Below are 72,089 nucleotides of genomic sequence, written 5' to 3'. Positions count from 1 at the left end.
TGTTCTTATTCCGGTTATTAGCCTAGATTTACTATATTATGCGCACAGCAAACAAGTATAGACTGGGTCGCCTAAATTGGAACAAAACATTTCATGTTTGTTTGTTTGAAAATGGTTTGATGGTGCTACATACAAATAGGCTAAGACATGAATTTTGCCATCCTCAAGTGGGCCTTAGAAAATATGGTTTTGCCACTTCCCAGTGGGCTTAAAACTCGCATTTAATGCATTGTTCCAATTCAAATAACCCAACCTCCACCCACAGGCATTCAGGCAGTTATATCACATAAGCAGCTAGCCTCATGGTAATTATGCTATCATGGCAACATTCACACACATGTGGCATGTTAAAGCATAAAAAGCTTACCTAGTACTCAAAGTCAAAATAGAAACTAGTTAGTAATCATATGCATGATCCTAGTTCATGTTAAAAATGGCTAATGCAACACATGCAAAGATGCAATCTAGACAGGCTCGACTATTCTAAACATGGCATATGAAATGCAACAGATAACATGTATTCAATTTGGGATTGAAATACAATGCAGTTAGCATGATGCGCCGAGTCCGGTGCATGCAAGACAAACGTATGAATGCACGCATGCATAGCATAAGGTATGCTAATTTAAATATGCCTTAATACTAACCATTGAAAACAGGTAAATAAAAGGAAAGAAAGACGCGGGGTTGGAAGACATACACACACTCACGCACACTTATTACACAATTGCCTTCGCTCGAAGGGTCCGAATAAATATTACACAACCAAATGAATACTACTAAATTAATTATTACAGAACTTCTAATTAATTAACAAATGAAATGCAAAAGAAAGGTGGCCGCAGCCCTGTCTCGGGATGCGTGAATGATGCATGATCGATCCGCCTTGCCCGGAAACCCGTACCATGCCACTGTTGCCTTTGTTCACACTGCCTCACCCCTCTGAAAATTATGAAAGTCTCCAGAACTGCTTTGGGCTTCCTTTTGAGTGCTGTGGAGTGCCACCTGCCAGAGCAAAAGGCCATCGGCCATGGAAATAAGGTTATCGGCCAAAGATGGTGTCATCGGCTGGGCACTGATGGCCGGTCGGCACTAAAGATGGCCGGCCGGCCATTGCTTCCTGTAGAATCCTGCAATTGATAGCAGCAGAGGGCAAGCAGTGTATGGCATGGAATTTTCAAGCAAATGTGCGCATGGCCACTCTCCCTATCATGCTAAGGACTCAAGGGAGTGCGGCACTTGGTACTCGGGCCACCAGTCACACATTTCGATGCATGATGGCCAAAGGTACCAAGTTTGCAACTTAATGTAAATGCATGCAACAAACAAATGAATGCTAACACCCTATCATGTTGAGATCAAGGGCATCGGCGACTGAGGATTGAGACGTGTTTCGTCACTCTAAGTACGAACACTCCTCAATTCTCATGCTTGGTTTGACACCCCAAACCAAGCAAAATGTAATGCAAATATGCAATGTACCTCACATATACAACATGGGTCAAATATGCAACACGAAGCTAAGGAAGCAAGGCATGCCAAATGCAATGCAAACTAAACATGCCAATGTGTAATGTACTAAAGCATGTAACATGCAATGTAGTAAACATGGACAAATATGCAATGAGACTAGCATGTGGCAACACATGATGAGCCAAATATGCAACAAACATATGACAAACATGTAATGGTGGACTTAAACCATGAAGGACAGACCTCAGCCTTGCCATAAATAGTGGCCAAAAGTGCCAAAAATGGTGGACAAGTGCTCATGCAAACATGCACACCAATGAGCCAAAAACCCAAGCATGGAAGACTACTCTTAAGAACACTCAAAGGTGGTAAGCATGGACATTAAACACTCATGTTAACTTCTAAAAAAGAAACATGTGAATGATGATGCCAAATCATGCTAGGGAATAGATGCAAAATGAAAGGCATTCAAGGCCACAAATGAGAGCATTACTCAACACCTACTCCAAGCAAGCATGGTATGAGCTATACAACCAAAAACAGAGTTTTAATGCACCAAAATAAGTCCCAAAACCCCCTGATATGGCAGCTAAGAGACACAAAACAAGAGGCATGCACAAAAGGCCATACATGGAGCATAGGATCATGTCTCTCCAAAGCATTGAAAGGATAACAAAATGCAAACATGCAAGCATAAAAAGTGGACTGAAATGACGTAATAAGTGATTCCAAATCACTAAAATAGCTAAGATAGTGCATGCTAATGACTCACACACCCGATGCCAACATGCTAGAATGCAAAGGAGTTATACAAAGCATGAAATGCATGACCAAATCAACACCCAACAGACCTCAAGAATGGCAAAATATGACTAAAAGCTTCACAAAGTTAGGCGAAAATGTGCAAGCATGATGGTCTAATGGCAAGATGCATTTTTAGGCAAAATGAGGGAATACAAAGCAAGTGTATTAAGCATGAGAGGGGCCATTAATCCGACCAAAAACAAAGGCATATTATGACCTAATGACACCCAAAAACCTCTGAAATGGGGTCAAAAACACCGAAGCACATATGCTATCCTTATGAGTCAAAAACATGGACAAATGGGACACAAAGGGGAGAGAGGTGTCCCTCCCCTATGCAAGACTTCAAACCCCCTTCTTCAATTTCAGTGGTGAGAAGGCCAATACACCAAAGTAACCAAGGCTTAACAATGGAGGCACAAAAAAGGCCAAACAAGGCCTTAGAGGGGGAGGTCGACCCCCAACACCAAAACAACCTTAATGAAGTATCTTAAGAATGCAAATACAAGACTTTTTTTAGTTATACACAAAGTCTAAATCAGTAAGAAAGATAGGTTAAAGACTAGTGCAAGATTGGGGAATCTAAAGCAAAAGTACTACCCTTGAAGAACACCTCAAGAACAACAAGCTCAGGCCCCTTCTTCTGACCAAAACCACCCCAAAACCTTAAGAACAAACTGTCAAAGCCTCCAAAGTCGAAGTATGGTGTAATAATAGGTGACTTAGAGCAAAACCAAGGTCAAAACACACTTTTGGGGCCTCTAACACACACAAAAGGGGAGAAAGAGGAAGATGTAGAGAGAGAAGGCGATATATATCAGAATATATATGTAAGCTCTGGTTTTTTGCTGAACCTCTACAAAGGAGAGGGGAGGTCTCCTTATATAGACAATGGAAAAGGCTAAGCTTCCAAGGGTAGCCAACAAAGGGGTCAAGGCTTCCTAAAGAAGCCAAGGCAAAGGGGCCAAGGCTTCCTTGGGAAGATGGGACAGGTGTCCAAGCTTCTTGAGGAAGCTAAGACAAAGGTCCAAGCATCCTCAAGAAGCTAGACCAAAAAGGTGCAAAAGGGGCAAAACAGCCACACTCGTGCATGGGGAGAAGGGTCCGTGCATTCCAGCCGGCACAACTGGCTTACACCATGCCTAAAAAAGGTAAAAATGCGGCACCGGCCAGAAAAGGAGGCCATCGGCCAAACAGATGGTCGGCCGACCACACTAAGTGCCGACTGGCCAATGGTATATTTCACCAATGGCCGGTTGCCTCAAAACACAACCAGTGGCCTCAAACCATGGCTGGTGGGTATCAGGGGTAGCTATCAAGCTACTCTCTACCCTTAAGTGCAAAAACAAACAAGTCCTTGGTGTAAAACCAAGCACAGAACAAGCAAGTCGAGAGATCCGGAGGCAAGGCGCGTAGCCAAGACCTCCGAGAACTCAAAACAAACACGAACATGGATGATCACCGAGTGTTCAAGCGGTGACGTCCAAGGCTTGAGGACGGTCAAAAATGGGGTGTCTACAGTTGCCATATTTGAAATAGGAAGCCCAACAATATAAGCTTCTATATATAGGGCTTTATGTTCTTATATGGGGGGAGGCTACAAACTTATGGTTTATGCCGGAGTTCCTCTGTTACATTTTTCACCATGTAAGCTGACTGTTTGTTTTTTTTAACCCATCGTGGAAAACTTAGATTTGTGTCAATAAGTTTAAAAGATGCAAGAAGGCATATTATTTGACAACATTGTGAATGATTGATATCTAAATATATGTCTCTCACATCGTTCAAGAATAGACTGAACTCAAACCATGACATTTAACAAAATTTTGTTCAACAACGTTTACAGCATGCATGTTCAGCTTTCTATAATTTCTTGATAATGTCTAATAATGTTTTTATTATATCCAAACAACTTGTCCAATTCTCATAGGTATCTTATTTTGTTTTAAGTGCAAGCATTTGGAGTACCACCTTAGCAGCCATGGCAGAAAGTGAAATAATATCATATAGTGTGTCATGATCTACTCATGTTTGTAAATATTTATAATTTTTTGTTATGTCATAAATTTCCGTTGGTCAATTTTGTATTTTTCTAAAAATATTTATGTCTTAATTGGTTCCAATTTATTTCGAATGTTAAAAATGATCAAATGTTTGAGTTATTGTGAATTGTGTAATTTGAATTTTGCTTTTGTTGGTTTTTTTTTTTAGGAAGCAATTCATATTTTGATTAGATTTTGTTATTTTATTGTAAATTTATTTGAAAAAAATTCTAACTAGGTTTAGATATTTTTTGTTTTGAAAAAAAAAAACTTTTAACAGTGTTTAATAAAAGGCAGTGGCTTTGGTCCAGTTCAAGATCGGACTGGACCGTGCTGTTGGGCCCGTGGGGGCCTACCACGGGTCCCGTTTTGATAATCTGAACCGTTCAATGTGTAGAACTCGTCGAGTACTATACGCCTGTAAAAAATCACGTTGATCGGATATCGGTAGCTATGTGAACAAAATAGTTTTTTATCAACGGTTAATTGTTTCACCGTCTATTTTTTTAATACAAAACTGATTTGATCACATAGCTATTGATATCCGATCAACGTGATTTTTTACAAGCATGTAGTACTCGACGAGTTTTATACATTGAAACGGTTCGGATTATCAAAACGGGCCCAAAAAATGGGCCGCATAGGCCGAACTGGGCGGGTCCAATCTTGATCTCAACTTGAGACAAGCTGGACCCTTAATAAAAATGCCACTATAAGTTAGTATGATGTCATTTGTGGGTTGGGGCAACTTCTGTGTTGGTGTTTAAAAAAACGGCGCAAAAGAACTTGTACGGTGTTTATAAAACGTCGCAAAGCTATAGCGACGGTCACATCCTCGACATAATTTTAAAAAGCTAGTAGATGTTTTGCCGATGTTTTTGATAGCTTTAGCGACGTTTTTGAAATGCCGGTAAAAACTAATTTTCCTGCAGTGTGTGCTCGTGTATCATATGTTAAAATTCAGTGATTCTTTGTGTAATGTGTGTGTAATTATGTATAAATAAATTAAACAATAAGTAAATAATTTAGAAAATAGTTATGAAAATTAAATTATGAATTTAATGGTTACAGTGCTTTAAAATTATAGAACTTTAAGTCGAGATTTGTGTTAAATACAATCTCCTTAAAGTAGATTTCTCCCTCACTCCGATGGTTCGAGTTTTACTGGCATCTACTTCCCAGAATGCAACGGCTATCTTTAATTTGCAACACTACAAATCTAAGTCTGGCGAACCAAATCAATATTGTAACTCTGTCTTTCTCACAGACTCTTCCTAATTCTAACTTGCAGAATACATGCAGAATGAAGGAGGGCGAAAACACGAATAGAAAGAAACAAAAATGAAAGGAAACGAATGTGAAATGAATCCAAGATCGAATGAATCAAAGATTTGAGGAAATGAGAAAGGCTATTTATAGAAGTATTCGTGGTCATGCAAGAGGATCATGACTCTTGGATCATATCATTTCATATGAAAATACACCATGAAGGGTTGCACTTTTTCATTTGAATGGAGAAGGGTCATAACTCTTGGGTCATATCCTTTTATATGAAAAAGACACCATTGAGTCACACCCTTTTATATAAAAAGTTACATCATTTCATATAAATGAAATCAATTCTCATTCCTCGTGGGAGAGTATCTTGAAGCTCAGACTGAGTCAAGTGAAAGATCCGCTGTAGCTATTATGTCAGAGCGTCTCTGATGACGATTTTCGATAACCACTCTGGTAACCAAAACACCCAAAACACGACTAAATCTTCTGAGGAAGAGGATCATCTAGTGCACAGTACCAAGAAAATCAAGAGCTCCAACTCCTCTGAGCACACCGATTTAGAAAATGAGGTTGAAATGGCACATGCAATCAGTGAAGGCAATTGCCCCCAAAATCTTCCACTGCAAGAGCCCATACCCACGAAATCCTTCAAAGAAGCATTGACTACAAACACAACCAGGGATTATATGTTTGATAACAGAGTAGATTTACTCTCCTCTGATGAGGAAGATGAAGACCATGAGGGAACCACATCGACTAACAATTTCATCTCTGATCACATGGGCCTTCCTCAGGTATCCCTCCCCCAAAAGCTCCTCCAAAAGATCAGGAAGCCATGGGAAAGTGTTCTGATCATTAGACTTTTGGGGAAAAGCATTGGCTATACCATGCTTTGCACGAGAGTCAAGAACATCTGGGCTCTTCAAGGTGAGTTCCAAGCCATTGACCTGGGGTGTAACTTCTTTTTATTTAAATTTTCCCTGCAAGAAGACTATACTAAGGTTTACACAGGAGGCCCCTGGGTGGTAATGGATCATTACCTCACTGTTAGGCGATGGGAGCCCAATTTTAAACCCTCGGAACCTGTTGAAACCACAACCGCAATTTAGGTTCGATTTCCAGAGCTTTCGATAGAGTATTATCAAGATAAGGTTCTATACGCAATAGCCAACACCATTTACCCCTAAAAATTGACTGGACAACTGCTATGGCTACAAAAGGAAAGTTTGCCAGAGTCTGTATCGAGATGGACCTCACGAAGCCCTTGACACCCAAGTTCATCTTAGCGGGTAAACACTACAACATTAAGTATGAATCACTCATAATTTCTGTTTCCTGTGTGGGCGTATTGATCATAGTAAAGAAGCTTGCAGATTCAAAGTACCCAATATTCAACCGGAGTTAGAAAAACTAGCTGTTTCCGGTGATACCTCATCCTCTGCAAATCCTAACGGCTATCAGCAACCCATGGAAACCTCAAACACAGAATTTGGGCCCTGGATGCTTGTAACCAAGAGAGGACGCAGACCAATCCAGACCTGGAAGAACCAAGATTCAACTGGCCCAATCACCAAGCCCAACAAATTTAAATATCTTGAGGAGGACAAGGAAGGCCCAGGGGAGCCTTCTAGAGGAAGGAAAACTTACAGAGCAGGTATTGAAAAGGCCCAAAATACGCATCCTCAACAATTAGGCCCTAGCCTTCCCAAAGACTACAAAGGTAAAGGTAAGAATGACCAATCCCAGTCTAAGGCTCAAAGTCAGTATCGACCAGATCAACCTCAGTCAATAGGCCAATCACCTAGTACTAGCTCAGGAAATCCTGTTCAAGAATCTTATACAGATATCTCAGATATGGAACAGGGAAGGGTAGATGTACCCACACAAGAAATGAAGCATCAGCATGCAGAACCTGAAAAGAGCTCTGCCTTGGAAACTAACAACCAGCTGGAAGACCTAACTATGGTTGAAGCTACTCTACCTCATGCCCAGATTAGTTTAACCAATATAGATACACCCCCGTCAATCATAGAACATCTGGTTAAAGAGAGAGAACCGCCGGACCCAGGTGACCTGGAAAATGGAGGAAATGCCGAACACAAAGGGACAAAAGTTAGAAGTGGAGAAACATGTGAAGCAACACAACTCAGTGAGCCTGTTGTTAGATCCAAAGAAAGAAGCCATTCACCTAATCGCCTTCATATGGTGGATAGAGCAGGTACGTATGAGAATCGAACCAAGCTGGGAGGACAACACTGCCCACCCATTCCACTCGATCCAAATGGCCTCCCTCAGATCAGTGGAGGACGACCATCGGCGAATCCATAGTATAATTATGGATCTGGCAACCAGTGACCCTCCAATTTTTCCTTCTATGGATTTACTCCGACTTCTATTTTGGAATTACCGCGGTGCCGGCAATAACACCTTCAAGCGGAATCTAGTGGAGATTATCAAGGCTCATAAACCTGAGATCATGGTCCTTATGGAGACTAAAGTAGCCTTTAGTAAATTGGCCAACTTCTTTAATAGGCTTGGGTTCACTGCCTCAACTATTATCGATCATGTGGGAAGAGTGGGAGGCATATGGATAATTTGGGATACTACCCAGGTTAATGTGTGAACCTCTACTGTTAGTCCACAAGTGATCCATGCCACAATGCATAAAGAGGATTATGAAGAGTGGGTATTGGCCGCTGTTTACGCTAGCCCCAATCCCACTTTACGTGACCAACTGTGGCATAATTTGGAGGATGTGGCCAACAATTTGGACAGACCTTGGCTTGTTGCCGGAGACTTCAATGATTATGCCAACCAGAGTGAACGCAGAAGCTTCTCACCCAATCAGAACTCTGGAAGGACTCAGAAATTCCTTGACTAAATTAACAACTGTAAGCTCATAGATCTCGGTAGCTCTGGCCCCCGTATGACCTGGACTAACAACCGTCAAGGAACGGCTAATACCATGGAAAGACTTGATAGAGCTCTGTGTAATGAGGAATGGCGAACTATGTTTCCTGAAGCCTCTGTTTGTGTTCTCCCTAGAACGTATTCTGATCATTCTCCTCTTGTGGTCTATACCCAAGGTATGCACTCCTTAAACCCTTTCAATAGACCTTTTAGATTTGAGGCGGCCTGGATGTCGCATCCTGGCCTTAATGCTGTTATTCAAACTTCTTGGGTGAATATGCACCATAACCTCTTGGATGCAACTGCTGACTTCACCCATAGAGTTACTGACTGGAATAAAAATGTCTTTGGGAATATCTTTAAAAGAAAAATGAGACTTTGTGCTCGTTTAGGGGGTATCTAAAAAACTCTTGCTGAGGAAGTTTCCCATAATCTTCAAATCCTTGAAAAAGCCCTCGTCAAGGAGTATAATGAGACTCTGCTTCATGAAGAAATGCTTTGGTTTCAAAAATCACGGTCTAAATATATTACCCTTGGTGACAAAAACACCAAATATTTCCATATCTCCACCTTAACCAAGAGAAGGAAACTCAAAATTAATGCCCTCAAGAATGATGATAATAACTGGATTACGGATACGGCTGAGGTCAAAAACATCATCCTCCAGTATTTCCAAAATCTCTTTCGTAAAGAAGATGATGTCTGTTTAGACCATTAGAATAATGTTACTTTAGTTAAGTTTACTAAAGAAGATAATGATACTCTTCTGAAGCCTATCACCAATTTTGATATCCATCATGCTGTCAAGAGTATTGGGGCCTACAAAGCCCCAGGAAAAGATGGCATGCAAGCAATCTTCTATCAAAGATATTGGCCCATTGTGGGCCAGTCAGTGTGTCACTTTGTTACACAGAGTTTCCTCAACAAAGCTGTGCCTGCTGAGATCAATGAGACCCTCATTGTTCTCATTCCCAAGATTGATAATCCTGAAAACATAAAGCAATTTAGACCTATCAGCCTCTACAATGTTACATATAAAATCATTTCCAAATTAATTGTGGCTAGAATTCGCCCTTTTCTTGACAACTTGATTAGCCCCAATCAATGCAGTTTCATATCGGGGCGTAATACCACCGATAATATCATTATAACCCAGGAAATCCTCCATACTTTAAGGCATAAAAAAAGGAAGAGTAGAGGGATGATCTTCAAAATAGACCTTGAAAAAGCGTATGACAGACTCTCCTGGAACTTTATTAAGGATACCCTCCTTGAATTGAACCTGAATGAGGGATGGATTGACCTTATCATGAGTTGTGTCACCAATAACAAATTCAATATTCTTTGGAATGGTGACGTGCTTGATAGTGTTAAAAATAAGAGAGGTCTCCGTCAATGCAATCCTCTCTCCCCTAACCTATTTGTTCTTTGCATGGAGAGATTTTCCAACATAATAAATTCCAAGGTTGGCAGCAATACCTGGAAAGGTATTAAAGCTGCTCGCACTAGCCCGCCCATCTCTCATCTTTTCTTTGCGGACGACCTTATTCTTTTTGCCAAAGCTGATAGACAAAATTGTACCACCATTATGGATACTTTAACTGAGTTTTGTGCTATATCTGGCCAAAAAGTTAACTACAACAAATCCAAACTCTTCGTGTCCCCCAATGTGTCTCACAACAAGGCCTTATCCCTTAGCTATCTGAGTGGCATTCCCCTTACTCAAGACCTTGGTAAATACTTGGGCTCCCCTATGATTCATGGTAGAGTCAACAAACATTTGTTTCGGGATATCATGGAAAAGCTTAAGAACAAACTTTCAGGTTAAAAGGCCAGAAACCTCTCCCTTGCTGGTAGGTTTACCCTCATCCAATCAGTGACCTCTGCGATCCCTAACTATAATATGCAAACCATGGAACTACCTCGAAGTATGTGTGATGACATTGATAGACTTAATCGAAACTTTCTCTTGGGTGAAACGGATAGTAATAGAAGAGTGCATCTTGTTAATTGGGACAAGGTTTGCAGAAGTAAAGCTAAATGTGGCCTAGGCCTTCGTAAGGCTAGAGATAATAACACTGCCCTCTTGTCCAAACTTGGTTGGAAGCTACTAAGTGATAAAAACAAACTTTGGTGTAAAGTTCTTCATTCTAAATATCTTAACAAAAACACCTTGTGTCAGTCCCCCCCCCCTCCAAAACCAACTCTTCTCATATCTGGAGAAGCATTCATAGGAACAAAGACATTATGAGGAGAGGAGTCAAATGGAATGTGGAGGATGGGAATAACATCTCCTTTTGGAATGATTAGTGGTGTGGCTCACAACCTCTAACTGAAACACACAATCCCCAACAGGTTAATGAGCATCTGAAGGTTAGTACTGTGCTCACTGATGATGGCAACTGGGATGAGAAAGCTCTTCAAAATCTTGTTAGCCCTCAATCTCTACAGGACATTCTTAAAATCCATAGACCCCATTTTGTCACTTTTACAGATACCCCTTTCTGGATTGGCTCACCATGTGGTAATTTCACTACTGTCTCAGCATACAGCCTCATTGCTAATCATGAGCCAGCTGGTGATGATTGGAAATGGATTTGGAAACTTAAGGTGCCCCAGAAACTGAAAAGCTTCCTTTGGCTTCTTCTGCATGGGAGATTACTCACTAATCAACTTCGTCTTGTGAGGAATATGGCCACTAATGATCTATGCCCTCGATGTGGGTCAGTTAGTAAGGACATGCCCCACCTTACCAGAAATTGCATTTTCTCCAAGAACTATTGGACTGAAATCAGAGATCCTCCCTGGTGGAGGGCTGGTTGTGATCAACCTTTCAATGAATGGGTCATTTCTAACTTGAAAGATAAAAATTTATTTTTTGAAACTAAATGGCAGATTGTTTTTATTTCTACCATCTGGCAGATTTGGAAAGATAGAAACAAATTGGTTTTTGATAAACAACATAACCCCATTCAATCTAGTCTCAAGAACATATGGAACTATGCTCATGAGATTGCAGAGGCTTTCCAATCTGCCCTCCATCCAAATCCTCTCAATCCTAAACTAATTTGTTGGCTTCATCCACCTACAGGTAAGTTAAAGCTGAATGTTGATGGCTGCTCAAAAAGGGATCCAGGTCAAGCTGGTTATGGAGGCTTACTAAGAGATGAAACAGGTCTTTGGGTCGGGGGCTTCTATGGAAAACTCGGTCATTGCTCATGTCTTGAAGCTGAGTTGTGGGCCATTTATAGGGGTCTCACCATCATTTTCCAAAAAAACACACATGAAGTGGAGATTGAAACAGATTCTGCATTAGCACTATCTCAAATCCAAGATGGTCCTTGCAGCAACTCTCCCTACAGAGCTCTTATTGAGGATGCCAAATTTCTGCTAAAAAGATGCCACTGTTCTCTAAAGCACGCTTTGAGAGAGGGCAACAAATGTGCTGATCAACTGGCTCAGATTGGTGTTGCTCAAGATGAACATGTTGTTCTGTTGGAAGATCCCCCAAATGTATTGCAGACATACTTGGCACTGTTGAGCTGAAGGATTAGCCCTGTTGCTGTTTTGTTATTTTGCTACTATGTTATCTCTGTAGTGTACTGCTAAACTTCCGCTGCTATGTTTTTCCATTGAATCAAAAAAAAAAAAAAGAAATCAATTCTCATTCACTCTTAAAATTTTGGGTAAATTTCAAATACTCTCCCTGAGATTTGCTTAAAGTACAGATTACCTCTTATGGTTTGGAAAATTACAAATACCTTATTGTTAGTATTTTTTTATTTGACAGAATTAACTAAAAAAATGAAATTCATAATTACTCTCTTATACAATAATAAAATTACCTAAATTATTAACTGAAACATATTTATAACATCATTAAAAACTAATAATTGACTTAGCCTTCGTTTGGCAAGTTGGGTTAGGGGTTTTTTTTGCTGTTTTAGCCACAAAAGACAAAATAGGCTATTTTAGTCACAAAAAACAAAACATCACATTCAACCCATAATCATTACACTCTTCTCTCACAAAAAAAGTCAAAAAAATCAAAAAGTTAAAAAACCCTTCCCAAACCAAATTTTTTAGCCCAGGTTAAAATAGCCAAAAAAACCAAAAAACTAAAAAGCCAACCCACTTCTCAAACCAACCCTTAATGATTTATTAATAAAAAGGACAACTTGTTATGAAATTATAAACCTCAAGGGGTGTAATGTAATTTTCAAAACTATAAGAAACGATTCGTATTTTAATCAAAACTTAAGAGATATATTTATAATTTACTCTAAAATTTTCCAACATCATCGTGATCCCTTGGTTCTCAATTTTGCCCTTGGTGGCTAAGATTGCAAGCTTCCTCAATCTAGTTGTCCATTCACTTAGATGGTTAGCTTTAATGACCCTAGTATGGTCGACAATTCTGATTAAGCAATCCTTACCGAGTAGTACTACTGAATCTCAATAAACCCCATTTGTGATTACAAATACCTTAAATGACCAACCTTTATTGGCATCGAAAAGATAGATTGCTACGCAATACTGTGAAACCAAACATCATTTAGACTTCTGATTGGCAAGCAAAGTATCCAACATGAATAAAGGGCTTGTAATTTTCTATTAAATCTCTTGACTTTTTTTGTACTCAATTGATGAATGACGCTAGACGGGTAATCTATCTTTGTTTAATGTATTGTTGAACATATTTTTATTTATGATGATTATATCTTACAAAACTAAAAACAAACATAAAAAGCGTAATATTTTATCCTGAAACTCAATTTTGGGATGGAACTAAAGAAATCTAAAAGTTACTTGAAATCATAGAAGTTAACAACTTTTACACCAAATATATATATATATATATATTCCCTCAATTTGAACCTTAGCAATCTCACAGTATTTGAAACCCAATTCTATGTTTTGAGAAACGGCGCCCAAGCTAAAAATTTAAATTTGAATTTTCTTTGTTAGTAGTTCAAGCGTCAAAACACTTTGTCTATAAAGACAAATTAGTGTAAAAAGACCAAACTAGCCAGGTATATATATATATATATATAGGTTATACGGTCATTACCAAACCCCAGGTATATATAAATTTGAATAGATAGTAAATGAAAAGTCAAACTGATAAGAAAAGTCAAGGGTAAAATTGAAAATAAAATATTCTACAGGATTTCTCACAAAACTATTTCACAAAGTATGAACCTCTCATCAACAAAAAAATATCCCTTGGATCTAATACCTATATTCTCCTTAAATTGGATTTATCACTAATTAACCCTTTGAGAAATTGTATAATTTTCAAGAATAATGTTTGAGGGCCCGAAATTAGTGGCCCGAATGTGGCTCAAAACCCAAAACGACGTCGTTTTGGGTTTTGATTTTTTTTTTTTCCTTCCTCTTCTTTCTTTTCTTCTTCTTCTTCTTCTTCGTTTTGAACCTGAGAAGCAGAGGTGAGAGAGAGAAACAGAGGGGAGAGGTGGGAGCTCGTCGTCGGTCGTCGGCCAATCGTCGCAGCTCGTCGGTCGTCGGCCGATCGTCGCCTCTGCTTCCGCCCGCCTCCGCCTCTGCCTTTGCCTCTGCCTCTGCCTCTGCCTCTGCCTCCGCCTCCGCCCGCCTCCACCTCCGCCTCCGCCTCCAGCTCTATTTTTAGGGCCCCCTCCAGTTCTGCTCCTCCTTCTCTTCTTCCTCATTCTCTTCTTCTTCTTCTTCTTCTTCTTCTTCTTCTTCCTTCTCAAATTCGAGCTAAATTTGGCTCGAAACCCTTTCGGGCTCTGTAGCAGAGCTGAATTTTCAATCCAAAAATGGGGAAAATAATCTACACAATTGGGAATATTCATCTAGACAACTGAAAATTAAAATAAGACTAAACTTTTTGTCAATATGGTTTTTTTTTCTTTCAATTTTGGTAAACTAAAAAATCTTTGAGTTTTTTTTCAAATTTCAAAACTTTTTTAAATATATTTTTTGAATTTTGTGGTATTTAAAGTGGACTATTCACATATTTTAGTCAACTTTTTTTTTAGATGCATCTAAAATATTCGTGAAAAAATCTAAAACAAAATATTAATAAATAAATAAATAATAATAAAATATATTGAGTTTTTATATTTTTCGTGTGAATATTTTAAAATTTTATTCACAAATATTTTATTTTTTATGTTTATCCATGTTAAGTGAATTTAAAAAGTAAAAAAAAAAATTAATTTAATTAAAATATTTAAAATATTCACTAAAGACACAAAAATATGAAAAACAAAATTCAAAAATTTTATTTAAAAAAGTTTTGAAATTTGTTCTCTATAATACATTAGATTGTATTTGGTTCATAAATTTGAAAAAAAATTTAAAAAAAAAAATAAAAAAAGATGTGTAAAAAATATATAAAAATATAATTATATTTCATTCACATATTATCTATTTTTTTATTTTTTTTATCTAAATTTCTTTCTGAACGAAATGCATTCCCAAGGCGATCCCGATAAATAGGTAGGCGTAATGTTAAGCGAGAAGCCCATACAGATCCTCTACGAGGGCACAGCCCAGGCCCAGACTCAGGCCCAGGCCTATAAATTTCCTTCAAAACCCTAGCTCTCTCACCCAAACCTGGCGGCAACTCCGCTATAAATTTCCTTGAAACCCTTCTCTCTCTCTCTCTCTACAATTTTCGTTATCTGTCCGTCTGTCTTTCTTCCTCCTCCTCAGTATCAATGGAGTTTTGGGGTAAGTTTTCGATCACTATCACCATCTCTACATAGGTTTTTCACTTTCAGTCGATTGTTCGCCTAATATACGTTACTATTTGTTTCTCTAGACATACTTGTAATGTAAGTACATGTGTGTGTGTGTGTGTGTTTGTAGAGTATTTATTGCTTGTGTTGTTTTAATGCTTTGTTTGTTTGCTGGGAAAATCTATGTTCTTTTTTTACTTTCAAACATCAATTCGGAAAGTTTTGCTTTATTTGCACTTTTACTCTCTATGTATCGCTCTTAATTCCCGCTTTAAGTGGTGAATAATATTGATTCTATATATTTGTAATGCATTTGTTGTTATCTTTTTAGCCAACCAGACAATTGAATGAACGTTTTGATGGAATCAACGTTTCATTTCAACATCATTTCAGTGATTCAAAACGTTTATATTGTATAAACTATTCATTGGCGTAAGCTACATTTGTTTGTTTGAGTGTGGAGTTGTTAATAAACATGCCCTGCTTTGATATGATACTGTTCATTCATCTGTCTTGGTAGGTAATACTAGACTTATTGATATCCTACCTGCATATTAAGTTTCCTTTTTTTTTCTTCTGAATATTTCAAATGTTATTTGACTATTGTCTTGTTTGTTTTGCACATTGTCATTTGGGTCTTTTCGCTAATAATCATGTAATCAGTGAAGTGCATTTTTTTTTTTACAATAAGCATTGTCAGCCATTATTGTTTATGTCATTTTGCCAATTGTGCACTTGCTGTCAATTTAATGGGTTTTGTTGTATATTATGCATTTTTTTTAATTACAGTGCATTTAGTTTTTAATTTTGCTTTATACATTAGTTTTGAGTATAATTTCTGCATGCTTCTTCCAGGTGTTGAAGTAAAAGCTGGGCAGCCTCTTAAGGTCAATCCTGAAGTAGGCAGCGTCATACACATTTCCCAGGTTATAATCAATGCATCTACTATCGTTGAAATTGATTAACTTTCTTCCATTTTATTTTGTTCTATAAATTTATAGGATCAATAAAATGTCTACCATTTTTATTTTTGTCTATTTATTTTTGGTTTGAGAAATGTTGGGATGTTGCTATTTTTTCAGGCAGCACTGGGTGAGGGAAAGAAGGGAAAAGGAAATGACATTGTCCCTCTTTGGGTGAATATTAATGGCAAGAAATTAGTTCTAGGATCACTTTCTGCAGAGAAGTTCCCTCAAGTTTCATTTGATTTGGTGTTTGAGAAAGAATTTGAGCTGTCACATGACTGGAAAGATGGGAGCGTCTACTTTTGTGGATATTCGGCAGATAATCAGTTTGAATATCCTTTATGTTTCTTCCTAGTTTCCTGTGCTGTTGATTTCTCTTTTGCTGTTATCAATGTCTTTATATCAATCTTTAGTGAGATATGCCGGCCTGAGCTTCAAGATGAGTCTTAATTTGAATTTGTGATTTGTTTTCTTTAGAGTCTCACACATTACTGTACACTTTCATGTTGGTCCTTGAATTTGAAGTATGAAGTGTCCTAGGGCTTTGCTTGCTGCATTAACGATATACTGGAAATTCGTTTTACAAACCAATTCATGTTAAACTTCTTGTCTTCCCTTTCCATTATTTTCCACTGGCTTGCAAGTTAAATTTAAACTGCAAATGTTTGCTTTTCCATCTGGCTGTTCCTTGTTTTATCATTAATATGTAGTGTGTAAATCTTATTGATAGATTGTGTTATTTCAATATTTGATTCTTTGTTTTTGAGTTTTTGTTCTGATTTTGACCTGGAGGAGATTGAAAACTGTTTAGATTTCAATTTTATATTTTGTTTCCTTGACGGTTGTTTTTTCTCTTCACCGAAGATGTAGAAGACGAGTTTGGTGAGTCTTAATACATGTTGCTTAGATGATGGTCCTGCTTAAGTGTTGTTCTTTTAGTATACTGGTTCTTACTAATTTTTATTTTTATTTTTCCAGATGAGGATGATTCTTCTGAGGATGAAGATATACGCCGACTCATCACAGAGAATGGTACAATTTGTTTCATTAGTTGGTTTGCTAGTTATTAAAATCGTCAGATTCTAAACCATTCTTTTCCCTCGTGAAAATGGAAATTGTCAGGGAAAGATGAATCTAAAGGTGAGGAAGCAAAGCCTGCTGCAAGTAAGGGTAAAGCTGCCAAGCTGCCAAAGGTGACTGTTGTGGAGCCAAAAAAAGATGATGACAGTGATGAAGATGATGATACAGATGACGATGGTGAAGATGTTGACAAGGTGACTCATAATCGTACTGTGATATTCATACAACCTGCATAAATTAAACAACGAATTGTTTTTCTAGATTGCAAATTAAATTGCTTTTTTATGATTTATCCCTTCCTTTTTCTAAAATAGCATATATCAAATATCAGTTGCTGCATTTTCTGAGCAAATGGTGTATTGTCAGATAACCTTTTAGCAGTAGCAATATGTATGAAGATGTCTTTCTTATCTTTGTGTTTTGATGGGACACGTAATGGTTTTCTAATTCCTTGAAAATTTTGTTAATCAAATGGAAGTTGATTGAATGCAACTATGAGTGAAAGTCTTCAGATAAACAATTGGATGAATAGAAAGCAATGGAGTGAATTCGGGTGAGTGCTATTAATGATATGGGAAGCCAATATCCCAAGGAAATCTTTTGTTTTTGGAGAAACATTTTTTGGGAGATCTTTTCTTTCAACATTTATACTGCAATTTTGTTATGCCATTTGATTTTCTTCAGTAAGTCTTGTTTTTATGATCTCCCTTTCATTATTGGCTTCTTGTGGCTATATTGCATGGATATGTTTTTTTATTTTGCATGGTTGATTGTTGCTTAGGTCATGATGGATGCTTCAGATGATAGTGACTCGGAGGACGAAGATGATACTGATGAAGAAGATGATGAGGAGGAAGAAGATGAGGAGACGCCTAAGAAAGTAATGACATTGGAAAAATGTGAGAGTTTGGTGATCCAATACTGCTGTTATTTTTATTAACCTACTTTTGCCTTTGTCTTGTTTTATTTTGAAGGCTGAACTCAGCAAGAAGAAGAGACCCACTGAATCTGTGAGTAAAACACCTGTGCCTGCTAAAAAGGCAAAATTAGATACACCTCAGAAGACAGGTAATCTGTTTTATCTTTTTACCTGCTTGAATTAGATTTTACTTGGAATGGTTTTACATATGATGTACAATATCCCTGTATGCTGTGTCCTGGTTTTTAATTAATATACACCATCTGTATGGTTAAATTAAGTAGGTTTATTGAATTTCCTTATTCCATGTATTGTGATATTGTTTTGGACTACTCATTCTGTTTCTTTAGCTGACAATATTCACTACCCAAGCTGAATGAACGACTTATTCTTGCTGTTTCACAGTTTGAACAATTTAGTTGAACCATAGATTTGCTTTTAAAAATATTTAAAATAAAGAGAAGAATCCTATTTTTTATGGTGCACTGTTGGCACAGACTGTCTGGTGAAAATGCCAAAGCTAATATGTATAAATTCTGTGAGTAGAAATTGAACTGAACATTCCAAGTGCATCCAGCATATGGGACTTGGTTAACAAATACAGGTGATTACTACTTTAACCTAGAGTTAAATTTCTGTCAAAACTCAACTAAATAATTTTTTTGATGAGTGAAAAACTATTATACTCCTGGAGAATTTTTAGCTACATGATTGGTTTTGAGCACCACGTGTACGTACACAATGTCACATGCTCTAGGACTATTAAATTATTATGATGAATTAGCTCATATCATTTTTTATGTATGCACATGTACATCCTGAAGAGAGACATTCATGATCTCCACTGCTTCCCGACTCAAAGACATTTAGCATGTTATCATTTTTCTAGTGTTGATGCTAAGACAGTAGTTTTTATTTTTGTGCAGATGGGAAAAAGGGTGGTGGTCATACAGCAACTCCCCACCCTGCAAAGCAGGCCGGCAAAACTCCTAATACTAGCGAGAAGTCGAAGGAGAAGACTCCGAAGTCTGATAGCAAAGTTTCTTGCAAATCTTGCAGCAAGTCCGTCTCTTTCTCTTCTTTGTTGTTATTTTGAATTCTAGAGACTGACAGTGTCATTTTTTTTGAAGGACATTCAATTCGGAAACTGGGCTTGATTCTCATACAAAGGCCAAGCATGGTGGCAAATAGACGTTGAATCCAACACTCTGCTGAAGTGTTATTTTTGCTTTCTGGAGATGAATTGGAAGTTTGGAAGCGCTTTGTTTTAATGTTTTGGTAGGTTTTTTCTGCACAGGATATGAGATGAAATGAAAGACTCGTGTCAGCATTGTCTCTTATGATATCAGTGAACCCTGTAATACCCCCCCCCCCCCCCCCCCCCTCTCCTATATTATCCAAGTTTTGGTAGTTTTGAAAGTTTTATAAAATTTTGTGATGGATTAGCTTCGTGTTATCTATTTATGAGTCAATACTCGAGTAATATTTTCCAAGTTCTTTGAAAGTTATATAAAATTTTGTAATGGATTAGCTTTCAGTTATCTATTTATGAATCAATCAATGTTTTAACTAATTACTGGGGTTTTGTTTAAGTTCTTGTCTGTTTTGGTTTCTATCTGGATTTTTATTTTGAAAGGTTATATATTTAGCATAATGTTTATTTGCTAATTGCTTTTCTTAGATCTTGTTTTAGTGGGAATTTCTTGCTCCCAGTGTTGTTTGAAGATTGGAGGTTTAAGTGAATCATTTACAGCCTTAAGACACCAGTTGTGTGAAAACTTTCTGCATCCCAAATTAATATATGTATTGATAGCTGATAAGCTCCAAAATTTCAATCCATGTACATATGCTTTGGCATTGGTTGGATTGAAAACAACGCCAGTCTACTCACAAAACTGCAGATTTACAGCAACATCAACCGTATCCACCGTGAACATACCGGGCATTTAAACACGAGACCGATGTACGGGATACTTTAAAACACTTAAAAAGGAAGACTTTGTTCAAGTGAAAAAAAAACAAACCAAAACTTTACTTTTTAGAATGAAAAAAACATTATTTTAGTAATTTTTTGACTTTTTACGAAAAAATGTACAAAAAAGTAGAGAGGTGATGTGACTAGTTTTAATTGACTTTTTGACTAAAACAGTCAGTTCCCAAACGAGGCCTTAAAGCACTTGGTGATCAATGCAGAGGATACTTTAAAACACATAAAAGGCCAGCTAAATCATAATGCAAACAAGATACAAGCAATTGAGACTAATCCTATAAGGTAATAGGTTATGAGTCTTATCATAGTAAGAAAAAACTCATACCAAAAAAGGATTCGCAGAACAAAAGACATTAAAGAAAAAGGACCAAAGAAAACCTTTGAAGCTTCAAACACATCTTCCATGTATCTAATTCATAGCCACCGTGCATCTTATCAACCAAACCAAACAGATAAAAGAAGGAAACCAATAATAATTTCTAAAAAAAGTTACGTGTAAGAAGTTACCAAACAACAAACATCCAAAGTGAAAAACTTTGAAGCTTTAAACAAACATCTTCCATGTATCTAATTCATAGCCACTGTACGTCTTATCAACCAAACCAAACGGATAAAAGAAGAAAACCAATAATAACTTCTAAAAAAAGTTATATTTAAGAAGTTACCGAACAACAAACATTAATTACAAACATCCAAAGTGGCTTATAATATCATCCTCGATACTGCAATAAGCTAAATTGTCCAACAAAAGAAACACACTAAACCCCCCATTCCTGCCTGCATTAAACTACAATTCAAATAAAAAATTATAACATTGCGGGCCATACTTTACTAACTCAGTGGGAGTCTTTCACAATCCTTTCAAATGTGATCTGCAAAACCCAGTTAAATCCAATCCTCTGTCACAGCATGAAACCTGTAAAAAATTTCATCAGTAAAAAATAAGCCCTCGGTCCATAAGAAGCAGGGATACCCGAACCTGCAAAACTTGTAATACACGTAAGATCATAACTTGTTAACGTCAAAAGAGGAAGTTGACAGAAGACAAAACCCGTTACGAAACCACAAGAAAAATTGCATGTTAACTAGCCTGGAAAGTGCTGTGGTCAGAGAGTGCCTGACTGCAAACAAATACCAACACACATGCAATAAAAGCAAAGAATAGGAATGCATCTAAATACCAAACCCACGCAATTATTGATTTTACAGAGCATCACTTGTAGTAAGACATTTTGAAACCCATGTAACTTAAAGAATGTATAGTATCAAAGTAGAATTTCTTCAAGTTATTTGTCCTACAATTCTAATCTATCCAATTTGGACAGGGGAAACTGAAAGGAACGCCAGGCAACAAGAATTTTCAATTGGTGGATAACATAGTAAGTTTACAAGTCAAGCAGATTCCATTTCAAAAGATATGAACTAGACCCATTTCTCTCTCACACACACCCAACCTTTAACACGTCAGGAATTGGCCATTCCTTGATGGAGACCAGAAAGTCATTGTAAATATGTTTGGTGACTTACAACTATACAGGACTGCTGCTTCAACTCCCTTCTGTTATTAAAACAAGACATAAAATAGTAGAAGCTCGCTGCTACTTATAAGTTCAGAGGGACAACACAGACATGATACTATGTGGAATGAAAACAGTATCACAATCAATACAAAAACATCAAAAGACTACACCTCATACCACATTTCAATCATTCACAAAAATCTCCATCAGAAATAAGAATATAAGGAAATAGCATGAAATTAAAATGAAACTCAGAAATTTTTAAAGGAAACTCTTCAGAAAGATTGAGACATTTCTAAAACCTCTAACACAACATGAAGAAAATTCTCAGAAACTCTTGAAAAATTTAGGTTGCGTTTGGTTGTGTTTTGTAAATGTGATTTGAGAGTATGAGTTGTATTTTGAGTTTGTGTGTTGTAGAATTATGATTTGAGTGTAGAGAATTTGTTTGGTAAAGAGTTTTGAAAATAGTTTTGGAAAAGAGGTTTGATTTGAGTGGGGAATTGTTGATGTGATATTTGATATGTGATACAAAAATTTACAACTCATAACTAAACATACAACTCAAAATTATTTTAAAGCACATTAAAAATTAAAAAAATTTCAGAAAATATTTTTCCCAATTATATAAATCAATTGCAAAAAAAAAAAAAAAATCTGTACAACAGAGGACATCCGGGTGGATGTCCCCAAGGACGTCCGGGTGGTAGTCCCTAGGGACGACCGGGCGGTCTTCCCCTGGCCAAAAAAAATACAAGAAACGCGCAGAATGGACAGAGCTTTCGGCAGAATTTTGGAAAATTAATTCCAGAACTCTTACCAAACATGGAGCTGAAACTAGCATTTAGAATCACATTTCAAAAGCACAACCAAACACAGTTAGTGTAAACTCACCAGAAACTCTTGAAAAATTCTTATTTCCAATCATAATATATAATTGTTTTAATAATTTTCTACAAATCTAAGATTCAAACACAGCCTCAAAAGGATATTTTAACAAATTGAAACAGAATAGACAGCTTAATTACAAAACAATTAACAGATATAAAACAGCCAGTAAGTGTTTATTGGAAATGGGAGGGGGGGAAGACTCTTTCAAAACAAAGATTTTCAAAACAAAGAAATTTGAAAAGTTGATGGCCAGCAGTGATGATGAGAAACATTGGAAAAAGCAAGAGATCAGATGAATGTAGAAGGGAAAAATCAAGCACCATGCATGCAAGGCACACAAATCAAGCACATCAAAAGCAATTACGAAACCAATAAAAAAAATTGGGGAAAAATTATCCAATCATAGAACAGTGAACCTGCACATCACCTGCACAGTGGAAAATGGTGTAAGCTACTTTGTTGGATGTGTGGGTCTTTTTTTAAATGGAACTCTTTATTAAAAGAGCAACCCAAAACATCAAAATTATAAGAAAACAAGAATACATACCAGAAAATATTTAATTGGATCAATATCCATATCCTTGCTGCTGCTGGTTTCCATAGTACTGATCTTCATTGCTTTTGTTGTTATTGTTGGAACCATAAATATTATCCTTATTAGCTTTTTCTGACTGTTCCTTTTCCCTGTTCCACTGCTCGATTTTGGCACGTCTCTCCTCACTTCCTTCTCTTACTGGACTCTGGTTCCTTCTTCCCCCTGGGCTCCTGCTTCGTCCTCTTCTGTGGCCAGGGCTTGTAGTCCTGTTCCTCTTGCTACGACTCTCATGGTAGTAATCCTCGTCATCATACCTTCTACTGTGCCCACGACCTCCATGAGGGCGCTCATCATAGCTGCGATGCCTATAAGGACTTCGACTTCTGCTCCGACTGCGGCTATGCCTTGAGCGATACCTCCCAAACAATTGGCGTCTCAACTCTCTATCGTTCATAACAGTAAGATGAATCGTTTTAGAAACAAAATCAGGCTCTGCTCAACTGTAATACCTTGAAAAATATAGATGAGACAAAAATAAACACATCAAGGATGCTTACCTGCCAATCCTTTTCAGATGCATAAAGTTGCAATACCCACCACGATTGCAGGCATTCTCCTCATACTGCCTACATGTGGCTTCACGAAAATCAGTCACTGGCGAGAAGTCAACAATGATAGGTCGACCTGGTAATACATATACATAACAATATAAATATGTAGTAATAAAAAAAAAAAAACAATTCCATGGGAACTAAATACGGGAAGAAAAAAAAAGCAACGCACAAAACCAACGAAAGTGAAGAAATGAAATTGGAGAATAATTAACCAGCATAAAATCTTCCAGTCAGATTCCTTAGAGCATTTGCAGCATGTTCTTCCTCTCTAAACTGAACGTAAACATTACCCACCTGGAAATACGTCATGGGAGGATGCTTACATATCAGATCAAACAATAAGTGGCGTAAGGGAAATAAAAAAAAAAAAACTAGGTACATCAAGATTCACATATACTTACCATGTGGTCAGCCAGGTTGTCACATATGTTCAGGCTCTCAATCTCTCCATACTTGCTCAGCTCCTCAAACAGATCTTCATAAAAATCCTACATTTTCACACAACAAGTTGTATTGAGAAAAAAAATTATGGATTGCACAACTTGACTTAAGGCTAGTCCACACAAGAACTCAGATAACCATCTGACCAAGTTAAACAACATAAACATGTGATATCTCAGCTCAGTATAAAAATATATACAATGAGAGATAAACCCCAATAGAATCAATCAATAATGTCACAAAAGTTCAAATTGCACTATTTATATTTGCCTGGATCACATTACCAATAATAGTTGCATAATATCTTCTCATACAAAGAGACACCATAAACGATAGAGTACAATGAGGTTTTAGCAATGCAGATTTGAAGGTTTAAAGTTATGATGCAATCAAGCATTTCTTTCAATAAGAAGCCAAACAAATGAACTTCTATCTATATTATTATACAAATGCAACCCCACAATTTGGTGTGACTAAATAGCTGAGGTTGTGTAATGCTTTTTCTTTGCCAAAATTGTCACATAAAAATCATTATTTTACAATCAAATGACTCTTATCTCCTATAAGAATAATTATGGAAACCAGCATTCTCTCAACCTGTTAACTTTTTTTGCGACTTTGCTCTCTCTCTCTCTCTCTCTCTCTCTCTCTCTCTCACTCTGTGTGCGCGCGCACAGCGGACGTAGTCTCTACTCTTCCCAATCCTTTGTCTTCCTTTCAATCTTTCTTACAGAGAAAAAAAGAAGAGAAGCACTCATAGGCAAAAATGTGTGAGATTTTAATGATTGTACAACATGACCTGTATTTTATGTCTCTGTTGTTACTTAGGTTTTGATGAAAGAATCTTAGCAGATAAAATATTATTGTACTTGTATAGAGAAATGTGTGCTCTCTCTAAAACCCGTTTGCGTTTTTATGGTTGCTAATGCATGTGCCAAAATCACTTCACAGCTTCACCTTTAGAGCTGTTTAAAAAAAAAGGCTTTACCTTTACAGGTATACAAATATGTTCTTTTGTTTTTTCCTCTTTAGTTTTGAATTTTTCATTCTTTTCATAACTATTGCCACACTCAATTACGGAAGAAAGCCATATATAGCTCTATTCTCCCTTAGTCTGGCTGACAAAAATTGAAATAAGCAAAAATTTCCATAAATTTAAAATTTTGGTTTCTATTTTACCATAAAATATGTTCCAAAGCGACCTATGTCGGAGAGATTCATTATCATCACAAAAAAAAAAAAAAAAAATCAAAACAAAACAACAGAACAACCAATCCATCCAAACCCTTAAAACCCCCAAATTAATCCGCTCTAAGCCCCAAGTAAAATCAGAACATATGAGAAACAATATCAAAGCACAAATAGCCAGAGCAGAACGTCTCTTTTCTATCTATCCGCGTAAGAACATATGCAAACCCTAACAGATCTACAACCATAACAACTATAAGAAGAAAAAAAAATCACAGATCACAGAACAACCAATTCACAAAATCAAATACCTCAAAGTGTTCCTGCATTTTGCGGGGATCGATGGGGTGGCCCTGAGCGTCAACACCGGGAGTGATCATGTCGGGACGCTGGTACATATTGGAGAGCAAGAGGGTAGGGCTAATGGAGGGCTTGGTGTGAAGCCTAGAGCACCGATCACCATGCCTGCAAGCTCCAATCTTGAAGTAGAAGGGGCAATTCACCCTATCCTTCTCCGTTCCGAAGATCGAAGCCAAGTGTTCCGCCATTTTCACAACCCTTCTCTCTCTCTCTCTCTCTCTCTCTCTGTGTAGAACAGAATAGAATAGAAGAAATCTTTTGCCTCTCTCTCTCTCTCTCTCTCTGTAGGGTTTTGTTTGGAGGGTGAGATAGCGCGTGAGATGGAAAGGACGGCATACATAGAGCGGGTGAGGAAGAGAAGATCGACGGTGGGGAGTGAATGGAGTGGTATGTCGATCCAACGGTTGGTAGATAATTAAAATTCTATAGATATATAATAATTGCGAAACAGAATACCAAACAGGTGGTTTGCCCGAGAGGTTAAGGGGGAAGACTTAAGATCTTCTGCACATAAGTGCGCGTGGGTTCGAACCCCACAGCCACCAATTACAAAATTTAACTTTTATATTTTTAGTATAAAAACAATAATGTGTAAAGGCTATTGTTAAAAAAAAGTAGAAAAATGTTTTCGACCCCCTCTGAGCTCGGTAGGTACGTGATCGGTCACGTGATATAGGGGCTGCGCACCTCCTCTTTCAAAATTCAAAATGGAAAATACGATGACAACTCCCAACTCCGACGGCCGACTTCCTCAGCTCCTCCTTTTCACTCCAACGCCTGACTCTCGATTCTCTCTCTCTCTTTCCATCTCATTAGACGAACAACTTCTTCCCTTCATGCCGATGACAGGTCCCCCTGACGCCCTACTCTGTCCTCCCGAGTCCCGACTCCCTTTACTTAACTGATTAGTGCATAGCCATAGGAAAATTAAAAACTAATTAGATTGATTAGTGCATATTCACTAAACTTATACATAACTGATTAGCGCATATTCACTAAACTTATTGTCAACTTGAATGTAGAATAATTATGAGACTAAACATGGAATTGAGTATGAAAATTGAGCATGGCCTTTTGACATTAGAAGATTGAAAAAGTGGTGAATGTCCCTCTTAAATGCAGTCTTTATTCACTATACATCATGAGTTGAAATTATCTTTATTCACTAGTTTAATGAGGATAACTTGTTATTGCAGATGTCAAGTTCAACTGTCAACGGTAGTAGCTCAAATCGGTTGACGTACTTGAACAAAAATTGTCCTACATGTAATAAAAAGGCCACTATTCGAATTTCTGAGATCAATCGAAACAAAAACAAGTTATTCTACTCTTGTAATGGTTGTGGTACTTTCATTGGATGGTGTGTGCCTATGAATTCACAATGTGGAGATCATGAAATTCCAAGACAAGTAGAAAGAGAACTACTAAGATCTATGACGGAACAACTTCGAATTCAGAGTGCAAAGATGCAAAAAATAGAATTTATGTTGTTTGTGTTGCTTGTAATTGGTGTCTTATTACTTATGAAGATATAATGCTAGTTAGAAGTAGAAGTAGATTGAACTATGTTTTATTGTGGAATGGAATATGTGTTAGTAAGAAACAATTTGTTATTTTAGAGTGGAATGGAATATCTATTTTAGTGTTTGTTATTATATAGTGAATGATGTGTTATTGTGGAATGCAACAGTGTGATGTTTTGTTGTGGCATAGAAATGAACTGTGAAGACAGATTTGTTGTGGTATGGAAATGTTTTGTTGTGGCATAGAATGATGTGTTATTGTTGAATTGTTGAAGCCTTGATGATTTTCACATACAGATGATTTTGGTGCATGGAATAGAAATGAACCAACATGGAATGATGTGTTATTGTTGAATTGTTGAAGCCTTGATGATTTTCACATACAAATGATTTTGGTGCATGGAATGGAAATGAACCAACATGGAATGATGTGTTATTGTTGAATTGTTAAAGCCTTGATGATTTTCACATACAGATGATTTTGGCACATGGAATGGAAATGAACCAAAATGGAATGATGTGTTATTATTGAATTGTTTAAGCCAAAATCTGTCTTAACAGTTTGAGTATGAACCATTCAAAGACAGTTTGAGACAGTTTGATAGTTTAAATCATTCAAAGACAGATTTTTTTTACAGATATTTTAAACCATGAACTGTCAAGACAGATTTTGTATGAACTCTCAAAAAATCATGCTCAAACACTGTCAAAATAGCAAACTCAAAGACAGATTTTTTTACAGATTTTTTAAACCATGAACTGTGAACTCAAAATGCTCAAAGACAGATTGTCAAAATAAACCATGAACTCAAATAAACCATGAACTGTCAAAATAACAATAACCAATAAAGTGGGACTTAATAAACATGAACTCAAATAAACTTTCAATATACTCAAACACTGTCAAAACCATGAACTCAAAGACCAATCTTGCATAACCAATAAAGTGGGACTTAATAATAACCAATCTTGCAAATTTATACACAACATGTGTTACACATCTAATATGGGACTTAACATAATAAGTTTCAATCTCAAAAACAAAATGTCAATGTTTAATAAACTAGTCAAACATGTCTACAATGTCCATCATTCATTCCCGGTGTGCATGCATTAGAACCCGATGGGGTTAGAGATCTAGACCCAAAAATTTGAGTTGGAGCACTCATCAAACTTCTCAGTGTGCTGCTTACAAATTCCGATGGGATAAGAGATATGCCTCCAATAACATTTACGACCTGCCATAATTGAAGTAAAAAAGTACATGTTACAAAATATTTATAAATGAAAACAAATAATTGATGTAAAGTCGTCTTATGAACACATATCGGTGCATACATACTATCTTGTATGCAAACTATATAAGGATAATACGATGTATAAGCTTGAGCTTGAGCTTCAACTTGAGCTTGAGCTGGAGCTGGAGCTTCAAATTGAAGCACCTTAGCAGCCTATATTGGTTCAAGAGTTTGTAAAAATGCACTTGAAAAGAGTTTGTTAAAAAAATAAAAAACAAGTTCAATTCAATATACAATTTACCTTTGCTTTTGTTTGTTTTTTTGCCGTTGCCTTGAACCGATTCACTATTTGATCTACTTTGGCAACCTTTCGTTTCGTAACTGGACGGCTTCTTCGCCGAACAACCAAAGGACTAATCACCTTCCTCGTACTAGCTCCCGATGTACAACTGGTGGCAATCAGACCTTTTGTAGAATATGTTATCCTATTAGTAGAATGTGGTAAATTACTCCCATCACCCGATTCCTTGTGCATATCTTTTATTTCATCCAACCCAAGGTCTATAATTTTAATTTTCCCTTCCGAATTACCAGCAAGTTGTACAATGACGATCAATTTCTTGTTCATCCTCTCATAGCAACTTGTATTGAAATCATCCCTAAAACCAGTGTACGTGGTTTTGATGCATGTGTACTATCGAACCAAATCTTTCCTCCAACGTGGTAGAATGTATTTACTTGGCACCTCATTTATGCACCTTCTCACAAGCACCGTGAGTGAGTAAGCACACATAATGCCTCTAAACTGAAACAACCGACACATACATTGAACTTCACATTCAATTGAATTAAAATAGATAACAAAGTCCACATGCTTCATCTTGTCACAAACTATCATCGCTTCTTGGACATTATATGTACAAATTGCTCCATCCTCTTTGACAATCAAGGCTTGACAGTAAACTAATCTCTTCAACTCTCCTTGAACTTTTTTGAATTTTGCATTGGTGTAGGCTTGCTAAAATTACTTCTCAAAGCCATTTATAGTTAGACAATCAAACAATTTGTGTCAAGACTTAAAGTATGATTTCTTCTCTTTCTCTACCTTACTTCTCAACGCGTTGTCATATTGTTCAACAAATTGTTTTAATGTAGTCTTCGGGTTGACATATCCATCAAAAAATGCATTCATGCTTTCACTTTATTGTGTTGTTGACATGCCAGTCCAAAAAATGCCTTTAACATATACATGAATCCATCGATGCCACTCATCATATAGTACCCCCAACCACTCATTATCATAAAGATTGAATTTAGTAAGCATCTCTTCCCATTTTTCCTCAAATTCATCTCTTGTCAAACAATCATAAACTGCATTTTGCATAGCTAACTTTATGGGTTCATACTGAGCATATCCTTTCAACTTCTCCGGTATTTTCTACATTATATGCCATAAGCACCATCGATGCCGGGCTTGTGGAAAGACAATTTCTATAGCATTTTGCATAACTCTGCACTGATCAGTTATGATAACTTTTTGAGGATTATTTGACATGCAACTTAACCACGACTTGAATAGCCAAACAAATGTGTCGGTGTCTTCACTAGATAACAATCCATAACCAAGCAAAATAAACTGTCCATAGTGATTGACTCCTACAAATGGAGCAAATGGCAAATCATATTTGTTCGTCAGATAAGTTGTATCAAATAAAACAACATCTCCAAATGATTCATACGTAGTTCGACTCCTTGCATCAACCCAAAACAAGTTTCTAATGCGAAACTCCTCATCAACATCAATCACATAAAAGAATCTCTCACTATGTGCTTGCATCCTCATGAAATAACTTTGAAGTGATTCAGCATCACCTTCACCAAGCCTTAATCTTCTAACTCTATTAATGTAATTCCTTGCATCTCGCTCATCAAATGTCAGTGACTCGTATCTCCCCGCTTCAACAACCATTGAATGATAGTTCCTAGACACCTCAATCCCTGCTTGATCATTGATTTCTAATCTTCTCTTCACAGGAGTACGAATTTTCTTATTCATTGCAAAATGACGAGTGTCGGTGGGAATCAAATCATGATTATGCTCAAGGTTAACTGTAGTTAACATATATGTCCCATTTTTTTGTAGAGTACCTCATACCCTTGCTTTGCAACCAATTTTTGTGGACAAAGATGGCTTCAAAGGGTTCACTTCTGATTTCTTTTTTCTCTCCCCCGCTCAAGAACATTCAATTGCAAAGTTTTTTAATTGGCCATCATCTCCAAAATGATGTGCTCTATGAGCTATAGAAAAGCCAACATGCTTAGCATATGTGGCATAAAGTGTGTACACTTCTTCCCTTGAGCTCAAACACATACCCTTCTTAGGTTCTTCAACTTGTTCACCCTCATTTACTGAAGGATTGTCACCACCATTTGAATCAACCTCCATTCTATGAGAATCAAAAATGAAATTCAAATAGAATGATTTCAGAATAATTATTTTATAAGATTATTGGAAACTTTGAAACTGTTATGTCCAAATTTAAATGTAAACTTTGAAACTGTTATGTTCAAATTTAAATGTAAACCTCCATTCTATGATTATTTACATGTTCACTCTCATAAATTTAAATGTAAACTTTGAAACTGTTATGTTCAACTTTACATTGTGATAATTTAAATTTATGGTATAACTAAATTATAGCAACTTCAATTTCAACATCAACCTCACATAGTCATGGTATATGTGATTTTGAAACTGTTATGTTCAATTTCAACCTCAACTTCAACTTCAATTTCAAACTTTGAAACTGTTATGTTCAATTTCAACCTCAACTTCAATTTCAAACTTTGAAACTGTTATGTTCAATTTCAACCTCAACTTCAATTTCAAACTTTGAAACTGTTATGTTCAACTTCAACCTCACATAGTCATGGTATATCACAGAACACATATTAAACACTGTTAAAATGTTCATAATAAGTTCATTACATTTATGAAACTGAAAAATAATTTCAGCTCATAATAAGTTCATAAACTAGTTCATAATAATTATTCTACATTTCTGAAACTGAAAAACCCCTTTTAGCTGAAAATAATTTCAATCTTGCCACAATGAATTTAAACCATGAAACTAATAGTGGCCTTTGTTTCGATCCCCAATGAATTTCAATGAAACTAATAAGAAATGCAGGTGTATCTTTTAATGTTTTATAAACACAATCAGACGTTGTGGTATTCAGCTCATAATAAGTTTATAAGCAACTTGAATTAATTTTTTTTTTAGCCATTTGCCACCATAAATTTGAGTGAAGAGTTAAAAATAAAAAAAAATGTTTCCAACCCCCACATATTTATAAGATTATATACAGACATTTCACAGAGATTGATCAATGTATGTAGATAGAGAGAGAAGGAGAATAAGGGGTGTTCGAGTAACATTACCTGACAAAATGCTATCGGAATGCAATCTAAGATCCGTAGAGTGAGATACAGAGAGTTGTGGCCGGAGAGCTATGGCCGGAGACGGAGGAGAGCTATGGCGGACGCACGATGGAAGAGGGAAGAGGGACATGGGTGGAAAAGAAGGAAATATCAGGGCCGTCGACGTTGTGGTAGCTTCCCCCTTTTTTTTTTGGTCTTTGTTTTCAACCTATATTTTTTTTTTGTTTTGTTTTACAGGTGCGTGTATCACACCTTCCTCATTGTGCAATTGTTCTTCACATGACTTTAGCAGGTGCCACCTCAGAGGGGGTCGTGGGGGTGGGTTTTGGAGGGGGTCCGTATCGCAACTGAAAAAAGTACAAGGCGTTAGAACCATTAAGATATTAACTTTTGTGAAATAATTTGGTATTTGGTAATAAGTCACTTTATTTTTATTAGTTTTGGAGGAAATTTTGTTTTTATTAACTTTCTTTTTGACATTTGTTCAATTTTTTTTCTCCTTACCTGTCCAACTTTTATTATCTGTTCAAATATCTCTCTTCAACTTTTTATCTGTTAAAATTTATATTTTTATTTGTTAAACTCAGAAAATATGATCTAACCAAAGAAAAAGAAAGAACATAACCTGGTTCCTCAAAGCATCCAATCATTAGGTCATAATTTTCAATTTCTTTCACACTTTTTCATGAGAAAAAATTGAAAAGAAGATGCAAAAAATAAAAAATAAAAATCAAAGACAAAAGGTCGTGGCGTGTAAATCATCAGCATTGGAAATATTAATGTCTTCAAGAGGGGGTAAGAGATTGAGATCGAAAGGTAAAAGAGGTTTGTGGAACGAAGAAGTGAGATTGGCATCGCAATTGTCGATTACAGATAACGATGAATCGCAATCGTTCCGACAATCCTCCAGTGGAACCGGCGGTTTGAACCGGTGGTGGAACATATTTGAGCCTTGAACAGATATGACCTCAAATCTTTAAATATATATATATATATATAAGAAAATAAATATCTAAGGCGGATGAAGGAGATCGGTGAAGGAATGACCTAACCACCACTGCGCTGGCCACGAGGTCATGGCTCTGAAATGCATCGCCTTCAGATTGGAGTTTGGGACTACCAACGCCGACTCTAATTTTGACTATGGCGTTGGAGACACCTGTCCATGACGAGCTCACCCCTGCCGAAAACCCTAGAACTGGAGGCAACAAAGACGGTACGAAACTTGATGATCATATGGAGCAAGTAGAAGAGATCAGCGAAGGTATGAAAGAAAGTGATAATGAGACACAACGACAATGGCGGATATGATAAGAGACACGTTAGCGATGGCGGTGGTCGAAAGGGGTTCAATGAGTGGCTTTGAGGGAATCTTCGATCGTGAATCGTAATTGAGAAGAGGACGAGACTATCACAAACTGTGCCTCCACCTCTGTCAGAACCCCAAACCCACCCCTATAGGTTTAGCGCCATGATTGGCCAGTAATCATAGATTACCTACAGCCTCCATACAAAAGCACCTTTAATTATAAAGTACGGGGCTTAACGGAAGTCTAAAATGACATAGAATTTATCCATTGAGCTGTGCATATATGAGGAGAATAAATATGTTAAGCAAGGTTTTGTTTCAAAGATACATCCAACATAAGTACAAATTCATGTCTTATAAGTATACAACCCCCAATTATACACATATACAAAAAGAGCATGGAAATACACAAAGGGGTTCAACAAGCATGGATCACTTCACTTGGAAGCTCTACAACAGGCTGACCCGGGTAGACTCGAGGCTATCTAACTCTGATGTTCAGCTTGCCTGCTTACATTTACATATATAAATAAATAAATAGTGAGCTAGAGCCCAATGAGTAATAACAGAATAAAGAGGTTAAATGAATGAAGCTCAATAACATTATCAGACCAAATTTTCATTAATTCATTAACTTCCTTCAATATTATTTTATATGGTACATCCATGAAGTGATGACATTCCAGTAATAACGGACCATAAGTCAATCAATCCAAAAGTCATGGTATTGTTACCCCTAGGCAAGGGCCTAGCCATGGTATTGTTACCCTCAAGCAAGGGTCTAGATTCAATGGATGACATAATACCATTTCAAAACAGAACTTCATTCATTAAAGGACATAACATTTCAATAAGCCATGCTATCAATTAATAAATCATTTAAGAATTTATGCAAACAATCACATATCCATTTTGATAGTAATAACACTTTCGAAAGTAAAAATAATTTAAACATATCTTTATAAGGTTATTACTCACAGTGGTTTGTGGTGACACTAAGCCTCGGACGTCCACCTAAACGAAACACATAACAAAGTACAAATGAAACTCCATTTCATTTTTAATTCAATTCTTTTTATGTGTTTCTAACTTATTGTATGATTATAGGAGTCCAAATGGTGCCTAAGAATGCTCGGAGTGACACAATGATGCAAATATGCACTTAAGAGAGTTGGTAAAATTTGTTGAAAACAGGGTCTCCACTCGAGCGCAACTTCCTACGCTCGAGCAGGGGTTCAAAAACAAAGTTGGTTGCTCGAGCACAATTTCTATCACTCGAGCGGTCTGTAAAAGTACTGGTTACATGAAATTCCCGCTCGATGGTCGCTCGAGCGGAAAATTGAGAAAAAGGGTCCTCGCTCGAGCGCCACTTTGGTCGCTCGAGCGACCTGTAAAATTTCAAAAAACTTCTGGGAGCTCGATTTTCACGCTAGAGCGAGGCTTCTCTCGCTAGAGTGGACAACACGAATTCTAGAATTTCCAGAACTGTGTTTGAAGTTCAAACATGGTATTTAAAGCTTCAAATCTTATGTTTTTGGTACAAAAACATGGAGAATCATTGTATAACATGAAAATACTTCCAATTTGAAACCATTTATTCGAAACCATGGCAAATTCTTAACCAAAAACTTCAATTTCAAGGTATAAAATAAGTTTAATTCAATTTGAGCATATATTTCTTCAAAGCATATTCAAAACATAATCAAGTGACATGAGAAGCATGAAAACATGAAGGATTCTCCAAATTGAGGTATAATTGTGCCATGCATGAATGAATTTCATGAAGTTTAACTCCATTTATGTATGCATGTACATGTTTAACTCTTAACTTCCAAATTCAAGGTGATTGAAGCTTCTATTTAACAATTCCATGCAAATGAACTCAAAACCTTGGTGAATACAACTTCTACATGACTTGATTCCAAGAATTTATAATAAATTACATACCTAATGTGTGAATTCAAGTGTATTATGGCTCCAATCTTTGAATCTTCTACCAATCCTCTACAAATCTCCTCTTTCTCTCTCTAAATGTTGAACTCTCCTCTCATCTCTTTCAATTCTTAGTTATATGTGTGTATAAAATGAGCTCATAAGCTATTTAAAACTATTTATATGGTGTGATTAAGTTAGCCTAATCACATATGATTAAGGTTAATCAACTAGGCTTAATCCTAATTAATTCAATCAGTTTATTCTAATTATTTTGATCCAAATAAACTTTTAATTAAAGTTACCATAAAATTTTAAATATTCTAATTAACCTATTGGGCTGGTCAATTTCAGTTTCTGAGGCTGTCTAAGCTTTCAATTTCTGACTCTAAGTTGTCAATTTGAACAGATAATCTATATAACAACAGATAATCACAAATTAAACGTATAATCACACAATTAAACACGCAATCATGCAATTAAACTTATTAAAATAATATAATATACTAGTCCGGAGGTCGGGGTCGTCACAGTCTCTCCCCTTTAGAAAGTTTAGTCCTCTAAACTTAAGTTACTTTCAGATGGAAATAAATGCGGGTACCGTTGCCGCATCTCTTCCTCTTTCTCCCAAGTGGCCTCCTTCCCATAATGTTCTCTCCACTCGACCTTCACCATAGGGATAGTTTTGTTTCTCAATTGCTTCACTTGCCGATTAATGATTTGCATGGGCCATTCTCCATACATCATATCCTCATCTAGAGTAATCCGGTGGTGAGCAATCACATGGAACGGATCTCTAAGATACCCCCGAAGCATGGATACATGGAAAACATTATGCACTTGTTCCATTCCCAGTAGCAAGGCAAAACGATAAGCAACAGGACCCAACCTCTCAAGGATCTGAAACGGTCCAATGTAGCGAGGAGTCAGTTTTCCCTTTTTACTAAATCTTATATGCCCCTTCATTGGGGTCACTTTGATGAATACATGATCTCCCACTTCGTACTCTAAGTCCCTTCTTCGCTGATTCGCGTAACTTTTATGCCGGCTCTGTGCAGTTTTAAGCATTTGCTGAACAATTTTGATCTTCTCAGTCGTTTTTTGCACAAGTTTGGTCCCATAAATAGCTCTATCACTAACCTCTGTCCAACAAACTAGTGATCTACACTTTCTACCATATAGTGCCTCATATGGTGCCATACCGATACTCACGTGAGAACTATTATTATAAGCAAATTCGACCAATGGCAAATAAGTTTCCCAACTGCCCTGAAAATCCAATACACACATACGAAGCATGTCTTCTAGGGTTTGAATAGTCCTTTCGGTTTGCCCATCGGCTTGCCCATCGGTTTGGGGATGAAATGCTGTGCGAAATCTCAATTATGTTCCCATTGTATCCTACAGACTATGCCAAAATCTAGAAACAAATTTGGGATCCTTATCTGATACAATAGACATTGGAACCCCATGTAGTCGAATAATCTCATCAATGTAGATAGTAGCAAGACTATAAGTAGTAAATGAAGTCTTTACAACGAGAAAGTGAGTAGATTTAGTCAATCTATCAACTATAAGCCAAATAGAGTCCATATCTTTAGGTGTCCGAGGTAGGCCAACAACAAAGTCCATGGTGATATATTCTCATTTCCATTCCGGAATAGGAAGAGACTAAAGCAAACCTGCTCGCTTCTGATGCTCCGTTTTTACCTGCTGGCATTATAAGCATTTAGAGTTGAAGTTGGCAATCTCCCTTTTTATGTTGGGCCACCAATACGCCTAACTTCAAGTCTTGGTATATTTGGTGTTTTCTAGATGCATAGCAAACATCGACTTGTGAGCTTCCTCCGAAATTTTCCTTTTAAAATCCGCATTATTCGAAACACACAATCTCCCTTGATATTTCAACACGGAGTCTTCAATTATGAACCCTGGTTTAGGCTTGGTGTCAAGTTCATTGCAAATCTTCTTCAAAAAATCATCATTTGTTTGTTTCTACTTAATTTCCTCGATAATGGTAGGCTGGGTAGACATTGTGTCTATCAACCTATCTTGTTTGAAAGACACCACTTCAATTTTGAGTTTTTCAAATTTCAATAACAGTTCTCTCTGATCTGTGAGTAAAAATGCAAGATTCTCCATACTCTTTCTACTAAATGCATCTACTACAGTATTAGCTTTACCCGGATGATAGTGAATTTGCAAGCCATGGTCTTTGATTAGTTCAAGCCATCGTCTTTGACGCATGTTCAACTCTTTCTGGGTGAAGAAGTATTTCAAGCTCTTATGATCTGTGTACACTTCACATTTGGTCTCATACAAAGAGTGACGCCATATCTTTAATGCAAACACAACTGCAGCAAGTTCTAAGTCATGTGTAGGGTAATTCTTTTCATGTGGCCTCAATTGTCGTGGAGCATATGCAATCACCTTGTTATTCTGCATTAAAACACAACCCAAACCCTTATAAGATGCATCACTAAAGGTCATAAAACCTTTGGTACCTGAAGTAATAGTAAGAATGGGAGCTGTAGTCAGTCTCATCTTCAATTCTTGAAAAGTTGTTTCCCTCTGATCTGTCCACTCAAACGGTTCCCCTTTCCGATTCAACTGAGTCAATGACACAGCAATCTTTGAAAAGTCTCTAACGAATCTTTGGTAATACCCTGCCAATCCCATAAAACTACGAACTTCTGATACATTAGTTGGGGTAGGCCAATTAATAATGGCTTTAATTTTATGAGGATCCACAGATATACCATCCTTATTAATAATATGCCCCAAAAATGCAATTTCATCAAGCCAAAATTCACACTTTTTAAATTTCCCATACAACTGTTTTTCTCTAAGTGTTTGGAGAGTCAGTTTCAAATGTCGTTCATGCTCATCTTTACTTTTCGAATAAATCAAGATGTCATCAATGAATACAACAACAAAGTCATCTAGGAAAGGTTTGAAAATTCTGTTCATTAAATCCATAAATGCTGCAGGTGCATTTGTAACTCCAAAAGGCATGACTAAAAACTCATAATGTCCATACCTGGTTCAGAAGGCAGTATTTTCAACGTTCTCAGCCTTAACCTTCAGTTGATGATATCCCGATCTCAAGTCAATTTTTGAAAATATCTGTGCCCCCTATAACTGGTCAAACAGGTCATCAATACGCGGCAAAGGGTATTTATTTTTCACTGTTACCTTGTTGAGCTCCCGGTAATCAATACATAGTCGAAAAGTGCCATCTTTCTTTTTAACAAAAAGTACTGGTGCGCCCCATAGGGATGTACTCGGTCTGATAAACCCTTTATCAAGCAATTCCTGCAACTGAATTTTCAATTCTTTCATTTCGGTGGTAGACATACGGTAGGGTGTTTTAGAAATTGGTCAAGTTCCAGGTATTACATCAATTGTGAATTCAATCTCTCTATCAACAAGTTGGCTAGGTAATTCATCCGGAAACACATCAGGAAAATCTCTCACCACTGGTATATTGTCTAGAGTAATGTCTACCACTGGTTCGGTTATTACACTACACAAATATCCTTGACAACCCTTATTTATTAGTTTTCGGGCTTTCATGGCAGATATGAGGTATGGTGGTGAAACTACCCATTTTCCTTTAAAATAAAATTCATCTTGCCCGAGAGGTCGGAATATTACTCGTTTCAAGGCACAATCAATAGTTGCATAGTATTTAGCTAACCAATCCATACCCAAAACAACATCAAAATGTCCCATGTCTAGAGGTATTAAATCAGCATACAAAGTGGCATTCTCGAGAAATAATTCACATGCAGTAAATACAGTTGAACATAGCATGGATTCCCCCATAGGTGATGCAACACATAATATATAATTCAATGTTTCCATAGGTCTATTCAAAGTTTCAGCATAGACCATAGAAATAAATAAGTGTGTAAACCCAGAATCAATTAAAACATAAGCAGGTTTACCACAAATAGAGATTGTACCTGACACCACGACCTCAGTATTTTGAGTATCCCCCGGAATCAATGCAAAAACCCTTCCTTGCCTTTGATCATTTCTTGTGGTAAGTGATGTTGTAACTGGTTTTGTTGTGGAAGCCGACCCAATCGAGCTTGTGGCACCTCGGTTGCCACCATGACGTAGTTGTGTACAATCTTTGGCAATGTGCCAAAACTTCCCACAATGATAACAAGCCCCTGTCACACGATAGCAAACACCTCCATGTTTCTTTCCACATGTAGTACAAGTTGGCATTGAATTACCACTTTGGCTTGAACCAGTATTACTAGAACTCCCCAACTTGAACTTCTTGTTCATTGATGTAGTTCCCTTATTAAAATTTTGTTTTTTGCCTTTCCATTCGAAATTTTGTTTACGGTTGGCCACATTTCTCTCTTCTATTAGTGCCCTATCAAGTATATCCACATATATCGGCAATTTGAGTACATTGATTTTATCTAGAATTGGGTCACGCAAGCCTCCTTCAAACTGTCTAGCTTTCTTGTAATCTGTGTCCACCATGTGGGGTGCAAAGCGAGCTAATTCTGTAAACTGAGCCTCATATTCAGCCATTGATTTATTTCCTTGCTTGAGTTCCATGAATTCAGCTGCCTTTCTATCCTGCACACATTGGGGAAAATATTTCTCGTAGAAGATTTCTAGAAAACGAGCCCAAGTAACATCCTTATTATCATCTCGCACTAATGTCCACCAACGTCTGGCATCATCTTTTAGGGCGAATGTTGCTAGTTGTACTTTCTGAGCTTCAGTACATGGGAATACTTCAAACAACTTTTCAATTCCCAAGACCCAAGCCTCGGCCTTTAACGGTTCAATTCCGCAATGAAACACTGGTGGCTTCATCTTTTTAAATTCCCTGGTCAAGGCAATAGTACAGGTCTTCGGCTGACACCCTAGAGCTGCAGGTGGTACAGGTATTGGAGGTGGAGGAGGTGGTTGTTATTGTTGTTACCATTGTTGTTATTGTCTTATGACTTCAGCCGGGTTTTGCATCATTCGTTCCATTCTATCCAGTCTTGAAGAGGTGGCCTCCTCTATTTCATCACCTCTGGTTCTCACCATTTTATATATGAAACTTTGTATTATAACAAACATAATATATATATAGTCATGCACGCAATTGCATATATAATCAGAAGGTTATCTCATTCAACATATCAAATGCACATGAATGTAATCTTGAAGTCTCTTCTAGACCCTCTATAGCTCAATGGACAAGTAAGTGAGATATAACTCGTGCTCTAATACCAGTTTGTCAGAACCCCAAACCCGCCCCTATAGGTTTATCGTCATGATCGGCTAGTAGTCATAGATTACCTACGGCCTCCATACAAAAGAACCTTTAATTATAAAGTACGGGACTTAGCAAAAGTCTAAAATGACATAGAATTTATCCACTGAGTTGTGCATATATGAGGAGAACGAATATGTTAAGCAAGGTTTTGTTTCAAAGATACATCCAACATAAGTACAAATTCATGTCTTATAAGTATACAACCCCCAATTATACACATATACAAAAAGAGCATGGAAATACACAAAGGGATTCAACAAGCTTGGCTCCTCCTGAGCCTGATCACTTCACTTGGAAGCTCTACAAAAGGTTGACCCAGGGTAGACTCGAGGCAATCTAACTCTGATGTTCAGCTTGCCCATTTACATTTACATATATAAATAAATAAATAGTGAGCTAGAGCCCAATGAGTAATAATAGAATAAAGAGGTTAAATGAATGAAGCTCAATAACATTGTCAGGCCAAATTTTCATTAATTCATTAACTTCCTTCAATATCGTTTTATGTGGTACATCCATGAAGTGATGACATTCCAGTAATAACGGACCATAAGTCAATCAATCCAAAAGCCATGGTATTGTTACCCCCAGGCAAGGGCCTAGATTCAATGGATGTCACAATACCATTTCAAAACAGAACTTCATTCATTAAAGGACATAACATTTCAATAAACCATCCTATCAATTATCAAATCATTTAAGAATTCATGCAAACAATCACATATCCATTTTGATAGTAATAACACTTTCGAAAGTAAAGATAATTTAAACATATCTTTATAAGGTTATTACTCACAGTGGTTTGTGGTGACACTAAGCCTCAGACGTCCACCTAAACGAAACACATAACAAAGTACAAATGAAACTCCATTTCATTTTTAATTCAATTCTCTTTATGTGTTTCTAACTTATTATATGATTATAGAAGTCCAAATGGTGCCTAAGAATGCTCGAAGTGACATGAGGATGCAAATATGCACTTAAGAGAGTTGGTAAAATTTTGCTGAAAATAGGGTCTCCACTTGAGCGCAACTTCCTACGCTCGAGCGGGGGTTCAAAAACAAAGTTGGTCGCTCGAGCGTAATTTCTGTTGCTCGAGCGGTCTGTAAAAGTACTGGTTACATGAAATTCCCGCTCGATGGTCACTCGAGCGAAAAACTGAGAAAAAGGGTCCTCGCTCGAGCGCCACTTTGGTCGCTTGAGTGACCTGTAAAATTTCAAAAAACTTCTGGGAGCTTGATTTTCACGCTGGAGCGAGGCTTCCCTCGCTCGAGCGGACATCACAAATTCTGGAATTTCCAAAACTGTGTTCGAAGTTCAAACATGGTACTCAAAGCTTCAAATCTTATGTTTTTGGTACAAAAACATAGAGAATCATTGTATAGCATGAAAATACTTCCAATTTGAAACCATTTATTCGAAACCTTGGCAAATTCTTAACCAAAAACTTCAATTTCAAGGTATAAAATAAGTTTAATTCAATTTGAGCCTATATTTCTTCAAAGCATATTCAAAACATAATCAAGTGACATGAGGAGCATGAAAACATGAAGGATTCTCCAAATTGAAGTATAATTGTGCCATGCATGATTGAATTTCATGAAGTTTAACTCAATTTATGCATGCATGTACATGTTTAACTCTTAACTTCCAAATTCAAGGTGATTGAAGCTTCTATTTAACAATTCCATGCAAATGAACTCAAAACCTTGGTGAATATAACTTCTACATGACTTGGTTCCAAGAATTTATAATGAATTACATACCTAATGTGTGAATTCAAGTGTATTATGGCTCCAATCTTTGAATCTTCTACCAATCCTCTACAAATCTCCTCTTTCTCTCTCTAAATGTTGAACTCTCCTCTCCTCTCTCTCAATTCTCAGCTATGTATGTGTATAAAATGAGCTCATAAGCTATTTAAAGCTATTTATATGGTGTGATTAAGTTAGCCTAATCACATATAATTAAGGTTAATCAACTAGGCTTAATCCTAATTAATTCAATCAGTTTATTCTAATTATTTTGATCCAAATAAATTTTTAATTAAAGTTACCATAAAATTCTAAATATTCTAATTAACCTATTGGGCTGGTCAATTTCAGTTTCTGAGGCTGTCTAAGCTTTCAATTTCTGACTCTAAGTTGTCAATTTGAACAGATAATCTATGTAACAACAGATAATCACAAATTAAACGTGTAATCACACAATTAAACACGCAATCATGCAATTAAACTTATTAAAATAATATAATATACTAGTCCGGAGGTCGGGATCGTCACAACCTCCAATATTTAGACTATTGAAGTCATTGATGAAGAAGAGAGGTGGATGACTAATGTCACAGTGGTGCTCCTCGTCATTGCCGCTATTGCTGCCGCAGCGGCAGAGATGGAAACGACGGTATATGTGGTGACAAAGGAGAGAGAAAGAGAAAGAAAAAGAGAGAGAGACAAGGGTAGCATTTAGTTTATTTTTCAAAGCTCAACTCTGTTCCCAAGGTGGATGGCCTATAAAGCTCCTGGTCTTGATGGTATCTAAGCTATCTTCTACCAGAAATTTTGGGAAATTGTTGGAACTTCTGTTTGCCAATTTGTGAAGAATTATTTTGCTACCAACAAAGTTCCTAAGGGAGTTAATAAAACCCTTATCTATCTTAGTCCCAAGGTGGATAATCCTAATAGAATTAAGAAGTTTAGACCTATAAGTTTGTGCAATGTGAGCTACAAAATTGTTACTAAAATTTTGGTCAACAAGATCAGACCTCTTCTTGATAATCTCATCAGTCCTAACCAATGTAGTTTTGTTCCAGGAAGATCAACCAATGACAACATTATTATCACTCAAGAGATTATCCATTCTCTCTAGTCAAAGAAATGGAAAGTTGGTGGTATGGTCATCAAAATAGATCTGGAGAAAGCTTATGACAAAATCTCTTGGACTTTCATTCATCAAACCCTTTGTGATCTTAACCTTAATAGCAACTGGATTGATCTGATTATGAACTGAATCACTTCTGTCAGTAAAGCTATATTGTGAAATAGACAAGCACTTCCTGAATTTTCTAGAGAAAGAGGCCTTAGACAAGGAGACCCACTATATCCATATATTTTTATTCTCTGGATAGAAAGGCTTTCTAGCATGATAAATAGCAAGGTTAATAGTAGTGAGTGGAAAGGTATCAAAGCTTCACAAAATTGTCTTCCCATTTCACATTTATTTTTCGCTGATAACCTTTTACTCTTTGCCAAAGCAGATACAACAAATTACGAGGTGATTTTGGAAGTTCTACATGAATTCTGTGAAATCTCTAACCAGAGAATCAACCCCCACAAGTCAAAATTTTATGTATCTCAAAATGTGCCTAGAACCAAAGCTAAAAAGCTCAGTAATATGAGTGGTTTTCCCCTCACCCAAAATCGTGGCCACTATCTCGGTACACCAATCCTTCACGGTAGAGCCAACAGAAGAAATTGTCGGGATGGAAAACTAGCGTGTTATCTATGGCGGGCCAAGCCACCTTCATTCAGTCAGTAACTTCAACCATGCCTTCTTATGTGATGTCCACAGCCAAACTTCCCAAGAACATTTGCGCTGATATAGATAAACTCAATAGGAATTTTCTTTGGGGTGATCAAGGTAATACCAAGAAAGTTCATTTTGTTAATTGGGATCAAGTTTGCAAATCTAAAGAAAAAGGGCACTTGGGCATCAGAAAGGCTAAGCACCAAAATCTTGCTCTTATCTCCAAACGTGGGTGGAACCTTCTGTATGGGAATGAAACTCTTTGGTCTCAAATGCTAAAGAATAAATTCCTTCATAATCACAGTTTGTTCACTTGGCCAACTAAGCGTAATGGATCACATATTTGGAAAAGCATTGTTAATTCTAAAGATGTATTAAGGAAAGATACAAAGTGGGTCATTGGTGATGGAGCCACTGTATTACTTTGGAAGGATTGGTGGTGTGGCGGCCAACCACTGTAAACCACTGTGATGACACAACTATTAATTCCATTTTGAATAACACCATGAGTTGGAACCTTCACAGCATTGAAGATTTTTAACCCCTCAGGATATTACCAACATCAATGTGTGCACCTACCTAGGCTTGCCACTCTACCTGATAAACCCTATTGGATAGGCACATCTAATGGTATTTTTACTTCAAAATCAGCTTATGATTTCATCACTAATGTTGGGAATCAAGAGGTAAGTTGGAAATGGATTTGGAAACTCAAGCTGCCTCAGAAGCTCAAAGGCTTTTTCTGGCTCATTATGCAAAATAAATTTCTTACAAATCAAATGAGAGCTGTTAGAAAACTCACGAAAAATGACATCTATCCCCGATGCAATATGCACTGCAAGGATCTTCTACATCTTTTTTGGGACTGTATTTATGCTAAGAACATTTGGAATAATGTTAGGAATGATAAATGGCAAAAGGAGGCTGAATCTCTTACCCTTGAGATTTGGATTACATCCAATCTTAAGGATAACAAACAAGAATATAGAGGCATCCCTTGGAAGATCTGATTTGCTGTTCTTTTGTGGAAAATCTAGAAAGATAGAAATAAAAAGGTTTTTGAAAACTTGGTTGTGAATATTAACCATAGCATTTTTCAAGCATACCAACATGCCTCTAATATTCATGAAGCTTTCAAGTCTCCTCTTACCAAAGATCAATATGTTCTTAATTTAATAGCCTAGTTGCGTCCTTGTGCAGGTAAATTCAAACTCAATACGGATGGTTATGCTAAAGACGAACCAGGTAAAGCAGGCTTTGGTGGTTTGTTTAGAGATGAAAGAGGACAATGGGTTCTAGGCTACACTGGAAAGCTGAAAACTGCTACCAGTCTAGAAGCAGAATTATAGGCAATCTATTGAGGCCTCACTATCATTTTGGAGAAAGGTTGGAGAGATATCCAAATAGAAACGGATTGCAAAATGGTTGTGAATCAGATTTCCACCCCAGATGAGCAACTTCAGAGCTACCTATTCAGAGCTTTCATTTTCGATATCAAGGCAACTTAGAAAATATGAGGAAGAAGAACTCCGAAAATATGAGGAAGAAGGAATATATTTCTGTTATATTCAAAACTTCTTATTTTACAAGACCAAATGACACTCCTTATATAGGAGATATTACAAACATCATTATAACCCATTATATGCCACTTACATATTATATATTACCACTATCTACCACTATCATATTATATACATGCCACTATCTACCACCAACACCACTATCATATTCTATACATGCCACTATCTACCACCAACACCACTATCATATTCTATACATGCCACTATCTACCACCAACACCACTATCATATTATATACATGTCACTATCTTATTATAACACAAATTTCCAGCACTCCCCCTCAAGCTGGTTTGAAGATATCTTCCATAGCCAGCTTGCTAGTCAGCTTATCAAATTGCTTCTTGTGTAGTCCCTTCGTTAGCACATCAGCTAATTGTTCACCTGTTGGAAGGTAGGTCATACAGATTATGCCAGCATTGATTTTCTCCTTGATGAAATGTTTATCCACTTCTATATGTTTTGTGCGATCATGTAGAACTGGATTATGAGCTATAGATATAGCTGCTTTGTTGTCACAATAGACCTTCATAGGTGTCGAATGAGAAAGCTTTAATTCTTCAAGAATTCTTTTAATCCACATTACTTCACAGATTCCATGGGCAACAGCTCTGAACTCTGCTTCTGCACTACTTCTAGCTACCACAGTCTGTTTTTTACTCCGCCATGTAACTAGGTTCCCACCTACAAAGGAGCAGTATCCGGATGTTGATCTCCTGTCTGTAACACTTCCTGCCCAGTCTGCATCTGTGTATACTTCAACTTGAAGATGTCCATGTTTCTTGAACAGTAAGCCTCTCCCTGGAGTTCCTTTCAAATATCTTAAGATCTTATAAACGGCCTCAAAGTGCTCTGCCCCTGGTGAGTGCATGAACTGACTTACCATGCTGACTGCAAAGGCAATATCAGGCCGCGTATGAGACAAGTAAATCAATTTTCCGACAAGTCGCTGATATTGTTCCCTCTCTTTGACTTCTTCAGCCTTAGCAGCTTGTAACTTCAAGTTAGGCTCGATCGGAGTCTCCACCATCTTACAACCAAGCATACCTGTTTCTCCAAGGAGATCAAGAACATATTTTCTCTGATTAACGAATATACCTTCCTTGGATCTTGCAAATTCTATTCCGAGGAAATACTTGAGGGCTCCCAGATCCTTAATGTGAAATTCTTTTGCGAGTTTCTCTTTGAGGGCTGCTAACTCTGCTTCATCATTACCAGTTAAAATGATGTCATCAACATAAACAATCAAAATTGCAATTTTACTGTTTTTTGAATGTTTATAAAATATTGTGTGATCTGCTTGACTCTGCGAGAAGCCACAACTGATAACTGTCTTCCCAAAGCGTTCAAACCACGCTCTTGGTGATTGTTTGAGTCCGTATAATGACTTGTTCAATCTGCATACTCTGTCGCTTCCAAGTCTCTGCTCAAATCCCGGCGGTAGGCTCATGAACACCTCCTCTTCAAGATCACCATTGAGAAATGCATTTTTAATGTCAAGTTGATGTAGTGGCCAATCTGAATTTACTGCAAGAGATAACAGTACTCTGATGGAATTTATTTTAGCAACAGGAGCAAACGTCTCCTGATAGTCGATCCCATAAGTTTGAGTGAAGCCTTTAGCCACCAGTCTCGCCTTGTATCTCTCAACGCTTCCATCTGCGTTACATTTTATTGTAAACACCCATTTACACCCAACTGTTTTCTTGTCTTTGGGTAGATCAACTATCTCCCAAGTACCACTTTTCCTTAAAGCATTCATCTCCTCCATGACTGCTAATTTCCAATTCGGATCATCCAATGCTTCCTGTATATTCCTTGGAACAAACAAGTGTGAAATCCTAGATGTGAAAGCTCTATGGTTTTTAGACAGTCTTTGATAGGAGAGGTAATTTGCAATAGGATGTTTAATGCAATTTCGGACACCTTTCCTAATTGCTATAGGAACATCAAGGTCAGAAATAGAAGGAATAGGATTACCTAAAATTTCGATGCCAGAACTCGGGTGGACATTCGGGTCATTAGGATGGACATTCGGGTCATTATTCCTCAGATGAAATCGCTTCCTAGTATAAACCTGAAGCTCAGGATTTAGATCATTTTGTAGTACTTCTCCCCCTAAACAAGAATCTTCTTGACTAGGCACCATAGAACTTGGTTCTCCTAAGTGATCATTATCAGACAGATGTGGTTTTTGTGTAGGATAAATGACATTGGGGAGCGGGATAGAAATATCCCAAAAACGGTCTTCTACTCCACTTGTCTCCCCCTGAAGAGAAGTGTTGGGGAAATAGGATTTTGTTTCAACAAATGACACATCCATACTCACATGAAATTTCTTGGTTTGAGGATCGAAACACTTATACCCCTTTTTGTTTGAGGAATAACCCAAAAAAACACATTTTATAGCACGGGGGTCAAGTTTTGAACGAAATTGGCTGGGAACATGAACATAGGCAGTACATCCAAAAACTTTGGCGGGTAAATCAGAAAACAACCTCGTGTCAGGAAAAAAAGTTTTGAGACAATCGAAAGGTGTTTTGTATGTTAACACCTTTGTAGGCATCCTGTTTATCAAATAAGAGGCTGTTAAAATTGCTTCACCCCATAAATATTTAGGAACATGCATGTAAAACATTATAGCACGTGCTACTTCAAGTAGATGTTTATTTTTTCGTTCTGCAATGCCATTTTGTTGAGGGGTATCCCGACATGTAGATTGATGAAAAATCCCTTTTTTTTCCAAAAACTCACCCAACTGCTCATTGAAATATTCTGTTCCATTATCAGAATGTAAAATACCAATTTTGGTTTGAAATTGGTTTTCAATCATATTGTAAAAATTTGTGAATAAATTTTTCACGTCAGATTTTTTATTCATCAAATAAATCCAACATAAGCGGGTATGGTCATCAATAAATGTAACAAACCATCTTTTACCAGAAAGAGTAGTGATTTTAGAAGGGCCCCAAACATCACTATGAATTAAATAAAAAGGTTTGGAAGCCTGGTAAGGTTTTGGAAAATAAGTAGAGCGATGAAATTTTGCAAAAATGCAACTTTCACAATGAAAAGAAGAACAATCAATCCCTTTAAATAATTCTGGAAATAAATGTTTCAGATAAAGAAAACTAGGATGTCCTAGCCTATAGTGCCATAGCATTATTTTTTCTCGAACAGAGATTGAACTAGTACTATTAAAGCTCTGAGCTTTTTTATTACTAACAGGTACTTCATCAAAGTAGTAAAGACCTTCAAGCATCCTAGCACGCCCAATCATCATCCCCGAGTTCTGGTCCTGAAATTCACAATGGGATTCAAAAAATGTAACACGACAATTAGAATCCTTAGATAGTTTACTGACAGACAAAAGGTTACAGGCTAAGTTGGGGACGTGAAGAACAGCATTGAGATTAATTTTCTCAGTTAGTTTAATAAATCCTTTTCCTGCAATAGGTGAAAAACTACCATCGGCTATTCTGATTTTGTCATGACCAGAACAAGGGAAATAGGTACTAAATAAATGGGAAAAACTAGTCATGTGATCGGAGGCACCGGAATCTATGATCCACGGAGAGAAGTTTAGGCAAGAGAAGGCTTTAGGATTTCTACCTGTTTGTGCCAACAAAACACTAGGAGTACCGGATGAGGAGTTGGATTTTATCAGCTTTAAGAGTTGATCAATCTGCTCTTTGTTGAAGGGACCTGAATCGGCTTCATTAGCGGTAGGAAAGCCACGATTCTTCTCTCCTTGTTTGCTGCTTTTCCAGTTGACAGGTTTGCCATGGATCTTCCAACACGTTTCGCGTGTATGGCGAGGCTTGTTGCAAAAATCACACCAGACCCGTGGCTTATCATCAAACCTGCGCTGGTAATTTGCAGCCTTGTTGGCCGCAGCATCACTAATTAAAGCAGAAATTTCAATTGATTCACCAGTACCTTTTTTCTTAAGCATGACGCTCCTTCGGCTCTCTTCTCTTCTGACTTCGGCAAATACTTCGCCAATGGATGGGAGAGGAGGTCTGCCAATAATTCTTCCTCGCACTTCATCGAACTCAATGTTGAGGCCGGCAAGAAACTTGTAAATACGGCTGTCTTCCACAGTTTTCTTGTGGTGGTTGCAGTCGTCAACCGATTTCCATTCGTATGTGTTGAAGATGTCAAGATCCTGCCACAACCTTTTCAACGAATTGAAATATTTGGTGACGGAATCATCTCCTTGACGAATCTCTCCCAACTTCAAAGTTAATTCGAAAACTTGAGATTGATTTCCTAGGTCAGAATACATCTGACTAACATTATCCCACAATTCTTGTGCAGTAGGATAGCACATGTAATTAGAGCTTATATCCTCCTCCATGGAATTGACCAACCATGTCATAACCATGGAGTTTTCAGCGTCCCAACTGTCGAACAGCGGATCATTAACAGCAGGAGTCTTCTTGTCACCTGTGATGTAACCGATCTTTCCTTGCCCACGGATATACATCCGGACAGATTGTGACCAGCGGAGAAAATTATCACCATTTAGGCGGATGGTGGTGATTTGGACAGAGTGAGAGTTGGACGTTTTCACCGGAATGGCAGCGGCAGGGGTTGAAGTGGTTTCGGACGTGACTTCCGACATGGCTATGACGGTTTTAGGGCTGCTGTGTTTTTTGTTGCTCTGATACCAACTTAGAAAATATGAGGAAGAAGAACTCCGAAAATATGAGGAAGAAGGAATATATTTCTGTTATATTCAAAACTTCTTATTTTACAAGACCAAATGACACTCCTTATATAGGAGATATTACAAACATCATTATAACCCATTATATGCCACTTACATATTATATATTACCACTATCTACCACTATCATATTATATACATGTCACTATCTACCACCAACACCACTATCATATTCTATACATGCCACTATCTACCACCAACACCACTATCATATTCTATACATGCCACTATCTACCACCAACACCACTATCATATTATATACATGTCACTATCTTATTATAACACAAATTTCCAGCAAGGCACTACATCAACGCACTGAGTGCACCATTGCGCATATCTATCGTGAAGGGAACAAGTGTGCTGATGAGCTTGCCCGTTTAAAAGCTGATCAAGCTGAGGACTTGGAGGTGTATGAAGATCCTCCACAAACACTTGGGCCTTTTCTTGTGGCCGATATGATTGGTATTATGTACGAGAGGTCTAGACTTCTCTTGAACTCTTTGTTGTTTTGAACTCTTTGTATTTTCTTTCCAAAGCATCTAAAAAAAAAAAACTCAATTCTGTTTTTAAATTATGATTTGAATGCAATATGTTAATTAAACATATTTTTAAAATACAATTCAAAATTATTTTCAAAACTCTGCGCTTCTCTTCTTTTTTTTTATTATTAATCAATCAATCAATCACTTTTTCTCTCTCCTCTTACATTCTCTCACATTTCATACATCAATCAATCAAAAAAAATTTAAAAACATTACAAATCATCCCAAAACTATTTTCAAAACTCATAATCAAACAAATTTTCTCTTTTCAAATCATGATTCAAAAACTTAAAACTAAAAATATAATTTCACACTCAAATTATAATTTTAAAACTAAACCAAATAGACCTAGGGTTTTGAGAAATTGGTTTTGAATAGATAAGTACAATTGCTTGTATGTTTTATATGTAGGGGATATTTTGATCATTTCGCAGTGTCTTTTACTTATGGACATAATAAATTAGCGCTTGAACTTTTGGATAAGAAAAATTCAAAATTAAATTTATCGCCTGAGCGCCCTAATGTAATAATATAACTATTTATTTATTTTATTTTTGTCAAATAACCTTTCTAGACATAATTAGTAGTATTATTTTCATTGGCAAAAGTAAGGGGGGTCTAATGGTTTTGGTTATAACTTCACAAACCAAAAAATAAAAATTAATTTGTAATAACAGAACTATTTATTTATTTTATTTTTGTAACGACGAAACTATTTTATTTTTACAACCAAAACGTAACTCAAGTTTGTATCTTGTTTTTTTTATAGAATTAATTACATCAAGATTCCCTCAACTATTGAATATCATTTTACCTTTATCATCATATTTATTACTAATTGAAGAGATTTTGGTGTAATTGATTAATCTTTAAATAATAAAAAAAAAATGGGAAAACCGGAAGTATGAAAATAATTGGAAAAAATAAATTGTATATAAGAGAGAAGGGCATGATCGAAAATTAAACGGAGTTTGAAAAATATTTGTAAGAACATGAAATTTGCTTTAATTATTAAGGAAAAAAAACCATAAAATATCCCTTTCACTTCCTTTGAACTTAGGCCCCATTTGGGAATAAACCAATTTAATTGACTATTTGACCTTTAAAAAAAAAAAAGTGTAATTACAAGTAACCAACCGCCAATCACTCAATAGGAATTTGTGGAAACTGGAATTCTTAGGTGTCGCACTGTCCTTCCCGAACCATGACAAACTGAAGTTCCAATATTAAAATTATGACATGTTCAATCAATATCTGTTTTACAAAACAGATGCTAACATGATCAACTTTACATAAAGATTACATACAATATGCAAAAATACATTTGGATGTATTATTGGTTCAAATCATGAAGGCTAAAAGATATCTTCATGATCCACACTTCTTGTTCCTCAGCTTGCACACCGGCCTCCATCGTACCTTCCTTAACATGAATGTACAAGGATGACCATTCCGTGTCGATTCTGTCAATTAAATTAGAACTGGCAAGGTATCAGCCAAAGCAAGCCTCATATCGACTAATAGCTTCCATTCAAATTCAATTCACATGCCTGTTTTTGTTTCTGCCAATAGGTGAATGTACTGACTTGAACAAGATTAGGCTTTCCAGTCCACTCAATCCAATGATTTTGTGCCAGAACGAGGGTTACCAATACTTGTGGTATTCTATATCCCAATTTTTCATAAAGTATTATGAGCAAAACCCTGAACCTCAAGCCCATAAGTTGATGTTCTGAAAATAAGTCTTGTTTCGGTTCCCTGGTCTAAGTGAAAAGCATCTTCAGTTCCTCAATACGTGCAGTTCGAACTTCTTGGTCAGTTAAAGCACCAGAGATCAACCGCTGCTTCCGGGCTTGCACTGCTTCCATTCTTTCCTCAACCGTGCCCTGCGATCCAAGATCATTTTGGTGAGGTTAAAAAAATTGGAGAGTTAGCTATTATAGGTGGAGAATAAGATAAGTTGGGAAACAAGAGATGTATTTTAGTAGGATCTATGTAGCTAGAAGATAATCCTTAGCATGAATCATGATAAAACTAATTAATTTAATCTTGAAATTCATAGGTAAACTATCAAATCTAAACTTAAGTTATTCTCCTTGAATGATGAACGTCAAATCCATGCATTTCAAATGCACATCCATCAAAACGAACCCTAATGAGTCCCAAACAAACCCAGTAAGTCCAAAGCTAAACTAGACTTGTATATCCTCTACAGAGGTTCCAACCATTCAGCTCAATCACTAAAGACAGGCTCCAAACTTCTATTTCCAATGTCATTACACAAATGAAGGAACAAAATAAAGATTTCATTTAAATGGGCTTGGTCAAAAAAGAAAATATACCTTCACAATAAACCGTTTGATCATTACACTTTTAGTTTGCCCAATGCGATGAATGCGCATGACAGCTTGTTCCTCGACAGCTGGATTCCACCACGGATCCTATAGAGAAGTTGAACATTGGCTTATTGCCATTAACGATTGGCTTGTATGAATAATACTATATTAACAAGGAAAAATGGAGATGAAACCAAACACTTGCAGTGGGATAAATGGAATGGAGTGCATCAAGAGTATTGTGTGATTGTAGAATTCCTAATTAAGTAGGAAAAGAAAAAATTATATGAACCATTAGACTAGACTTGTTTCGATGTATGGTATGGTACCGAATGTTACAGTTAATAAAACATGTAGGAAAGTAAGTGTAGTTGAAATGAGAATTTTGAGATGGATGAGTGGTGTTGCAAGAAAAATAGAAATAAAAAATTAATCCATTAGGAAGAAGTTAGAAGTGACACCAATTGGAGATAAAATGAGTAGAAACCGTTTGAGGTGGTATAAACGTGAATTGTAGACCAGTTAATGCGCCTTTAATGAGGAGTGGAATATAAAACCTAAAACAACTCTTCCATTGTCAGATCTTGTAGAAATTTAATGTATAAAGAGAAAAAGAGAATTGTATTATTGATTGATGTTTGTAATTGTTACAAGATTGATTAATTACAATTCCTATACAATCTATATATAGAAGAAAATGTGGTAGTAGGTGTAGTGGAGGTGATAGTGGGTTAGGTGAAGTGGAGTGTGTGGTGAAGTGGAGTGTGTAGTGGAGTAGGTGAAGGTAAAGATGGGAAATTCTAACAGATCTGAAGCTAGCACAAATATCATAATGCACAAGAAAAAAGGTTGAAATAATTGGCTCATACCAAGACGAAGGCATTGGATGCCGATGTTAGGTTTATTCCAACTCCACCAGCCTTCAATGACATTAGTAGCACCTGTATAACAACCAAGTCAGAATAATTGATGTAATATTGTTGTCTAGATTATAAGCCCAACCCCCCTCCCGAAAAAACCCTTCTCTCAGTTCAAAGTTGCCGTGACAAACCAGCATATCACTTTCTTCTGAAAATTGCTTTATCACTTTTTCACGTTGTTGTAGATTCAGAGTACCATCTAGACGAACAAATGGAATCTTACTCCTGAAAATATACGTGGACATTAGATATATCAAACCCACAGCTCACCATTTCCTAAGACACTATAGCATGATATAAAAGTTGACAATCCAATGACATACTTGAATTTTTTTGAACAAAAACAAGAAGCTAATGAAGCATTTTAAAATCAATTTAAACAAAGCAGCAAAAAAAATGTTGTTTTCCCCTTTTTTTTTTTCTAATAGATAAAGGACTAAAGGTGTAAAAATTTACTACCGCGAAAGAGGGATCTGCAAAAGGTCTAAAAAAGCTGTCCATTGGCTAAAAACGATGCTTTTAGAGCCTGATGAGCGAAGATTTTCTAGCTCCTGCAACAGAGCAGCAACTTTGGATGATTCCACCCAATTTTTCTCAACATCTATCTGAAATCGACTATCGGTTGGCACCGTAATAAGATCCTGTCTGCTGACACTCTTCCTGTAAATTAGAAAACATTGTAATCATAACTGTAAGATTAGTAACATTTCATGATTAAAAAATTACTGACGGGGGATGGAAAGGGAGGAGGAGCTTGCTTGGGGAAAATACAAGGAAATGCTAGGGGAGAAAGAAAATAAACATAAACAATCTGGAAGTACCTACAAACAGGACAAAGACCAGATGTAGGAGTCCGCCAACTAGCCAATAGACATTCTCGGCACAAGCGATGAGCACAAGGTGTCAATATTGCATCTTCAAAAGCTTCAAGGCATATTGGGCACTCTCCCTGTTCCCCCTTCCGCAACTCTTCTACTACCTCCTGAATATAAGCCCGTGAAGGCACATCGTTGGCCTCCCCTTCCACAACTTCCTGACCACCCTTAAGGAAACGCTTGGCAAGCTTATTCAGATCAGAGAATTCTTGAGTATCACCTCGACTGGAAACATCAAATCACCCCATTACCAACCAATCTTACAGTAAAATTCTTACATGAACAGACGAAGGAAAGAAACTATATGATAATAACCTAGAGTTTCTTATTTATCATCAGAATAAACAAGTAAATGACTATATTTTTTTTTTTTCCCTTCATGTTTGTTGATAATTTAACTACATAATTGAACTGTGTACATTTGAAACAATCAACAGATATGAAAGGAAGCACCACATCCCCAGAAAATTGTAAATATAGATAAATATCATACCCAATGAATTTATTTTATATAAGTAAAATACCGTATCCAATTGATGAATGACAAATCCAATCAGATTGATTTTTACCAAAGAAACAGAAACAGAGAAATGTCATTTTCAAATATGTGCAATGTGAAACACCATCAAGTTACAAGAGAAATGCTGTAAAAATTTTACAAAAAAATACAAACAAAAAAGAAAGCATGCCCAAGTATGACACAGACCTCATCACAAGAAATGGATGATCACAACACTGTCGAAGACGTAACAGTAATTCCAAAATAGAAGCATAATTATGGAGAACCCGTCCTTGCTCAACAAATTGATCAAATTTCACCTGTAGAGATTCAAGTTAACATTTGACATACAAAATGCATTATAAGATAACACAATAAGCAAAATCAATCGAGATTATAAACCTTGGATCTTCTAAATAGAGCTTCATAGAAATCTTTTTCAGCTTCTGTCAGTTCACAATAAATCACCTGCACATCTGCTGGTGGGAGAATTAAAATTGGCCTGCAAACCAAAAAAAATAAAAAATTAAGAGCCTATATGGAAAGAAAGGCAAAAGGGATAAGATGAGATTACATTCTTAGCCATGTGCTCACCTGCCTTCTCGGTCTGTGCTAAACTTTGTTCTTCTTAACATAATTGGCCTCAAGATTGATTGAACCAACTTTAATCCTCTCTCATCACCCTCCTCAAAAGGCTTTTGGATTAGCTTATTCCACCTGGATTAAATAGAAAGGTAGCTTAATGATACCGATACCATCCCACAAATGATAACAAACACTCAGCAACGCAAAGGAAAAACCCAGGGAAACTGGCTTACCCTAAATGAGGCTTCCAACTCAAGAAACTAATATTTCAAAACAATTTCCAGAAATTGCATAGTACTTACCTAGAAAATCCCCATTACTAATGGTTGGCAATGGCATATAAAACAACGAAGAACAACAATCAAGACCTTATTCTATACCCAACTAAGGATCCTATTCTCCTATTACTCCATTTTCAAAGTTGTCATATTGAGGAAGTCAATTTTTTCTTTTTTTTTCTTTTTTGATAAATATATTGAGGAACCCACTTTGGCCAAGTAAACCATTATCTTATCCATGACATAATGGAAAATTGACTCCATCAAGGAGTGCTAATCCCAACCATTATAAGCTTTACATTTGCAATCTAGCTACCATAAGCTTCTCCTTTCTCCACTCTTGGAACCAGAATATAATGGTTCTTACTCATGGTACTTACAAAAAAAGTCACAAAATAAAAAATAATAAAATGAAGAAAACATATAATTTTTTATTCTCCCAACATCATGAACTTTGAGAGAATGTACTGTATATGTTTAAATGATTGGAGAAGAACAAATAAAACTTTAGAGTAGACAGGTAATTTGATCAAGATATCAAACAGCAGACAATTTGAATCATACAAATTATTTAACCCAACAAAAAAATTTCTGATCCACATAAATGGAGGACAAAATCATTATCAATGTTACTGTCCACTAATTTCAAGAAAATTCAATGTGTCAAGCAAATCTGTCTTTATTCCAATATGTACAAATAAAGTACATGTGAATTAAGCAACTCAAATAATGTTTAATCATTCAGAACAAATAAGCAATGCAAACTTACCATGCCCAGTTTCCCCATGGTTCAACTCTTAAAAAGCGAAGAAGGCTGTAAATGTCCTCCAGATTGTTCTATGCAAAGCAAAGAAAAATGTCAGGAAACATAACTAAAACTCTGACAATTCATCAGACTTGAGAAAGTTAAAAATATCTTTCAATTCATATTTCAGAATTTTAATTTACTAAAACAATATGAGAGGATAGAAACACTAGGTAATAGGGCAAGAAATCAGACAACTGTCAAGCCATATGCCCAGGCAAAATCAAACAATTGATATAATGATTGTGTCCCAACCACCTCACTGATTTCTTGGTAAACACTATTTATTGATCAGTAAACCATACGTATATGTCATCCACAAAACCCAACAGAGAATACAAAATGCCAATTTCTTAAGAAAATAGTCAAACAAAGCAATCAAATGATAATGTGTATACAAACAAAAAAAAGTACACAGAACTTGTATACATAATGATGTGGCTACAATGGGACTCATCATTTTGAAAGAAAGTGCCCATTTAATTACAAAAATACCACTTCCACATCATTCTAGTGACAAATTTTGAATAAAAAATTGTATGAATAGCAATGTCCAATGATAATCTTGTGGTGCAAACAAGTAAAAAATATAATCAGTATTGTGATATATCCATCAACATATTCCTAACTTCAACATATCTATGTACCAACATTATCCATCCATCATATTACTTTTATTAATTTCTGCAAATTTTTCCATAAAGCTATCATATTTCGTAAAATATTCATAGTTTTAGGGTTGCCATATATCCTTTTTATCGATATTTAATTCCTTAAAGTCAAGAAATAAATAAATATATATATATATATACATATATATGTGCAACTAGGATTTGAAACCACAATCACAATGTACTTAAGCAGAAAACTGCAATCCAGAATGTTTGATACAAGATTGTGTAGCATTTAAACATGATGAAAAAACTTCTCAAAAGAAATGTTAATGAGGCAGATAATGTTCCTATACCAGTTAATGTAGACCGGACAATAAGCCCCAAACACTAGTAAATACAGAAATTCTCGTAAGATTTTCTGTTTTAGTTCATAACAAAGTTTAAATCACAAGAAGAAAAAAAATGAAACTGCTAAATAATGAACGTGCCCAAATTGTACACTGCCCATATGATTAAGGTAATCCACAAGACAGAGAATAGAAACTGTTCAAAAAAAAAAAAAAAAAAAAATGGTGAACTGAATAATAATCTCAGTACAACACCACAATCTGATTATATTAATATACCTGGATAGGAGTACCAGTAAGACACCATCGACGATCAGCAGTAAGTGCAGCTGCAGCCATAGAAATTTGACTCTTAGAAGATTTTATGGTATGTGCCTCATCAAGCACCACCCTAAACCATCTCACTGAGTAAAGTCCCCCATTTTCTTCAGCATTCTACAAAGTAAAACTAAAGAATGAAAGAAAAACTTATATTGATTTTATCTGTACATGCTACTTAAGCAAGATGTGCTCAGAGATGTGAGTCTGTGACATAAATTCAAACAAGAACCCTTCAGGATACCTCTGTTGAAAATTCTGAAGATAAAACTCCATAGGTGGTTAGTACAACATCACTCTGAGCTAGAATTTTCGCATCCTTTGGCCTGCTTTGTCCATAATGAACATAGAGAGACAGAGACCCAGGTTGTGCATGAGTTTCAATCTCCGCCTGTCAATGCACTCACAAAACAAATAGCTTCAGATATGTAACTGCAGGTGTAAATTAGAGACATCCAGACCCAAATGAGATGAAAACAATGGGAAACGTTAAAGTGGAGCAGAAATACCTTCCACTGGCCCAGAAGTGTCATAGGACATACAATCAAATTGCCACCACCAATAAGCAAGTTCTTTCGCTTTACAAGCTTGTCAAAACCAGCAAATTTTGATCCTTTCTTTGGTAAAGTTGGAGATTGATCTGAAATATCACTGGTGTCACTATTTTCAGTAAAGGCCTCATTCGTGGAAGGGCTACTTGAAGATCCACCTCTTTCTGAATGAGCAAGAAGGAGAGCTATGGTCATAATGGTCTTCCCAAGTCCCATAGCATCTGCCAAAATCTTAAATGCACCCTAAAGTCAAAACACCAAACTACTTTGAAGAAAATTTTGAGGCAATTAGAAAAAAGAATAAGTCAGTCAGAACTGTACTCCTCCTCTGGCCATTTGAAGGGTGCTTGGAAACTCCATTGTAGCATCACCAGAAAATGAATTCAAGTAGACAACAAGCTCCCTCCTACAAAGGCAAGCATCCCCTTAAACATGAAGTTTCAAAGTAAGAGCATACCACATGATAAACATCCACATACTTGTCTGCAAGACGATACGCCTCCCAACATGGGTGCAGTGTTGTAGCTGCCTCATCCATGCCTTGTCCTTTCTCCAAATGAATCATCCAATGAAGAGCCTGCTTTTGGTAGGAGCGAAGTTCACATTGAAGAGTACTAGGAGGTTCCATTTCCTAAACACATAACATCATAAAATATTTTTACCTGCTTCTGTATGTGCGAGTTCTATGAACACATAAACATACTCTGAAAATGACAAATACCTCTAACTCAAAGCTATCACCAACACCAACAATATTCTCAAGATCACCATCTGAAATGGACTCCTCATTTTCAACTTTAGAACCATTCAAAGTCGGATTCTTAAACTTGTTGCCATGAAGCAGTGAAGAATGAACACCAGAGCTGTCCTGTTCAGTTGAAATCACATACTAAAGTTCATCCTTAACAGAAATGAATCAACCAATAAATTAGGTCACTGTACCTCTGAATTTAAAGGTCGCTTCCTTGTGTACAAATCACCAGGAGTAAATTCAGCCTAGTTATAACCAAGAAAACACAAACAAAATATTCAGTAGATTTTCAAAGAATAACTTACAGATGGTATACCAACAACCATATATTGCCCAAAAAAAAATAGTACAATATAACCTAATCAAAACATGTAAAACTCTCTAATAAAGTTTTACAACTCAAAAAAAAAAAAAGGCATTACCTTCTTATAAGGGGTCAGTCCCAGCAATCGGAACAAGGTTGGCAAAGGATGGACAACTGACTCATCCGTGGAATTGCTAGTGGCTTTGAGCGAGGTGTGGTGGTTTTTACAAAACATGGAACTGTTGATGTGCACACTGTATAGCATACAAATTTAATGTCAATCAACCAGTCCATGCATTAATTAAAAAGGGATATTATATATACTCCTATTTTTCTTATATTTCCCCATATTAAAAAAGGCAAAAGTTCAATATACCTTGAGCATACCTAACAGACAATACAATGGTATCCATAATGCCCAGTGTATCAGGAGCAGATTTACAGCAACCCTCAATCTGAACCTTCTTGTCCCTCACCAGCGGCAAGAGACATCGTGACCACTCATTAGGGATTCGACCAATCTGCACATAAAACCAATCATATCACACACCAGCCCCAAATGGTTGCAATTTGTGCTTTATGAATCTTGAGTTAAAGAACTTCTTATGTTCTTCATTATTAGAAGTACATCTTTGCTTCATTCACTTCAGCCTTTGACATAAAAAGTTGCTATCTAAAAGAAGTTTTTCATATAAAATTTCTTATGCTAAAGGTTTCAAATCGTTTTCCTTCTCAATGTCTAAGTTTCTAGAGTTCAGTAAAAGTTTCGCTAAAGAGATGTTGATATATACTAATGAAATGCACTGTGGACTCTTATAAAAGCAAGCACACTGACACTAACATATGCACTTCAAATTGGCACCCATAGAGGCAAGTGTACAGGGAGGTACGTATAACTATAAAGTGTGTACAGATATGGATATACATGTATGTGTATGTATGTAGGTATATATTACATATACACATAATTGGTTTCAGAACATGGCATCACCCAGTCATATTTTGCCTGGCACTTTTCTTTCACTCCCAAGAGATATTTGCAAACAGATTTGAAATATATATATATATATATATATAGGGAAATTCCATAAGACACCCTTTTTTCGGTGTACCATATGCTATCTTTGGTAATGATTTAAGGAGAATTCCATTATATACACCCCATACCATATCCAACCTTAGTTACGCCATTTTTTTCTTCAGTTATAACCAAATTTTTCTTTAATTATGACATTATTTTAAGATTTTGGTTATGACTTTTTTGTGAGTAGTTATGATTTTTTTATTTTTTTTTTAGTTATGATAAAGTTACACCATTTTCTTTTGTAGCATAAGGTATGTCTTTCCCATCATTTAATTGATTTATAATTATTATGACCCATTGTAGTTGTGGGCACCCATTATTTATATTTCAAATCGTGTTTGATTATAATCTTGGTTATGGCTAAAATTAACTTGGTTACAACACAAAGTAGTATTGACACCATATCACAACTTGTGCGCATTGTAGAAAAATCACAATTTCAAAAAAGATAACATACATACCTCTCCACACTCTTTTGTAGAGAACCTCACAATCTCAGAAAAGGCAGCCACTTGTCGCCCACGGCCACCACCGAACTTGCCCGGCGAGGGCGTAGAACTGGCATTCTTCAACGGAAATGTGAAATTCACTGCATCACCACACTTCAACCTCCTACCTTTACAAGTCGAAAGCCCAGAAACCTCAACACAACCCACAAACCACCACTCACCCCCAATTGAACTCGAGCACTTGCTCAAATCCCTGATGGCTTCAACATCATTATTACTTACAGTCCTAGTCCTAGGGTTTGATGAAGAACCCGAACCCAAAGACCGATTCTTGGTCTCATTGCCATTCGGCCTTGACTTGGTATCTTTTGATTGGGTCTCTGAGTTTGAATTGCGATTCGAAACCTCGGGATTTCTCAAAACTTGGGATTTGTCTTTGGTTCTGAAACTCGGGGTGTCTAATACGATGTTAATCGCGGCCGTGACGTCGTTGTTGGCCATGTGAAGGGCTCGAATTATGTCCATGTCGGAGTAGTCGAAACCGACGATCGATCGAACGGTTGAAACCAGTTCGTCGGTGACTTTGTTGCCCATGGATTTTCAGCCAAACAAATAAAACCCTAGAAGTATGATGAACTCGAGTGGTCGTTGTTGTATGAATTTGAAAACCCTAGGGTTAGAGAGATGGGGTTTTAGGAGATTGAAGAAGAAACAGAGAAACCCTAGGCTAGGTGCACCTTTCGAAAAGGAGATGGAAGTGGCGCGCCCGTATCTAGAGTGAAGAATGCGAGAGACGCGTTACGTTTCCCGCCATCTTCCCCGGGATATATATATATATATATAGGAGAATAAAAAGTGCAATATTAATTACAAAATGATGTACACAAATTATTTATGCAATTAATTATATAAGTACTAAATTTGTTTTAGTGTATACATATGCACGCAAATTATATAAAATCCCTCAAACTATTGATCACTTACATTTTACCATCCTAATTTTTATACCCAACAATTATCCATTCAAACTATTTGAATTTGAACATTAAGTTATTTTGTTAGTTATTTGAGTAATTTCTCATCCAAATATCTAACAGATAACTAATAGAATAGCCTAATGTTCAAATTTAAATAATTTGAGGTGGGCAACTGTTAGATTTAAAATATTAAGAGATAAAGTGTAAATGGTCGATAGTTTGACATGATTTAATAAAATTTGCCCTATGTATAAATAAGAAATTGTTTGAGAAATGATGGATTAATATATTTTTTTATTTTTTATGAAAAAATATGAAATATAAATTGAGTTTGAAATAATAATAGGTCTGACTTTGGTCCAGTCCACCATCGGACTGGACCATGCTGTTGGGCCAATGGGGGCCCACCACGGGTCCCGTTGTGAAAATCTGAACCATGCAATGTGTAGAACTCGTCGAGTATTATTTGTTTGTAAAAAATCACATTAATCGGATATTGATAGCTATGTGATCAAATCAATTTTGTATAAAAAAAAATGGACGGTGAATAAATTAACGATTGATAAAAAATTATTTTGATCACATAGCTATTGATATCTGATAACGTGATTTTTTACAAACATATAGTACTTTACGAGTTTTACACATTAAACGGTTCAGATTTTCAAAACGAGACCCGTGGTGGGCCCATACGACCCTAATAACACAGTCCAATCCGATGATGGATTGAACCAATGCCAGGCCCTAAAATAATATACTCAAAATAGCACATTACAAATAAAACTTAAATCTTGTATTTTCATTATTTTTTTGGGGGGGGGGGGTTGCACAGGCATACAACTCAGGGGTTGTTTGGGGTGTCATAAATAAGTGTCTTTTTTTACTAAAAAATTGAGGAAAAAAATATGGATATTTTGGTTAATTTTTTGACTTTTTATGGAAAAATGTGTATTAAAATTTTGTATAAATTAGTGTGTAGGGAAAAATTATGATTGAGAATTGTGCAGCCGTAATTTTTTACTTTTGATAAATAGTGATAATTTTTTAACTTTTTAATAATGTTTTGATTTTTTGACTTTTTTTCAACTTGTCAAACTTGACCTCAATTGTTTATGTGACTAAGGCAGTCACAGGCATATGACTCCGTTAAGGTAGTGGTGGAGGAGCAAGCATCTTCTTTTTGTCTTCTTTATTTTATTTGACTCCCTCCGTACAATGATTAAGATTTACTTTAAGAAAATTTAACGACTCAAATTATTTTATTAAAATAAACTAAAAATTAAAGGATCTTCTTTTTTTTTTTTTTTTTTTTTTTTTTTTTTTTTTTTTTTTTTTTTGGTGACCTGAGCCATTTAATTATCATGGAATAAATCTTACCTTTGCAATAATGGAACCAAGGAGAGAAGATCCTTGCTCGTGATGGAAGTATAAAGGGATAAGGGCCCGTGCCCCCCTCATTTTTTGCATTTTTTTTTTACATATAAGAAAAATAATTAATAAATAAATAAATTATATAAAAATAATATTTATAATGATTTCTTAATGATGTTTTTTAAATTATAAAAATAATTATAGTTGTTTTGATTGAAAGTGAAAAGACAACAACAAGCCACATTATTATGTATGAAAAATTTCTAAACAAAATTTAGTTTAATAGTGATATCAAATCATTACTTACATGTAAACAAAGTTAACCCCATTAAAAAAAATAAAAAATTATTGAATTGTTAATTATATTTGACAAGTGAGATTAACCTTTCATCGTTATTTTACTATTAGTAGTGATACTATATGTCGATGATAATGTGATATAACTATTATTTATATATTATTATATATTCTATTATAAGACATACAAAACAGTTTTGCAGTGTCTATAATATATTACTTATAAATAACACCATATATTTTCAATTCTAATTTTTCATAAGATCAATTGTAAAAATAAAAATTTTAAAACTTTTATATTAAATATTTAAGATTTTGTGCTTAATACTAATTTAAAAATTATTATCTATTGTTATTAATTATGAGAAAATTAATTTTAAGATTTTAATTAAGAAGTGTGCGGCTAGGGTTATAAATAAGATGATTATTAATTTGGTGGTGTTAAGGTCTATTTTGGATACTTGGGTTTGTTTGTAGGGGAATATATTATTTTATTTATTTATGAAAGTATAATGTAGTAATAAGGTGATGTACCTTAATTATTATAATGTGATATGACTCAAATAAGATAAAAATATATTTTTTGTATGCGATTGACGAACATTAATTTGCTATAAGATATAATATCATTCTCTTTTTACTTTCTATACGCCTTTTTGGGAAAAAAAATATATAAAATAATTAATTCTCAAATAGTGTCTAAGTTTGAGATATAATATAAATTTTGTTTGTTTATGTAGTAGTATGATGGTTTTAGTTGAGATCAAGAGTTGGTTTGTAAATTGGTTATTTTACTTGATATTTTACAAAAAAAAAGTGAAAAAAATAAATAGAGATGTGACAACTTATAACCAACCATAAATGTATGAAATAACACAAAAGTTCTCATTAAAGGTGACTTTTTTTTTCTTTTTTTTTTGTAAAATGAGAGACAAAATAGTTATTTAATCTAGGGCAAATTATATTAAACTCCCTCAAATGGTCAATCATTTACACTTTTTCTCTTAATGTTTTAAACCCAACAATTACCCCCTACAACTATTTGACTTTGAACATTATGTCCTTTTGTTAGTTATCTATTAGATATTTGGATGAAAATTTGTTAAGTGTTGTGCACAAAATGATTATATTAATTTTTTACAAAAGATAAAATAGGGTAATTTTGTAATAAAATTAAATATAATCATCATGTACACAGTACTTGACAAATTTTCACCAAATATCTAACAAGTGACTAAAAGAAGGATTTAATGTGCAAATTCAAATAGTTTGAGTGGGTAATTGTTGGGTTTAAAACAACAGGAGGGTAAAGTGTAAATAGTCGATAGTTTAAGAAGATTTAATATAATTTTCCCTTTAATCTATAATATTATAAAATTGAATTTGAATATCACCTCCACATTAATTGCAAGTCCCCTTGTTAGGGCATCTCAAATGGTGTATTAAATATTTCACAAAATCTGAGTTAAAATTTGAGGAATTGCTCTATCTGATATCTAGCTCTCCAGCAGTGTATTTTTGGCTATCAGCAAAATGTCAATCGACCGGAAGAATGACAGGCTGGAAGTTCGGCTGGTTGACCAGCAAGGTAATCTGGAAAGAAAAAAAAAAAAAAACCCAACGCAAATCTTGAACAGAAAAGGAGATGAAATGAGAGAGAAAGAGAGAAGTCGAGGTCTAACATATATTGAGATTAATATTAGCGTGGAATAATCTTCTTCTATTTTATTTTTATTTTTTTGTCTTTTTATTTATTGGTGTGGATTAATATTGGTGTTCTAATTTGGGTTTTATGATTGAGGTTATCACGTTTGGACATTTTCATGTATAGGGTCCTCTGGTCGAAGTTGTTGAATTGAAAGTTTATTGACATTGTGATTGAACCTAAACAAACCCGTACCCCCGACTCTTTCTCTTTCTACATCCCACACACACACTCTCTCTCTCTCTTTCTCTCTCTCTCTCTCTATATATATATATATTTCTCGCTAGGTTCTGAAAATCTAAAGAGATTTTCTTGAGTGGGAGAGAGATTTGGTTATGGATTTTCTTTTTTATTTTTGTATTAATGAACCCTTGGTTTTCCACTCAAAAGCATCACCTACTTTCAATTTTTCATGATTTTTGTAAGGGTAAAATGGGTATTGGTTGAGCGAGTTAGAAACATCTTCGGCATTCAAATCCCAACCAAAACCCCTTTGCTCTCTCTCTCTGTTCTAATCCTTAATTGATTATGTTTTTTAACCATTTCAACAAACACTTGGAGGTCGTGTTCAAGGGTATGAAAACACAAACACCCTCAAGAGCAACAACAACAACAAGAAGAATCACAAGAAACCCACTTTGGTGATTGATTGTAGAGAGCTTTTAAGGGGTGCGACGATGGTGATGAAAGGTCTCCAAGAAGACTTGGGTGATGGAAACATGCAATGTACAAACCACTATTACAAAACAATACACCAGGTGGGATCTATCTTTTTCCTCTTTCCCCATACTCGTCTTCCCTTGTTCTTCCTCATCTTTATCTCTTTCCTTCAAATCTGACTTCGGTAGTGGATCCACACCAACCATCTCAGTTCGACCCAACCACACATTCACTCAGTGTTACCTATTTTTGTGGAAATTGTTGAAGCAACCGGATGACTAGGGAGACAACCGGTCGGACGTCCAGTGTATCAGATCACCAATAGTCTTGTACAGTAAACTCGTTAAAAGTGCATAGATCATAAATTTAGTGAAACATTTGATATTTTCTCAATTTGATACAGGTTTTGTGAAACCATTGGAACACAAAAATAGATACTTTTTCACTAGATTTGAACTTGATGATAGATCTGGTGAAATGTTGGAGATGGTCTTAGAAGGTACTTATAATCTAGTAGAACTATATTTTGTTTTGAGAGATTAAAGAATTGGATTAGTAGTGAGTTGCCTCATAAAAATTATTATTTTTATTTTTATTTTATGAAATTAAGGGGTTGTTTGAGAATAATCTAAATAATTACACTTATTTACTTGTGTTTTTTATTTTTCTGCACATATTTTTTGTAAAAGTAAAAAATGCACTAAATAAGTAAACCCCAAATAACCCCTAAGGCCCCGTTTGTTTTGGGGGATTAGAGGGGGATTGGGATTAGGTTAACTGTGGGTCCCACTTAATACCCTGTTTGTTTATAGAGATGAGGGACGGATTGATAAGCCGAACGGCTTCATAAAGGCCTTGCAGAGGGGATTCACAGTCTGCCCTTGATGTTGGTATTCAAAGCTAGTCCGTTGGTATTAAGGAGTGTGATTACTTCTTTACCCATGTTGCCATAGCACTAACTCATCAGAGTAGCAGCAGCAAAAGGAAGAGGCAACAGAAGCTCTTCTTCTTCTTCAGATTCCCAATCTCGTACAGCAAGCTCTCTCCAAAAGCTCTTCTTCTTCTTCAGATTTTCAATCTTGTTGGTGTTGCAGGTGAGAAAAGCTAATTAATTTATTAATCTTGTTGGTGTTTAATTAATCTTCAGATTTTCTGTTCTCAGTTTAATTAATTAATCTTGTTGGTGTTTGGTGTTTCAATCTTGTTCTCGGTTTAATTAATTAATTAATTTATTTCTTTTATTTAGTTCGATTTAGTTCATCGTTGCTTGGATCTAAACTTGCATTCATCTGTGGCTTTTCTATGCTCTGTATAATAGATACTTGCATGCTTGGGTATATGTCAGATTGGGTTTTGAGTTTTACGAACAATTTTGTAAAAGCAAAGGCAAAGAGGGCCAAATTAGATGCTCAGGTGAGAGAGTATGAGAGTTGTGTTTGTTTAGAAACGTCTTGATAAATATGACAGAAGGATCTGATATAAAACTCTCTTCCAAGAAAATTTCACTTTCCTGCAATCAATCATTGCAAAAGGAAATTTTGATAATTTGAAATGGCAACTGCTAGGTGGAAGAAATTGAGGGATGTGAATGATGTAATGGAATGACATATTTTTGAGCAACAATGCTAAGAACCCAAAAAATTTTACCTAAAAAAGTACTTAAAAAAAGTAATAATTGGTCCAAATCCATTCTAAATGCAAATTCCACTACATAAGAGTTGATTCTAAACTATATCATTTTTATCAGTAAATTTCTAGTTAAGTTTACTGGTCCATATGTTCATTAATTTTTTTGTAGTTCAAAGCAACATAGTGTAAATACCTGAGGGATAGGGGAGCTTATCTGGTGTCCAAGGCTCCAAACCAGTTTCACAATAAGTCTCCATCTGTTTCTTTAACAAATCCACATCCCTCCATTTCTTCCACCTAGCAGTTGCCATTGCTTCCTCCATAGTATGAACATAATATGGATGTCTAGATAAAGCATAATTTTTTTAAAGAAAAGGGAACACAATACACCTATAAATTTGAAAACATGTCGAGAGCATTTTGAATACTCCAAAGAGGCAGTGAGCAATGACAAACCAAATATCCTATCAGCCTTTACGTAAAATGTATGACAGGTTGAAGCCTTTCTTTGCTGCCATTTTCTTACAAATAAGTGCATAAGTTGTCATCTTTAAAAGTCTATGTGCAGTGACTTATTACAACATTTGCTTTTTTATTTTTTATTCACTTTTTCATTATCACTCATTACTTGGTCCCCCTCATCAATTCCTTTTTTTACCCTTTCAACATCTCTTTGCTTAACAATAATGTTAGAAGTAAAAAAATTAAACATAAAATCATGAATAGACAAAATTTATAAAACTGTTTATCTAAATCATATCTATATTTTTTTATAGGTTTGATTAACGAGTGTCTTAAGGACATTAGTTAATAATATTTAAATTGATTATACATTGAATGTTACACGTATTTCCATACATTATATACAAATATTTTAAGTTTCTTATCAAACTCACTCTACTATGGCTTTTTGGCCGTTACAATCTGTTTTATCATATTAAACACTTTCTATTATCTATTATTTGTTATACTTTTTGCGCTAACTTTAGCTGCTTATTGTTTATTCATTTTTTGTAGATGGATAATAATTATGCCACTAAGAAAATGAGAAAGGACCTTATAGAGGAATTTGTAGCCCTCCAACATATTGTTTCATCCATTAATTATGCATGTGCTATGTATATAGTGATTTTACATGCTGCATTCAAGAAGAAAGAAATTAGGTTGCAACTACCTAGATCACCTCACCCCTATGGAAAACAAATTGACCATTTGAATAGATTGGTCAATGATAGTGACATAAATTGTCATGACCAACTTCGGATGAATAGGTGTACTTTCATGCTTTTATGTGGGTTGGTGCGAAGTGTTGGATTATCTGATTCAAAGTATGTCGTTTTAGAGGAGCAAGTAGCAATGTTTTTGAATGTGATTGCACATCACACTAAGAACCGCAAAATTAAATTTAATTTCATGCGGAGTGGTCAAACAGTTAGTAAGCACTTCAATAATGTTCTGAAGGCTGTGTTGCGCCTCCATGGTCTCCTCCTTAAGAAGCCTGAACCGATGACTGCTAATTGTACAGATGATAGGTGGAGTTGTTTTCAGGCACAATATTTTTACAATTTCGCTTAATTAGCATATTATATTTTTGTATTACCTATATTAATTTTATAAATTTTTTTTTTTAGAATTGTCTTGGTGCTTTAGATGGAACCTATGTTAAGGTTCTTGCCCCTGCAATAGACAAACCAAGGTATAGAACAAGAAAGGGAGAAATTGCCACAAATGTATTGGGTGTGTGCTCCCAAGACATGCAATTCATATATGTCTTGCCTGGATGGGAAGGATCTGCTTCTGACTCTAGGATACTTAGAGATGCTGTCAGTAGACCCAATGGGTTAAAAGTCCTTACTGGTATGATAATTATATATTGTTCTAATTATGGGTACACTATATCTATATTAAACAATTCTTTTGTTATATACATAGTGAAACCATCTTACATAATTACAGGCCACTACTATCTCGTAGATGCGGGTTACACAAATGGGGAGGGTTTTCTTGCACCATATAGAGGACAACGTTACCATCTTTCTACATGGAGAGAAGGGGGTGCCCCAACAACTCCACAAGAGTTTTTTAACATGAGACATTCTTCTGCTCGTAACGTCATTGAGAGGTGTTTTGGACTACTTAAAATGAGGTGGGCAATATTGAGGACTTATTCTTACTTTCCAATCAAGACTCAATTTCGTATTATCACTGCATGTTGCCTTCTTCACAATCTCATACAACGTGAAATGCCTATGGATCTTGATGATGATGAGAACGAGGAAATGAATCCTCCTCCTCTAGCTACTGAATTAGGAGATAAAATGATTGATGTAGTTGAAGCATCTGATCAATGGAGTGAATGGAGAACTGCCTTGGCAACCCAAATGTTAAATGAATGGCAAGCAAGCAGAGGTCAATAAATTAGTATTGTATGATGTTTTTTTATGTAATAGTGAGAGTTTATTATGCCATGTAATTCGAACCTTATTTGTTTTGTTTTTGTGTGGTATTTGTAACAAATGTTGTGTAAGTTGATTTGTTATTTATGATTGACATGTGTGTTATGATTTAAACTTATGATATACATATATATAGGTATGGATGACACAGGTACCACTAGTTCTCGTAAGAAGGCGAAACCTCGAAGGTTTTGGAATCACCGTGAGGAAGTATTCCTCATTACATCCATGAAGGATGTAATAGCAAGTAATCCCAGGTGAAAGCTTGATAATAATCAGTTTAGGGCAGGCTTTCTACAATGAATGTGAGAAGAAGATCTTAAGTGCCTTTCCTGGAACAGATCTTCGAGCCAGTCCCCACATCGACTCGAAGATTAAATTTTGGAGGAAACAATATAATGCTTTGCAAGATATGTTAAACATGAGTGGTTTTGGTTGGAATGATGAACAAAAGATGGTGCTTGTTGATAGTGACGACTTATGGCAGAACTATGTCCGGGTAAATCTCATTTTTTTGTTGTTTATTTGTATGTGTATGTACTTATAAATCAATTTGTTCTTTTTTAATAATAACATAATCACTTGTGTAGAGGGTGCCAGATGCAAAAGGGATGCGAAATAGGCCATTCCCATTCTATGAAGATTGGCTTATTCTATTTGGGAAGGATAGGGCGACTGGTGAACTGGCTGAGGATCCTGCTGATGCAGTTGCAGCCATGGAAAAAGAGGATGCCAATGCAACTACAGAAGAAGGAGAACAGCCTCCTGTTGAACAGTTTAGTATGAACATGGGTGATACCGATTACTCAATGTCTACTGCAGGTAATGTTCCCAACCGTGCTGACTCAGCTAAAACTGGGAAAAAGCGGGCTCGACCTACTGAGGGGATACCCACTGAACTATCAGAGATGGCAAAAAATCTTGGATCATTCATTGAGAATACTAATACTACGATGGTGGAGGTTGCTCATAGGATAGGATATTCACATGACCTATCCCAACAGAGGAGGTTGGTTAATGCAAAACTTTTGAAGTTGCCAATGAGTAATACTCAAAGATTGATGGCAGCATCTATGATAGTGAAGGATGAAGACAAAGTTGACTTGTTTTTCAGTTTAGATGAGAATGACAAGATGGGGTGGGTTTCTCTGCTATTGGAAGGTCATATTTAAATGTGGCATCTACTGTATGATGGTCTTTTTGTTTCCCACATGACTTGTAATATATTATGTGATGCATAAATATTATAGGTTAGGTAGTTTCTGCTGCTGCAATACTTTATGATGGTCTTTTTGTTGAGTAAATGTTGCTCCCGTGTTGGGCTGGTTTTTGTAACTTGGTAGTATAAAATCTGCAGTTCATGTATTATTGTTGTTATGCAGCAAGGCTTGGAACTATAAATATTATAGTTCATGTAT

The 72,089-nt window shown here is 36.1% G+C and overlaps 4 protein-coding genes and 1 non-coding gene across 7 annotated transcripts; 2 read left to right on the top strand and 3 right to left on the bottom strand.

The window, feature by feature from the left end:
* The first annotated feature begins 15,018 nt into the window (after nucleotides 1-15,018).
* LOC114297227 (histone deacetylase HDT1) lies at nucleotides 15,019-19,772 on the top strand. The gene is made up of 10 exons (XM_028241623.2): nucleotides 15,019-15,227; nucleotides 16,091-16,161; nucleotides 16,318-16,532; nucleotides 17,060-17,082; nucleotides 17,179-17,232; nucleotides 17,323-17,474; nucleotides 18,062-18,160; nucleotides 18,255-18,348; nucleotides 19,126-19,261; nucleotides 19,330-19,772. Exons 1-10 carry the CDS (start codon nucleotides 15,215-15,217, stop codon nucleotides 19,388-19,390), a joined length of 918 nt encoding a protein of 305 aa, XP_028097424.2. The 5' UTR covers nucleotides 15,019-15,214; the 3' UTR covers nucleotides 19,391-19,772.
* A 1,048-nt stretch (nucleotides 19,773-20,820) lies between these two features.
* On the bottom strand, nucleotides 20,821-26,278 carry LOC114297226 (splicing factor U2af small subunit B). Of its 2 annotated transcripts, none has more exons than XM_028241622.2 (6): nucleotides 25,690-26,278; nucleotides 24,151-24,237; nucleotides 23,962-24,043; nucleotides 23,693-23,819; nucleotides 23,148-23,578; nucleotides 20,821-23,027 (listed from the first exon to the last, which is right to left on the bottom strand). In XM_028241622.2, the coding sequence occupies exons 1-5, from the start codon at nucleotides 25,924-25,926 to the stop codon at nucleotides 23,167-23,169; spliced, it is 945 nt and encodes a 314-aa protein (XP_028097423.2). In that variant the 5' UTR covers nucleotides 25,927-26,278; the 3' UTR covers nucleotides 20,821-23,027; nucleotides 23,148-23,166. The 2 variants fall into 2 exon arrangements, with proteins under 2 accessions (XP_028097423.2, XP_028097422.2); XM_028241621.2 differs by having other exon boundaries at nucleotides 20,821-21,105; nucleotides 25,690-26,138.
* Nucleotides 26,201-26,283, top strand: TRNAL-UAA (transfer RNA leucine (anticodon UAA)). Its single transcript has one exon. It is a non-coding gene; the product is annotated as a tRNA-Leu (tRNA).
* A 12,280-nt stretch (nucleotides 26,284-38,563) lies between these two features.
* LOC114297233 (uncharacterized) lies at nucleotides 38,564-40,030 on the bottom strand. The gene has a single exon (XM_028241629.2). It carries the CDS (start codon nucleotides 40,028-40,030, stop codon nucleotides 38,564-38,566), a length of 1,467 nt encoding a protein of 488 aa, XP_028097430.2.
* Nucleotides 40,031-52,017: 11,987 nt separating this feature from the next.
* RAD5 (DNA/RNA helicase protein) lies at nucleotides 52,018-62,412 on the bottom strand. 2 transcript variants are annotated; one of them, XR_014346795.1, is made up of 20 exons: nucleotides 61,589-62,391; nucleotides 60,431-60,564; nucleotides 60,162-60,297; nucleotides 59,931-59,984; nucleotides 59,710-59,856; nucleotides 59,468-59,619; nucleotides 59,310-59,394; nucleotides 58,947-59,219; nucleotides 58,682-58,828; nucleotides 58,399-58,554; nucleotides 57,123-57,190; nucleotides 56,085-56,207; nucleotides 55,893-55,992; nucleotides 55,698-55,810; nucleotides 54,942-55,216; nucleotides 54,576-54,776; nucleotides 54,248-54,341; nucleotides 54,066-54,137; nucleotides 53,203-53,301; nucleotides 52,018-52,746 (listed from the first exon to the last, which is right to left on the bottom strand). XR_014346795.1 is itself a non-coding variant. In XM_028241610.2 (20 exons), exons 1-20 carry the CDS (start codon nucleotides 62,168-62,170, stop codon nucleotides 52,624-52,626), a joined length of 3,138 nt encoding a protein of 1,045 aa, XP_028097411.2. In that variant the 5' UTR covers nucleotides 62,171-62,412; the 3' UTR covers nucleotides 52,018-52,623. The 2 variants fall into 2 exon arrangements, 1 of the variants encoding a protein (XP_028097411.2); XM_028241610.2 differs by having other exon boundaries at nucleotides 54,938-55,216; nucleotides 61,589-62,412.
* Between the last annotated feature and the right edge of the window lie 9,677 nt (nucleotides 62,413-72,089).

The sequence above is a fragment of the Camellia sinensis genome, chromosome 12, assembly GCF_055761805.1.
Source record: "Camellia sinensis isolate YWXY chromosome 12, ASM5576180v1, whole genome shotgun sequence".
Classification (NCBI taxonomy): domain Eukaryota; kingdom Viridiplantae; phylum Streptophyta; class Magnoliopsida; order Ericales; family Theaceae; genus Camellia; species Camellia sinensis.
Note: the sequence above shows the minus strand (reverse complement) of the source record. Positions and strands in the feature narration are given on the sequence as shown.

What these genes read in the sequence shown, in the direction of transcription:
- LOC114297227 (XM_028241623.2), top strand. An exon ending in AGATACACCTCAGAAGACAG is followed by an intron (nt 18,349 to 19,125) that starts GTAATCTGTTTT and finishes ATTTTTGTGCAG; the next exon opens with ATGGGAAAAAGGGTGGTGGT. An exon ending in TCTTGCAAATCTTGCAGCAA is followed by an intron (nt 19,262 to 19,329) that starts GTCCGTCTCTTT and finishes TTTTTTTTGAAG; the next exon opens with GACATTCAATTCGGAAACTG.
- LOC114297226 (XM_028241622.2), bottom strand. Translation starts at nt 25,926, where the DNA reads ATGGCGGAACACTTGGCTTCGATCTTCGGAACGGAGAAGGATAGGGTG. An exon ending in AAATGCAGGAACACTTTGAG is followed by an intron (nt 24,238 to 25,689) that starts GTATTTGATTTT and finishes GTGAAAATGTAG; the next exon opens with GATTTTTATGAAGATCTGTT. An exon ending in ACAACCTGGCTGACCACATG is followed by an intron (nt 24,044 to 24,150) that starts GTAAGTATATGT and finishes ACGTATTTCCAG; the next exon opens with GTGGGTAATGTTTACGTTCA.
- LOC114297233 (XM_028241629.2), bottom strand. Translation starts at nt 40,030, where the DNA reads ATGAAGCCACCAGTGTTTCATTGCGGAATTGAACCGTTAAAGGCCGAG.
- RAD5 (XM_028241610.2), bottom strand. Translation starts at nt 62,170, where the DNA reads ATGGGCAACAAAGTCACCGACGAACTGGTTTCAACCGTTCGATCGATC. An exon ending in TTACTGGTACTCCTATCCAG is followed by an intron (nt 57,191 to 58,398) that starts GTATATTAATAT and finishes TGCTTTGCATAG; the next exon opens with AACAATCTGGAGGACATTTA. An exon ending in GGTCTTTGTCCTGTTTGTAG is followed by an intron (nt 54,777 to 54,937) that starts GTACTTCCAGAT and finishes TCTAATTTACAG; the next exon opens with GAAGAGTGTCAGCAGACAGG.